The 72,089-nt window shown below is 35.5% G+C and overlaps 3 protein-coding genes and 1 pseudogene across 9 annotated transcripts; 2 read left to right on the top strand and 2 right to left on the bottom strand.

Annotated features, from left to right (window-relative positions):
- LOC138331888 (solute carrier family 15 member 4-like) overlaps nucleotides 1-16,051 on the bottom strand; it is a 51,622-nt pseudogene extending 35,571 nt beyond the window's left edge.
- A 2,291-nt stretch (nucleotides 16,052-18,342) lies between these two features.
- LOC138331887 (zinc finger protein 83-like) lies at nucleotides 18,343-24,158 on the top strand. 5 transcript variants are annotated; one of them, XM_069279741.1, is made up of 2 exons: nucleotides 18,343-18,402; nucleotides 20,972-24,158. In XM_069279741.1, exon 2 carries the CDS (start codon nucleotides 21,646-21,648, stop codon nucleotides 22,873-22,875), a length of 1,230 nt encoding a protein of 409 aa, XP_069135842.1. In that variant the 5' UTR covers nucleotides 18,343-18,402; nucleotides 20,972-21,645; the 3' UTR covers nucleotides 22,876-24,158. The 5 variants fall into 5 exon arrangements, with proteins under 5 accessions (XP_069135842.1, XP_069135845.1, XP_069135840.1 ...); XM_069279744.1 differs by having other exon boundaries at nucleotides 18,388-18,437; XM_069279739.1 differs by having other exon boundaries at nucleotides 18,391-18,527.
- Nucleotides 24,159-54,641: 30,483 nt separating this feature from the next.
- LOC138331886 (uncharacterized) lies at nucleotides 54,642-59,738 on the bottom strand. Of its 2 annotated transcripts, XM_069279738.1 has the most exons (5): nucleotides 59,459-59,738; nucleotides 58,009-58,718; nucleotides 57,101-57,252; nucleotides 56,237-56,408; nucleotides 54,642-55,641 (listed from the first exon to the last, which is right to left on the bottom strand). In XM_069279738.1, exons 1-5 carry the CDS (start codon nucleotides 59,627-59,629, stop codon nucleotides 55,638-55,640), a joined length of 1,209 nt encoding a protein of 402 aa, XP_069135839.1. In that variant the 5' UTR covers nucleotides 59,630-59,738; the 3' UTR covers nucleotides 54,642-55,637. The 2 variants fall into 2 exon arrangements, with proteins under 2 accessions (XP_069135839.1, XP_069135838.1); XM_069279737.1 differs by having other exon boundaries at nucleotides 54,642-56,408.
- An 11-nt stretch (nucleotides 59,739-59,749) lies between these two features.
- Nucleotides 59,750-71,269, top strand: LOC138331885 (protein tirA-like). Of its 2 annotated transcripts, none has more exons than XM_069279735.1 (10): nucleotides 59,750-59,897; nucleotides 60,986-61,201; nucleotides 61,432-61,535; nucleotides 61,949-62,094; nucleotides 62,508-62,623; nucleotides 63,634-63,775; nucleotides 64,165-64,325; nucleotides 65,840-65,971; nucleotides 69,840-70,077; nucleotides 70,630-71,269. In XM_069279735.1, the coding sequence occupies exons 2-10, from the start codon at nucleotides 61,000-61,002 to the stop codon at nucleotides 70,766-70,768; spliced, it is 1,380 nt and encodes a 459-aa protein (XP_069135836.1). In that variant the 5' UTR covers nucleotides 59,750-59,897; nucleotides 60,986-60,999; the 3' UTR covers nucleotides 70,769-71,269. The 2 variants fall into 2 exon arrangements, with proteins under 2 accessions (XP_069135836.1, XP_069135837.1); XM_069279736.1 differs by having other exon boundaries at nucleotides 59,756-59,897; nucleotides 60,973-61,201.
- The last annotated feature ends 820 nt before the right edge of the window (nucleotides 71,270-72,089 follow it).

Raw genomic sequence — 72,089 nt, 5'->3', positions numbered from 1 at the left:
GAGAAGAAGTTTTTAAATGGAAATAACAAAATTGACCCCTTTTGGGGCCCCCCCTCAGGCCCCTGGGGGGTCAGATAATTATCATTTGTACAATTTTAAGTTACCCCATATGAATGTTTTTACCATCAAATATGTATTGAAATCCGATCAGCGGTTATGGAGGGCTTCGATTGTTGACGGATGCCTTACGCCGGACAATGCGGACCCATTCACCTCGGTCCTTATGACCATACCTAATAAGTACAATGTACAAGGAACTCATATGTATTATGTACTGAAAATAGGTAAGGTCATTTGTTGAACAAAGTGATAGCCCTTCATCCATATATGGTTGTAACCCATTCAAGGATGAAGGAGGAGTCAGATTTTAAAGCCATATTTCATGACATTCTATCCCCATGGGTCTTAACACGTCCTTTATAAAATATGATTACATTATCACAATGTAAACACCAATTAATGTACATACCATGTACAAATTTGGTAATCATCCATAAAATGAAGGAGGAGTAGGATTTTACAGCTATTTGAAATTAACAAATTTGTCCTTTTGGGGCCCACGCCTCATTAGGACATGCCCCAGGCTCATTTATATAAAAAAATGATTATCCATACCAAATGATGTTTCACACCAAATATGGATGAATACATGAACAATGTAACACCATAGTAGGATTTAAAGGTGAAATTAAGAAAATTTGTGACTTTTGGGGCCTGCCCCTCTGCCCCTAGGGGTCGGATCTATCTCATTTATAAAAATATAATTGTCCTTCCCCAATGATGTTTCACACCAAATATGGATGTAATCCACTCAAGGGTAAAGGAGGAGTAGGCTTTTGTATAAAATAGTCTTATCACCACACACGGCGCAGGAATAACCACAACGCCGGACTCATGATGTTTGGTGAGTCCTGACCTTACGTGTGACCTAAATATGACATTTGGACATTGAAACATTTAGTGTGGAAGGTAATTTGACAATGATCCTATAGGACATTGGTATGATTTGAAAATTTTCGACAACATACAAGTACATTTTCAGTATGAACATACCTTATACATAATTGGATAATTTGTAACATTAGCAATTTTGATTTGAAAAAAGTAAATAATCTTTACAAATTACCAATTTTTAGTTATATTACCTTACCATTTTCAATCACATGTATGACAATAATATTTCCAACATGGTGACATCATGTACGAAAAACACCATATTTTTGACATACATGTACAATGTAACGATCCCTATTATGAAACATGTACAATGTAACACCATATTAACATACATGACAATGTAACGCCATGTAAAAAATGTAACCCATGATGATTCCATTCATGGAGCAAGGCGCCATCTGGTATGGCATACAGTCAATGTAACCCATAAAGGGACATACATGTAAATAGACACCATAGTATTAATATTTTGTAACACCACATTATGCAAATACATGTAAAGTGCATGAATTATGACATACATCATACCATGATTATTTACATGTACAATGTGGGGCAGAATAAAGGCATACATTCCAATAGAGAAATTTTGCTGTACATTTTCCCAATTTTATGTAAATATTTCCCAAATAAAATTTAAACAAGCAAATTCGTGAATTTCCATCCCCCCGCTTTCAGTGACATATTGTAGGTAACCATTATTTGGCTGGTTAGGTGAATTGAACCTTGTAATTGAAACATGAAAAAACGTAAACAGAAGTCCTTATTCGGAACTTGTTGAAGAATTCATCGAGGAATAACCAGTATAAAGTTATTTAACTGAGTCTATGCTGTGAAAGTCACGTTACTGTTTGTCGGTTACCAGGGGAGCTCTTACAGGCCTTTTAATTGCTTTTCGATAACTAACAATTTTAGAAAATTCAATTTACATTAGTTACAATTATTGCACAGGAAGAATGGCAGAAAAAATGACGTTTTTTAGTTATCAACCAGGGCCATAACATGATCCACTAATTTAATGTCCCTGGTCCTCGCCGAAAAAACCATGAATCAATCACATTGTTCCAAGCCCTAAAGGCATTTGAACTTGTTACCAAACAGTTTGAAAAAAATCGGTTTATTTTATTAGAGTTATTGCAGGAAAATGGCAGAAAAAATAGACACTATTTTAATTTTTAAATCACAAGGCCAAATATATTAAAGTGCATAAATCTCAAGGTTTTTTGCAATTGGCGAAAATCGAAACTTCGCCGAGCCCCTTTAAGAGAATAATTTTGCCTGTATTTTTCCCAATTTAACTTTGTAAATATTTCCAAATAAAATTAAACAAGAAATTCGTGAATTTCCATCCCCCGCTTTCAGGACATTTTTGTAGGTAACCATTTATGTTGAGGTGGCATAAACCTTGACTTAGAAACTTGAATAAATTAAAAGAAGCAATAACCTCAGCTATGATAAGATCTGCCAAAAGTACTCGATAAGAACTTGGCACCCAAGTTTTACACAATAGAGTAGTTTTAACATTGTGTGTAGTTATTTACACAGAACTGCAGAAAAATGATAGCGTGAGAAGTAATTTAAAGAGCATAAAACTCAGATAAATAACATCCGCTGGAAAGAGTTGATCAAACCTGGGCAGTGCACTTATGGCATCCAAACCTTGTTACCAATGTTTGAAGAAAATGCGAGTTAATATTTATTTACAGTTATTGTATAGAAGTGGCAGAAACTGACTTTTTTTTTTATTTAAGCAAAGGGCCATAATTCCTCTAAATAAGGTCCGTTGAAAGTCACAATTAAACTTGGCCGAGTCCTTGAAGCATTTAACCTCGCAAGTAAGTTAGAAGAAATTTGGTTTACATTTGTTACACTTATTGCACAAAAATGGCAGAAAATGACGTTTTTAGTAATTCAAAGGGCCATAACTCCGCTAAATAAGGTCCATCGACAGTCGCGTTCGAAGTTGGCTGAGCCCTTAAGGGATTACACCTTGTCACCAAGTTTGAAGAAAATCGGTTTACATTTGTTACAGTTATTGCACGGAAACGAAGTGTGACAGACAGACGGACAGACAGACAGAAGGACAGACGGACGGACAGACGGCAAACCCAAATTAATATACCCCGTTTCAGAGAAAGCGGGGGATAAAAAAGAACTCCCTAAAATATACATATTTCAAGAAAAATTCAATGTAAATTTTTTTCCCAATTGAAAAGGTACAGGCCTCTGAAATTATAAAGTAAGAAAATCACTGACATGTTATAATGGTATATGATTGCTTTTATTGTAAATAAATAGTAAACATTTTCTAATAAAAAAAGTTTTAAATGAGATTAACATATGTCAATGTCAGTTTTATTATAATAAGACTTGGCATTAAAAGGGTACCTGCAACACAGGCAAAAACTTCGCTGACACCAATCAGAGCATATTGAGGAATCTGCCAGAAAATATTCATATCCGCAGCATTGTATGATGAATTATCTGGAATGAGAAATGACAAAGTAAATTTATACAAGGAAAGTGAAAATTTTTACAGTAATACTTTTTAACAAAAATAATTTTAAAAAATCTTAATTATAGGAAATGACATCAATGAAAATGTTCACAGGTCAATTCACCTTACATTTGATCAAAGTGACCTTGACCTTTGTCATTTATATCTATTTTATCATATACAACTGTGTGACTTGTAAAACTGCCCAGTGTGTAAGTAAATTTTATCTATCACATATAATCTGCCTAATATCCACTGATTTCGGCCGTGCAGTATTTTTGCGTATGTCATTAGTGTAATATGACCTGGAACTAGTTTCATTAGTTTTGAAAAACCATTGTAAACTGACAGACGAGAAACAATCAATGATGTCAGGAAAAATGATTGTGACGTCAGGATTACGAGGACAGCGGGGACAAAATGATTGGTTTCTGCTTGATGTTTCGAAATATGAAGAGTTTGACGTTAAATTCGTTGTTATGTAGGTATCTGAGATATGCGATATAAAGTATCTTAAATTTGTGTTCATTTCATACGATATTTTATGAAACTCGTCTTGAAATTTTAATTTTTGCTCGCCAAGGCTTGTTTCATAAAATCTCATATGAAATGAACAATCATGTAAGATCCTATATATTGTAAGTAAAGTAGAGGTATATTATAAGACTCTTTCATATGTGGATATGAAGGATAGGAATATTCTACCCGAGGGTCACAAAATTTAGTAAAACCCAAGGCTTGCCGAGGGTTTTGCAACATTCTGTGATCCCGAGAGTAGAATATCTCTCCTTCATATCCATCTATGAAAGAGTATTTTTCTTTCATAACTCAACGTTTTATTGCAATTTTACAACTATAATATCCCGCCATTTTGAAATAAATTCGAAGAAATGCACGACTGAAACTTTCCATACACGAAAAAATACGTGATATTTTCAACAAAAATTCTGTTGCTTGCATCTTTATAGTAAAACCAGTCAAGTTTGTGAAAAAAAATGTTTAAAATTTTTACCGAGGAAATAGAAATTTTGTTGGCGCCGTGATGTCACGAGGTTTTAATGCATGGGTAGCCATGCAATACAGGCGACATGAGTGTATTGCCCTAGACCAACCAGTATTACACCCATAGGTATGAAAGAAATAAAACTGGATATACATATTTATGATCAGTAAACTCTATCATTTACTACAACGAGAGGCAATAATATGTTGTCTTATCAACAATAAAAACTTTATCAGTTGTTTTATATTATTTGTATTCATTTGGAGAGAACAATAATCTTGGGTCATGAAACCTTGTGGAATGCTCTCCACCTTATTTTGACTGGTCAACTCATAACAAGCCATAGTCAGAAGTATGATGTCACCCAAAACATTTCACTCAAATTTATATAAATCTCTGTCAACTTGAAAGAGCAAAGTAAGTTAAATGAATACCTTATATTTTCAATGACAGGAGACTTATAACATGTAGATTTGCCAATCAAAAGCCATTAAAGAAGTCTACAATTAATTCTACTCAATAAACAGATGATGTGAACTGATCATTTATATGATTCAATAATAAACTCACCGATATTTTGTATGATTGTGAAATTTGTACAAAATTCTTGACCATCATGATCACAGAGATAGATGGACTTGAGACGCTGGTTTTCTACGACACCTGCTACAAACACAGCCAAACACGCGAAGAACATTCCAAGGGAGATGCGTGTAACCATAGTGATGGGGTGTCCTCGCCGTGCCAGCAATGGATACAAGACTCTTGTCTACTAACGGTTACTCAGCAGGAATCACAAAAAATGTATGTCAAATAACGGAAAACCAGGCAGCAACTACCTGTAAATATCAATATTTGGATCACGAACTAGAAAAACCAGGCAGCGACAAACATGACCTGTAAATATCAATATTTAGGATCAGGAAATAGAAAACAAGAGCTGTTGTGAGATCACAGCAAATCCAGGCGCCCTATTCAGGAAACACGAATAGTTGTGATGTTGCAAGTAGTTACTATTTAAACATGGAAACTAAATGTACATAATTAACAGACGTCCAAAAAAAACCTATGTATGCCCCAATATTGGTATCACGAATCCACGTTTAGTACCTGTAAATATCATTTAATCTACGATACCAGGCAGCAACTTATAAATAGAAAAATAAACACCAGGCAGCAACTACTAATGTACGATATATCAATCAATTTATTACATGATAACGACTTAAAACCAGGAGCAGGAGACTACCGTGAAATCAATATTATGGACATGAATAGAGAAAACCAGCCAAATAGAAACTTGACCAGGCAGAAAACTTTAAACATGGAAATATAGACAAGCAGACTAAAACACGAATAGAACCCCGAAAGCTGCCCTGTAAATACAATATTAGTATCACGAATGCTATAACTCAGGCAGCATCTACCTATAAAATATCAAAATCATATTTGGATCAGGAATAGAAAAACCAGGCAAACTACATGTACCTGTAAATATCAATATTTGGATCCAGAAATAGAAATACCAGGCAGCAACGCTAATGTACCTGTATATGATCAACAGAAAACCAGGCAGAACAACATGTACCTGTAAATATCAATATTTGGATCACGAATAGAAAATCAAGGCAGCAAACTACATGTACCATGTAAATATCACTGATTTGGATCAGCGAATAGAAAACCAAGTGAATACATTAGTACTCTGTAAATATCAATATTTTGGATCAGGAAATAGAAAACCAGGCAGCAACTACCTGTAAATATCAATATTTGGATCAGGAATAGAAAACCAGGCAGCGACTACCTGTAAATATCAATATTTGGATCAGGAATAGAAAACCAGGCAGCAACTACCTGTAAATATCAATATTTGGATCAGGAATAGAAAACCAGGCAGTAGCTACATGTACCTGTAAATATCAATATTTGGATCAGGATTAGAAAACCAGGCAGCGACTACCTGTAAATATCAATATTTGGATCAGGAATAGAAAACCAGGCAGCAACTACATGTACCTATAAATATCAATATTTGGATCAGAATAGAAAACCAGGCAACTCATATACCTGTAATATATTCCAATAGTCAGCAACTACATGTTACCTGTAAATATCAAATTTGGATAGGAATAGAAAAACAAGCAGTGACTACATGTACCTGTAAATATTCAATATATTGGATCAAATATTTGGAATAGAAAACCAGGCAGCAACTACCCTGTAAATATCAATATTTGGGTCACTCGAATAGGCAGCAACCTACATGTACCTGTAATAGAAAACCAGGCAGCAACTACCTGTAAATATCAATATTAGGATCAGAATACATTTAAAACCAGGCAGCAACTACATGTACCCTGTAAATATCAATATTTGGATAGAAAACCAGGCAGCAACTAGTAAAATATCCATGAATAGAAAAACAACAGCGGACTACCCTGTAAATATCAATATTTAGGTCACAAATAGAAAACCAGGCAGCCCACTACTATGTACTGTAAATATCAACATTCTATCCAGCAGAACTACCAATGTATTTATTCAATATTATCACGAAATACATCTCACCATGTTTTTTTTGCATAACCTTTTACATTAAAGGGAATATTCAGTCTATGAGAACATTAAAATGTTTTTTGTACATGTATCGGAAAAAACACAGTTATAATGGAAATAAGATCAGTCGGTTTTAATGTGATATGCCAGAAAAGCCCATGGTGGTGAAATGCTTGTGAAATTGTTCAAACTTGCTCGCTGTCCGCCATTACACCATGTAGTCGAACATCTTGTATGCCGAACCCTGTCCCTTGCTGGAAGAGTAATGCAACCTTTGTATAGAACTGCTCAAATCGCTCTGACAGTAGTGTGTTTACCTTATTGGTGAATTGTCTTGCCTAAAAATGATCTTATTACCTCCTCAGTGGTTACGTAGTGCATTTGTTTACCGTGCTTGACTTTGACTCGAGTATAGGTACAGCATACATATTGTAACTGCTTAATCGTATTGATCAACAATTTGTTATTACAACGGTGTCAATTAAAATACTTAACAATGGCGTGGCATTTGTCAATATTTTATGTTATATGTTTCATAAGAAATGTAGAACAATACATTTATGTCATATTTTGCTTCTTGGTTATGTAAAAGAATTAGCCCGAGTGAATTGTCTCTTTAAGTAAAGTCAAATCAGTCTATAAAGACAATGTCTATAAAGACAATGGACCAAGAAACAATGGGTTCATGCAAAAGTTGTCCTATTAGCAGATGATCATTATACAGAGGTACTTGTCACTATGACAGGTTTATAATACAATTTGAAAATGCTAAATTGTTAATATGAATTAAGGGGAAAATTCAACACCTGCATTTGGCAGAAATATTTCCTAAATCAGTTAAACACTCCACTGCCATACTCCATGTTATGCTCTGATTAATACAAGATCTAACAACTCCCCATTCAGGGTCACCTCAGTATGACCCCTGGCCTAGAATTGGAACATTTCGGGATGTACTATTAACTGTTTATACTTCAAGAGAATCAACTACATAGAAGATTTAGTAGGCTGATTAGCTAACCATAGTGGTCATGCTGAGGTGACCCTTAACAGGATGTTGTTAGACCTTGTATCAATCAGAGGGTAAGGTGGAGTATGGTAATGGAGCAGAATTACAAGTCTAACTTTAATTCAAAAGTATGGCACTTAAATTACCTGAAATTTGCCTTCCTTGGATGAAGTGTATACATTTTCTACATGGGTAGTTGCATTGGCAGCACAGAATTCTTCTTTATTGATGATAGGGTCAAAGGTAATATTCAGTTTCATGTGCAGCCCTTGGAGGAGGAAGGTTGTTTGCATCTACAAATACAATTCTGAATGTCTAATCTTATCTTCATAAACTAAACTCCATTTCAAATGTTGTCTGCATAAACTAAACTCCATTTCAAATGGTGACAAGAGGCCCAGAGGGCCTATATCGCTCACCTGCTTTGCAATGCCAGATTCATGTTCTGAATACAGGTTCATTGTTACAATCCATTTTTAACTCTTGTAAAAGTAGTGATTTTAAAGGATTTTATTTCTATTTCCCCTATTGATCCCCGCCACTCCTGCCATCGGGGAGGCTAGAGCCAAAATTTATACAAATTCTGTTCCCCTTTACTAAGGGATGTTTCTGACCAAATTTGGTTACAATCCATTCATTACTCTAAAAGTAAGTAGTGATTTTAAAGGATTTACCTCTATTCCCCCTATTGAGCCCCGCCACTCCTGCTCCCGGGGGGGTCATAGCCAAAATTTATCAACTCTGTTCTCCTTTACTAAGAGATGATTCTGGCCAAATTTGGTTACAAATCCATTCAGAAACTCTAGGACTAGTAGCGATTTAAAGATTTACCTCTATTTCCCCTATTGGGCCCCACCACTCCTGCTCCCGTGGGGTCAGAGCCAAAATTTATTCAAACACTATTCCCCTTCCCCAAGGATGTTTCTGGCCAAATTTGTTTACAATCAATGCAGACCTCTAAGACAAGTAGCGATTTAAAGAAATACCTCTATTTCCCCTATTGGGCCCCACCCCCTCCTGCCCCGGGGGTTCAGAGCTCTGTTCCCCTTCCCCCAAGAATGTTTCTGGCCAAATTTGGTTACAATCCATGCTGACCTCTAGGACTAGTAGCGATTCGATTTAAATGATTTACCTTCATTTACCTCTATTGGGTCCCACCCCTCCCTGCCCTAGGGGGGGGGGGGGGGGGTCAGAGACAAAATTTATACAACCTTTATTCCCCTTCCCCAAAGGATGTTTCTGACCAAATTTGGTCAGAATCCATGAAGAACTCTATGACTAGTAGCGAATTCAAGGAAATGTTGACGGACGGACAGACGGACTGACGGACGACGGACGCCGCGACATGATATAAGCTCACTAGCCCTTTAAGCCAAAAATGGCTAAAATGAGCTAAAAATGATGTGAAATATGATTTTTTCCTTTATGATTAAAACAAGAATAATCTTATATATTTATACATATATTTATATATAATACATGTACAATCTTATTAAAATAAGACATGTAATTTTGCTCCACTACAATGTTTTACGTTACACTCCAATACAAGATCTAACCATTCCCCGTTCGGGGTCACCTCTGCATGATCCCTTGGCCTGGAATCAGAACATTTCAGGACATATCATATAAAGCTAGTATTCGTTTATTCTTCCTAGAGAACCAACCACACCGAAGACTTAAAAGGTGACACGCTGATTGGCTAATGATAGGGGTCATGGTGAGGTGACCGTGGACAAGGTGTTGTTGGATCTTGTATTGGAGTGTAATATGGAGTATGGTAGTGGAGCAGAATTGCAAGTCTATTTTTAATTAGATTGTATGTACAATTTTTTTTATATTACTCATGTTAATTTCAATAATTTACATCAAGTGAGACTAATTGCCACCATAAAGACAACAAAACCAATACAAATTTTATGCTTCATCCATTTTAGGCATTACAGCGTGTGCAATAAATCTTTTATTACTTGCTGTTTTAATCATTCAAACAAATTTTGCATCCATTCATTACCACAAACATTTAAATGACATAGATCATGTACATGACACTCACCTGGAAATAAACCATCCAGTAGGGTACAAACGCTAGAAAGACACAGATGATCTTTCCGAGTTTCTTGACATCCTCCACCTGTGAATTGTTGAAACTGCCACCATATTGAAACTTGGCGTAGTCTAGGCAACACGTTGGCATATTGTCAGGATTCATTTCTATGCTGTCCGTCTGCTCAGATTGCTCATCCATTGAGGACCTTTACAAAATTATCAATGATAAAATAAAACCAAAACAAAAGCAAATGTGAAAGTAAAAAAATTTGGAATGTCACAGAACGTAATCTAACCGAATGCATTGGACATCTGTTATAACAGATATAATCGGAAATGGTTACAATTATCAGGTTATAATGGTTATAATTGATTCACTGAGACAAAAAGACAACTTCCGCCAGGGCGAAAAATCATCAACAAATAAGAAAAATTACAGTTATTTTAGTTTTTATTCATATATTTTAATAATTATGTTTATTTTCTTGATGTACTCGTTCAATAGTTCACTTCAAATGTTTTTTCAATAAAAATCAAAAGTCCAAGATATTTACTCATCAGTGAGTAATTTTACCTACTCTATGGTGCTATTACTGTATGGCCTCGGTCTGCTTTCCGAATTCCGGTGGTGCCACCTATGAGCAGCTTCCTTGACAATACTACAGACATTCTGGATAACAGTGCGTACTTTGGGCCGATTGGTGTAGGAACACGAACCTGAAATTAGCAATATCAATAATCTAATGATAATTTTTTCTTACAGCAATCCTATGATTTTTTTAATAGTATATATTTTGGGGATTGGACTAGGTAAATCATCGGTAACAAGCTAAAGGTTATACTCATTCAATAGAGCATCTGGCTAGTGTTTGGAGGTCATGGGTTTGAATACCGGTCCAGCTAGCTGCTACATTTTCTTAAAATCTTTATACATGTAGGAAAACCTGGACATTTATTTTGTTTTATATCATATCAACATCCAGGTTCATTTAGGAAAATGCCAGCTGGTTTAGAAGATAGAGGAATGCCGGAATATCTGGAGTAAAAGAAACCAGCATACTTTAAGTACTGACTCCCATGTGTTCCGAACGTAGTGGTGAAAAATTATGGTAATGTACATGTATTATATCACCTTTAACCACTAAGCAATTACAGCCATGATATTTTAACTATTACAGCTGGTCCATTATCTCTCGACTCACTAGGACTGATGATGCTAAACCATGGCCAAGATCCATGGAGGACTGAAGCCAAGATTTCTGAAAGCTTGATCTAAGATTCAGAAACACTGACCGTACATATAAACTGAAGCTATAACAGACCAACGGTGACCTAAGATTCAAGAAGACTGATCTTACAGAATAACTAAGTATTAACTGACCAACAATTAACTCAGATTTGAGAAGACTGACCTTACACATAAACTGAAGTACTAACTGACCAATGGTTACCGAAGACTGACCTCACAGATAAACTGAAGTACTAACTGACCAATGGTTACCGAAGACTGACCTCACAGATAAACTGAAGTACTAACTGACCAATGGTTACCGAAGACTGACCTTACACATAAACTGAAGTACTAACTGACCAATGGTGACCGAAGACTGACCTCACACATAAACTGAAGTACTAACTGACCAATGGTTACCAAAGACTGACCTCACAGATAAACTGAAGTACTAACTGACCAATGGTTACCGAAGACTGACCTCACAGATAAACTGAAGTACTAACTGACCAATGGTTACCGAAGACTGACCTCACAGATAAACTGAAGTACTAACTGACCAATGGTTACCGAAGACTGACCTCACAGATAAACTGAAGTACTAACTGACCAATGGGGACCGAAGACTGACCTCACAGATAAACTGAAGTACTAACTGACCAATGGTTACCGAAGACTGACCTCACAGATAAACTGAAGTACTAACTGACCAATGGTTACCGAAGACTGACCTCTCTCACAGATAAACTGAAGTACTAACTGACCAATGGTTACCGAAGACTGACCTCACAGATAAACTGAAGTACTAACTGACCAATGGTTACCGAAGACTGACCTCACAGATAAACTGAACTAATGACCAATGGTACCGAAGACTGACCTCACAGATAAACTGAAGTACTAACTGACCAATGGTTACCGAAGACTGACACTGAAGTACTAACTGACCAATGGTACCGAAGACTGACTTACACATAAACTGAAGTACTAACTGACCAATGGTTACCGAAGACTGACCTCACAGATAAACTGAAGTACTAACTGACCAATGGTTACCGAAGACTGACCTCACAGATAAACTGAAGTACTAACTGACCAATGGTTACCGAAGACTGACCTTACACAGATAAACTGAAGTACTAACTGACCAATGGTTACCGAAGACTGACCTCACAGATAAACTGAAGTACTAACTGACCAATGGTTACCGAAGACTGACCTCACAGATAAACTGAAGTACTAACTGACCAATGGTTACCGAAGACTGACCTCACAGATAAACTGAAGTACTAACTGACCAATGGTAACCGAAGACTGACCTCACAGATAAACTAAACTAACTGACCAATGGTAACCGAAGACTGACCTTACACATAAACTGAAGTACTAACTGACCAATGGTTACCGAAGACTGACCTCACAGATAAACACTGAAGTACTAACTGACCAATGTTACCGAAGACTGACCTCACAGATAAACTGAAGTACTAACTGACCAATGGTTACCGAAGACTGACCTTACACATAAACTGAAGTACTAACTGACCAATGGTTACCGAAGACTGACCTTACACATAAACTGAAGTACTAACTGACCAATGGTTACCGAAGACTGACCTTACACATAAACTGAAGTACTAACTGACCAATGGTTACCGAAGACTGATCTTACAGATAAACTGAAGTACTAACTGAGCAATGGTTACCGAAGACTGACCTCACAGATAAACTGAAGTACTAACTGACATGACCGAAGACTGACCCACAGTAACATAAACAACTGACCAATGTTACCGAAGACTGACCTCACAGATAAACTGAAGTACTAACTGACCAATGGTACCGAAGACTGACCTCACACATAAACTGAAGTACTAACTGACCAATGGTAACCGAAGACTGACCTCACACATAAACTGAAGTACTAACTGACCAATGGTTACCGAAGACTGACCTCACAGATAAACTGAAGTACTAACTGACCAATGGTTACCGAAGACTGACCTTACACATAAACTGAAGTACTAACTGACCAATGGTAAAGATGTCCGACTAACTGACCAATGGTAAACGACTGACCATAAATGAAGTACTAACTGACCAATGTTACCGAAGCTGACCTTACACATAAACTGAGAGAAGTACTAAAACTGACTTACCGAAGACTGACCTTAACCAAGAAGAGTACTAAACTGACCAGTACTAACTGACCAATGGTTACCGAAGACTGACTGAAGTACTAACTGACCAATGGTTACCGAAGACTGACCTCACAGATAAACTGAAGTACTAACTGACCAATGGTTACCGAAGACTGACCTCACAGATAAACTGAAGTACTAACTGACCAATGGTTACCGAAGACTGACCTCACAGATAAACTGAAGTACTAACTGACCAATGGTTACCGAAGACTGACCTCACAGATAAACTGAAGTACTCAACTGGTTACCAATGGTAACCGAAGACTGACCTCACACATAAACTGAAGTACTAACTGACCAATGGTTACCGAAGACTGACCTTACACATAAACTGAAGTACTAACTGACCAATGGTTACCGAAGACTGACCTCACAGATAAACTGAAGTACTAACTGACCAATGGTTACCGAAGACTGACCTCACAGATAAACTGAAGTACAAACCTGTGAGGAACACAAGGAAGGCCAAACCCAGGCAGATAGTAGTGGTGAGATAACCCATGAAGAAGGAGTGAGTCTGCTGGACCCATGTGATAACTGATAAAGCTAGGAGGGAACCGATGTTCACCGACCAGTAATACCAGTTGAAGAAAGTTGTCTGACCTTCACCTCGGCTCATCTGGAAGGAAAACAAAAGGTCTGATGTCAGTTATCTATACACCTCCTGGTATTGGTTAGTTATGACAGAGGAAGAGCCTGGGAAAGGCTTTATTTTAGAAATTAAAGATAAATTCAATTTCTTCAATGTATTGTTAATTTGTGAACTTGTACGTTTTGAATGGAGATAACTCAAACTGCAGGGGACTCAGCTCATAGTTCAAGGAATACAAGGTACATTTTGTATTTGAGTCATCAGAGTCAGAGGTTGGTCATCGGCAATCAAAAACTATAATGTCAAATTATGACAAACTATGCATGTCAATGACATTTAAACAGTTTGTTTTACTGTATTTTTAAGTTTTTAAGTAATTTTCAACCGTAATGGATAACAATTAACAGATAAAAATGCACATTACATTTGCAATAGCCTATATAGATCACCAAATATAAAGGGCACAACACCTGTTTGATCTATAAATGGTATAAATACTGTACTATGAAACTTGAAGGAAATTGGATCTATTCTGTTTGAGATATAAGGGTATTCAATGAATAACTGTTTGGGGTTTTGTTTAAAACATATAGGACAAGGTCAATAAGTTTGACAATTAGTCAAGGAATTTCTTCATTGATATCTAATTGAGAAGTAAAGTTTATGAAATATATGTACAAAATAAATGACACTTGAATAATGATATTGTGCACTTATTAAGCCAGTTGCCTTTCATATATAGCCAGTATGGGTTTGATCCCTGGCATGGACTTGAAAACGTCTGGGGTCTTGTGCACCTGCTGATCATGTGAGTTTTCTCCAGGCACTCCAGTTTCATTACACTAAAAACATCCCATGTGTGTTTACATCTTGGATTAATTGGTTAATGTTCTAATGACAAGGTCATGCCAGGTTTGAGAGGAAAGTTGATCAATACGGTACGGAGAAAACAACTGACAAGGGGTTACAACGTATATACATGTTCAAGGTATCTGATGGCCAATTTGATGAGATTTACATCTAGGCCATTAAAAGTGATTGTATTGCAGTTGCATATATTGTTTTACAATCAGTGTAAACTAAATAAAGTTTATAGTTTAAATGACACTTAATGAAATACAAACCTGAGTCTGATCTCCTCCAAATGGGGGCATGTTAGCACGGAATATCCCTGTACCCACAGCAACAACAAATAACACCAGGTACGCTGTAAGGGAGCATGGTTCGTTAAAAGCTTCAGTCATGTCATCTTTGTTATTGTCTTTGGCAGTATGTGGCCAGCATACAGAGGACAATGCTGATGTTTGATTGTCCTGTCTGTGTTTGTACTCTGTAAAGGACAGAACTGGGAGGAAACTATATCCAATGCAGTAAATAACAAAAGATAGAACCAGTGTCTTAAAGCGGCCCAGCACAGCGTCGCCAAGGAAACCACCAACAAAAGAAGTCAGGAATGAGATTCCAAAGAAAAAATATGACGCTAACAGCGCGTTATATGACGTCCATTGGTAAGGCATTAAGTTAAAGTACAAAACGAGGTTCCCTGTTAAACCATAGAACACAAATCTCTCCAAAACCACTGTCAACAATATTGTTCCCCTCCCAAGTTTAGACTGCCATTCACTCGAGTCATTCCCAGGAGAACTTGGAGACGTTGGAACTGGAGTCCGTTGTAAAAGTCTGCGTCGTTCTTCCATATTTTTACAGCTGTACGTACATGTATGTACGTTTCTCTAGTTTCGTTTTCACTCCGTCAGTTATTTATAGACATTGAACACCTTATGTACTACATCTATATGGAGTCATTCTCCTCTCGTACATAAAACAATATATGTATCAACATGACAGCGATGTTATCGACCGCAAGTTCATATCTCTACACAAATTGATGTTTATCTAGCGATGTCTGTTGTTGTCGCAAACCAAACATATCCGCCATCTTGAATTGAAGTAGTTATCACATGATTCTGATATATCACGTGACCATCTCGTGATACCCTTTTATACAATACTGTGCTGTTTTCTTTTGTAAAAGTCATTATTTCGAGAATAAATCCTGTGAGGGCTTTGTCAAGGCTCGTCTGAAAACAATATAAAATCACCAGGTCCGTCTTTAAACCAGAGATTACATGTACAAATGTACATGTACTATTTGTACATGTACTTCAGCAGAGATTTAAATATATATATTTTATTATATTAAATCTCTGACTTCAGTAAGTCCAACCAGTCAAACCGCATAATCGAAAACGGCTCTGATTGAACTGTATACTACATACAGTGTAAGTAACACTTCAATTCATCCTTACATGGACGTAAACCTAAATCTGAATGTTCCTCTTGAGATTGGAGTTGGACTTTGAAGTACTGCGCAGGTCACCGAAATGTGTTGAATCTCATACTGCTGTACTGTATCCATTAATTAGCATACAGCTTAAACGTGTAGCACAATAAAACTTTGAAAAATTAGTAGATGCAATTGGTTGACTCATTTCATACATATTGAACCAATAATTTTACACAGATTGTATAAAACAAGCGTGGAATTTCCATCCCCCGCTTTCAGTCTGACATACATGTACATGTATTGTAGGTAAACATTATTGAGGTTAGGTTTAACCTTGGTTGAAACATGAAAAAATAAACTGAAGTCTTATTCGGAAGTAAGATGTTTTATTAGTTATTTTATGATAAAACATGTATTATGGGGTAAAGGAAACTGATTGAAGAAAGAAAATGAAATTTTTACTAAATGAAGGGGGCATAATCTGTGTTAAATAATGTCCGCTGAAAGTGACTATTAAACTTGGCTGAGCTCTTAAAGGCCCACTACCTTTCCGGAGCAAATTTTATAGGTTTCTTAAAAACATTAATGACATAAGAAAATACATATTAAACAACACCAAAATATGGCTGAGCTGTGCAGATTCGTTTCGCTGTTTTGTCGTCTGCGCAGTAGTATTCAACTACCGCGCTATTTAACTTCGATTCTAACTTTTAAAGAAATCTGTTTACATTTGTTACAATTATAGCACAGGGAATGGCAGAAAATGACCGTTTTTAGTTCATCAAAGGGCCATAACGTTAACTCCACTACATACATATATAATGTCGGCTAAAAGTGGCAATAGAACTTGGCTATGCCCTGAAGGCATTTGACCTTGTTACCAAGTTTGAAGAAAATCTGTTAATATTTTTTAGAGTTATTGCAGGAAAATGGCAGAAAATGACTTTCTTTTTCATTAAAATCAAAGGGCCATAACTCTGCTAAATAAGGTCCGTCGCAAGTGGCGATCGAACTTGACCGAGCCCTTAAAAAATTGTAGAACTACTTTGTTAATAAATTTGAAGAAAATGGGTTAAAGGCCCAATATCTTTTCGGAGCAAAATTTAAAGGTATCTTAAAAACATTAATAACATAAGAAAATGCATATCGATGACCTAAGATGAGGTAAAAACACCAAACATATGCAAGATTTCCTGCTTAATATATGATAACTGGAGATTCATTCCGCTGTTTTGCCGTCTGGTGCGTTATATTGATAGTCAACTATCGGGCGGTTTTAGGACGACGGCAGGAAACATAAGACGACCCGCGTTATGAAAATTAACATTTTATTTATCTTATAAAAAAGTTCAGAAGATGATGATAAGTGTAGTATTAACAGTAAGTTAATAACATTTGCGACTCTACAAAATTATCGATCTCGTTTTACATTCCCATTTTAAAAAATAAATGCCGCTTTGGAAAGGTAGTGTGCCTTTAATATTTATCACAGTTATTGTACGGGAGTGGCAGAAAATGACTCTTTCATTAAATGTTTGCATATAAATTCCAGTTATATTATCGGTTTTCGAACTATTGGGCCTTCGGACTAACGGGCCTTCGGACTATTGGGCTGTAGGGATACAAAGGCGGTCACCTCATGCACAGGGGCCCGTAACTACTGTTTATATTATAATATATATTTTTCTGTCACTGGGTACGTTATATCCCAATACGAGTGCCTTCCCTTGTATTGGGATATAACGTACCCAGTGACAGAAAATATATATTATAATATAAACAGTAGTTACGGGCCCCTGTGCCTCATGTACACTAAGTTTGAAGAAAATCGGTTCACATTTGTTACAGTTATTGCAAGGAAACGAAGTGTTACAGACAGACGGACAAACCCTAATTAATATCCCCCGTTTCGGAGAAAGCGGGGGGAAAAGACTTCTAAAGTTTTCCGGAATTATTTCGACCTTTTTACATGATTATTACATTACGACTCCAACTTCCGGTTCAAGACGGTCAGGCAAGTGCACGAAAGTTTCCATCGTAAAATTTGCCGTACATGTACATATTATTCTTATTCAAATAGTAAGACTGCATCCTATATGTCTATGAAGATGTCAAGATTTCGAGTACAAAAAATAAGATGTATGGGTATTGTATAATTGGGTATTTAAGGTAATGGTACATGCAGTTAGGCCTACAGAAACCATTATCAGGTCGGGGAGAAGTCCTGATTTGGCTATTATAGCCAAATACGGCTATAATAGCCAAATATAGCTATATAAACAGTGGCAAAACGCATTGATTCTTCAAGAAGAGGTATATGTTGCAAAAAGCGAGAGTTTTTTGGCGCTATGTACGTTATCCTTGTCCTAAGTTGAACGATAACAAGGTCGCTTTTTGCTTTAAATACATTTTTCGGCAGATTCCATGTGTTTGCCACTGTTTATATAGCTATATTTGGCTATTATAGCCGTATTTGGCTATTATAGCCAAATCAGGACTTCTCCCCGACCTGATTATGTCCAAAACACAAGCTGACAAGCCCATCAGACTTAAGCGTACTATTAGAATTTATTACGTTTAGAAATAGTCGGAGTTTTAGGATATAGCCCGAGTTGGTTATCTTTAGCTTATATCATGCGGATTGATGTAATGTGTTCTATATCCAAATGTTTCGCCCCGAAGTCGCTTATATAATTAGCACCCGGACATTAAAGCAGCGAAGTCGGTTCGTCCCACAGTTACAGATTTATGTTTCTGCTAGCAAGAAGAAGGTTCGTCCCACAGTCACAGATTTATGTTTCTGCTAGCAAGAAGAACTGTACACGCTATTCCACGGTATTCGTTACAACTCCTGAAATCATTATGAAATAACCATTCCTGTCACCGCGTTTTTTTGTGTGTGCATGTTTTTATTAATTATTATCAGGTCAGGGAAAACCACCAATTTGCGTATTATACGCAAATTTGAGTATTATACCTCAATTGGAGTTAAAAGTAACTTAAATTGCTGAATTTTCAAAATTTGCTATACTTAATAAAAAATCGCATTGATATATGCCAAGCTAAAGTGCAATTTACTGAAATTTGTGCAGTAGAAGTGTTTGTTACATAGGATCTTGAGGCAATTTTTCTCAAAGTATTGCATCAATTTTCAATACTTTCCGACATGGAAATAAATCTATTTTTTGCATTAGTCTTGTGTTTCATAGTTACAGATGCTCCACCGCTGACAAATGGTATTTTTTCACTATCAAAAATAGGAGCAGACAATTTGGTATTTTTCTTCAGTTACAAAAGTTACTTACTTTACACCATTACCACCATTAAAAAGTTTGAGCTTCTAATATTATTTTAAGTTAAAAATATAAAAAATAATTAATTGCATCCCGAAAAAATTCCTTAGCACGATATCCTATATATGGAATGAAGTATTGATGGCTCATGCACAAAAGGCAAAATAAATTATTCTATATTATGTTTTGTGTTAATTTGACTAAACACCAATTATTGTTCAAATGATGAATATCATTTATGCTCTGTCAGCGGTGGAGCATCTTTAAAAAATGCGATTTGTGGAAATAGCTTGGAAAAGTTAATTTTAAAGCTATTTCCTCTATTTTTAGCAACAAATCTATACTCCAATTGAGGTACATAATACTCTAGTTTGCATATAATAGCAAGTTGGTGGTTTTCCCCAGCCTGATTATAATATAAAGGCTCTATAGCCTACATAATAACTACTGCTAGAATAACCCGATCGGATTCATATGACCTGATATTTTTAGTCAAAAATTATCTCAACAGATCTTTTACAATCCACTCTATATATACATGTTCAATCCATTACTGAGGGTATGTTTTTTGCATTGGACTGTGGTTGCAAATTATTTCTTAGCAATGAGTTGCCATTGTAATTGAAGACATTATAATTTAACATTTTCTTAACAAGGAAACAATATACCATATTCGCCATAATTAGCACCCCTCCCCCTATAACCGCCCTTCCTTTTTTCTTGAGAAGAGTTGAAGTTGTGTAAATGTCCCCATCCCATGGATTTAACAATGTTTAACAACATGAGATGCTTTCTAACTCAGTATTGTATCCCATATTACATGGACTTGCATTGCAAGTCTTTTACATGTGAATCAAGAGTTAGACATGATACAGATAATGCGTATCAAAGGATAAAATGCATATTCATGTTTACTTAACAGATTAATGTACCATGAGTACCAGTACAGAAAGATTTGAAATATTATTGACATTTTTCATCCACAACATGCATTTTGGTCATTAATAAGCGCTAGACTAATAAGGGCCCCCTTCCATTTGTTACAAGAATATTTAAGCATACTGGGCGCTAATTGTGGTAAGAAATGTAATTCTAACGTATTTCTGCTCATTTTCTGGGATTTATTAAATGCATCAAAATTGTATTCGAATTCATGGTCTCTTTATTTCGTAATATTACATTTGGTACCTTTGAAATGTCATTGGAAGTCAAATTTATTCTTACGAAATCATGTGGTTACTTAATGGGATACTTTATCTCAGATCACTAATTGACATTATTTTCTTTCAGGTCTTTCTGAATATATGATGAAACTGATTTTAGAGCAACATCAGGACACTTGATAAAAAGAAGATCATACAGCCAACAAATATTTGGTGACAGAACATAGACAGGGATCACTATATAACGATTTGTATAGTTATTGTTCATCATCCAAACCAAAGAATCATACAGTGTTAAAAGACCATGTTACAAGAATTCTGTGGATTCTTTCAAAATTATACGAGTACAGAACTCTGGATTCGCGTCAAAATTTATCGCTCTAAACGTCTTTGCTAATTGACAAATTAACTACCACATGAAATGGGATACAGGTCTTGATATGGTAACAATCTGCCATCACTATAAAATGTTATTTACATAGGATATATCCATATTAAATAAGTCTGTAAGAAGCAGACACTATACTCTATTTAAAAATTGTCAATATTAAAAAAGCAAGGATAGTGAATACCACACGAACAAAACAAAATATGGCCAGATAAAGTAACTGGAACACAAACTTCAAACACTGTTCATATCAGTTCTGCTGGTATTTGGATTTCATATTGGTGAACACTAGTTGACTTCATAGAAGTTCTATAATTGCAAAGATGTTTTAATGGACTTTTTCGATTCTCTTCAGAATTATTATAAATGCACGAGTCCTTTCATATGCAGTTGAGCATCTGTATTGCTGAAACATGGAAAATGTTGAAGAAAAACAACAAGTGTTAAACCCACTGAAGTGTGACGTTGGTTCACAGGAGTTTTCTGAACCAAGTCAAATGTCTGAACATGGTAACTCACATATAGAAGAAGAACAAGTATTAAACCCACTGAAGTGTGACGTCGGTTCACAGGAGTTTTCTGAACCAAGCTTAAGTCAAATGTCAGAACATGGTAACTCGCATATAGAAGAAGAACAAACATTAAACCCACTGAAGTGTGATGTCGGTTCACAGGAGTTTTCTGAACCAAGTCAAATGTCTGAACATGGTAACTCACATATAGAAGAAGAACAAGTATTAAACCCACTGAATTGTGATGTCGGTTCAAAGGAGTTTTCTCAACAAAGTCAACTGTTGGAACACGGTAATTCACATAAAGAAGAGAAACCATTCAAGTGTGACTTGTGTGGTAGGAAGTATTTACGGGAAAGCTACCTGTTGCAGCACATCAGGAAACACACAGGTGAGGAACCATATAAGTGTGACATCTGTGGTAAAGGGTTTTCTCACAACAGTAGCCTTATATCACATGTCAGAAAACATACAGGAGGTAAACCATTCGAGTGTGACGTTTGTGGTAAGGGATTCGCTCTGAATAGGACTTTGGCAGATCATGCCAGGTTACACATAGGAGAAAAACCATTCCAGTGTGACATATGTTTTAGGGAATTTTCTCAGAGAAATCATCTATCGAAACATTTCAAAATGCATTTAGAGGAGAGAGGGCAGGAAGAAGAGAAACCATTTAAGTGTGAGATCTGTGGTAGAGCTTTTACACAGAGGTATAGCCTAAAGGCACACGACCGAACACATACAGGTGAGAAACCATTCAAGTGTAAAGTCTGTGACAAGGGGTTTTCTCAGAACGGTCATCTTTTGGAGCATACCAGAATACATACAGGAGAGAATCCATTCAAATGCATGGTGTGTGGGAAGGGGTTTTCACAGAATGGCCACCTACTGAGACATGCCAGAGTACACACAGGGGAAAAACCATTCAAATGTGACATCTGTGGTAAAACGTTTTCTAGGAATAGTAACCTGACGGTTCACGTCAAAATACACACAGGGGAGAAACTGTTTGGGTGTGACGTCTGTGGAAAGGAGTTCACACAAGCTGGTAACCTGTGGAGGCATACGAAAAAACATGCGAAAAAACGTAACGAGGAAGACCATTTAAAAGTGGATCTCTGGAAGAAATGAATTTTTAAAATTGAACATTTTGAAGATGTAAGAATATAGGACAATGTTATGTTATATTTATATGACACTATGCCGACCTATATTAAAGTGTGTTGATTCCCTTACTGTCCCAATCCCTTTGCTTTTAATGCAAATGTATTTATTGCAAATGGAATTTAAAGCATGACAATTTGTGTAAATCAAAAAAAATGTACAGTTTATTCCAAAACATTTACCCCCCAAAAAATGTCATTTGCCAATTATAGTAACCAAAATATAACCTAGTGCCCAAGTGAACATTAATATTTAATATAAGTGAACCGTTAGATTACACAAATTCATGTGGTCAACACAGGTCAAGATCCAGTGATATTAACGACATTATGATAGCATATTATACACAGGCCAAGGTTAATTGCCACAGCTGCTGTTGAAATTATCTTTTTGTAGTTTTGCCTGGGTGTATGCTTGTTGACAAACCACAGTCGACACATGTACCTATAATTTTAAGTGTGTGTTATCATGATCAGTTGGGGTGTAATTGTCTTACACGTTAATATTCTGCTCTATTAGAGAAAATCATTCTTGATTACAATGTACATACTTTCAGATAACATTTAAACTCATTATTAATAATTTATAAATTTTTAAAATATTTATTTCTTGTGGACATATTTCTCTATATTTGGATGTTATAAAGAGGGATTGGGTTTTTTTTCAAACACAGCTATTGAATTTTTATACACTGTAATTACAGAGTGTTATATGTAATCCCAATTTTATATGCTTATACATTTTGTCATTTTCAAATGAAATTGTAGTATTTGGTCAATTTCGTTATAACTCCATATTGTTGTGGTATGAAATTGACTCACAAAGGAGAGGTATATAATATATATATTATTTGACTATATCTTCATATACATTGATCATGAATTATTATAATTTTTGTTTTTGAAATACAACTTAAATTTTTTCTTCATCTCGGTTACTTTTTACCAAATGAATGTAATTAAGTTTTACGTGGCGCCATGATTTTCATACTCACAATATAAGAAGAGCTTTTGATATTACTAGTGTTGAATGATTCATATGAAGCTAGTGTCAAGAAACAATATTTTGTTTGCTACGCGTTACCCAACGTTAACATATTCCTATGAAATTAAAAACTCAAAATAACACGGATAGTTTAATGTTACAGATTGGCATGCAACCTCCAAAGTCATTTTGAAGTTCAAAGTTCAAATTCACTTTTGTTAAAGATACTCCACCGCTGACAAATGGTATATTTTCACTATCAAAAACAGGAGCAGACGATTTAGTTTTTTTCTTCAGTAACAAAAGTTACTTACTTTACACCATTACCACCTTTGAAAAGTTTGAGCTTCTAATTTTACTTCAAGTTAAAATTACAAAAAATTCAAGAAAAAATACTAAATTAAGTACTGATTGCGCATGCAAAAAAATAAATTAATTTTCTGTTAATAGACATATAATATACTATAAAATACCAATTATTGTTCAAGTGATGAATATCATTTATGCTCTGTCGGCGGTGGAGCATCTTTAATAATGAAAATTATTTTCTTGCTTTAACTTGATCATTGTAAGCTCATACGTCAGAATTTGCGTTTTTTGTTGCTAAATCTAAGGATATTTATAATACCCGATGATATGGAATGAGATTGTTGCAGCGGGTACATAAGTTAATTGATTCACTATAAAAACAGTCACAAAATGAGGTGAGTATACCCAGTGTTACATAATTATATAAATACGATGTTTTCTGTAATAATATGAAATTCCTTTTAAAATTGTTTATCAATTAAAACAAAGAGTAAATACAAATGATTAATGATCAATTATTATTTTTAGGTCACCTGACCAAAGGTCATGGTGACCTATATATTACGATAGCCTTTTGTCCGTCGTCATCCATCATGCGTTAACTTTTTGTTGTGAACACGATAACTTGAGTAAATGTGAACCGAGATTGATGAAACTTTGTATGTAGCTTAATATTAACAAGATCTCGGACGAGTTCGAGTTTCAGGGTTGCTGGGTCAAGTTCAAGGTCACTGCTATTTTGAGAAAATCCCTATCAGCACTCTATAAGCGGCTTCATTCCTGAAGTAATTTTGATCACACTTCACACATAGACAAAGGATCATAATATCTCGGACAAGTTTGAGTGTGAAGATTGCCAGACTAAGGTCAAGGTCACTGTTACTATTTTTAGATAATTTCTTTGTCAGCACTCTAGCGGCTTCATTCCTCGAGTTATTTTGATCAAACTGTACACAAATACAAAGGACTGAAAAAGTTTTGAGTTTCAAGGTTGTAGGGTCAAGGTCAAGGTCACCGTTACTATTTTTAGAAAATCCTTTTCAGTGCTCTAGCGGCTTCATTCCTTGAGTGATTTTGATCAAACTTCACACAAATTTAAAGGACCATAATATTTTCGACAAGATACAGTTTCAGGATTGCCAGGTCAAGGTCACTGTTACTATTTTTAGGTCACCTGACCATACGTCATAGTGACCTACTGCAATAGCCTATTGTCCATCGTGCGTTAACTTTACTTTGTGAACATGATGACTTGAGTAAATGTTAACCGAGGTTGATGAAACTTTGTATGTAGCCTTATATCAACAAGATTTCGTACGAGTTCAAAAATGGGAATTATTCGACAGTAATGTAAAAGTTATTGCCCTTTGTTCTTATTTTATCATTGTGCTTGTGAACAAGATAACTTTGGTAAATGTGAACTGATTTTGATGAAACTCTGCATGTAGCCTATCAACAAGATCAAGGATGAGTTTGAAAAAGGGAATTTTTCGACGGTAACTATATTATAGAGTTCATGTCCTTTGTAATAATGCTATTATTGGACCTTGTGTTCTAAAGATATTGTGGTGCTTTATCAGAATTGTGAATTTTATAACCCTTGGCCTCTTTGTTTGCCCCTGGGAAGGAGGCTAAGTTTGCTATAGTTTATATTGAATACTTCTTGGGTATATTTTGTTTATTTTCTACTGGAAATTGTTCAAACTTTTGATTCACATTATAACCACAAGAGGACATTTTGCTATTATGTCATTTTTGACCCTGTCTCATCCCCAAAGGCTGAGGGGTGGAGCCCAGTGGGGTCCAAATGGATTAAATTTTTAGGTCACCTGACCATAGGATGATAAAATTAGAAAGAAAAATAACAACCATATGTCAGTTATGATAACATGTTCCAGTATGCAAATTCATCCAAGACCTCATTGCATACAGAGTTTCATCAACATCAGTTCATATTTACTTCAGCTTCTGTGTTGAATACAGGAGGGAAAAAATTAACACACCATGTGTTAAAGTCCCTAATAGCTATTATGTTGGCCCTTAAATGACAAATTACTATTGGATGTCAGGTGACCGTTAAGGCCCATGGGCCTCTTGTTATTTTTGAAATATTTGTAATGTTCAATTTCACATGGACCTGGCACAAAAAATTTAAACCAATAGTATACATATGTATATTATAGTATCAAGGGTATGAACTCGCCGGTCGAGAAAAACGGACCTATTTTTTTAAAACCGTAATATATATATATGTATACTGTTAGTTTAAAAAAAGTCGTGCCAGGTCTCTGTGTTTAATTTTAAGTAATTTCATCAGTTTTTACCTTACATTATTGCATATTTCTAGTCCATACACTCCAGCTCGCGTTCATTCAGACACATGGCTCTTTGACTAAGCAGAGAAGGCATATTTAAGAAGAAATGCGTTTCTGGGAGAGGGCAATTCTAAGTTGTATAACTTGTGCCTCATTCCTTTTGACTTTGTTCAAATGAAATATGTTTAAACTATAAATTGCGTTAAATTGTATAGGAGGATAAAAAGTCAAATGTAAGTACATGTATTTCATAATAATTTACGATTAATTAAACTAATTAAATTAAGATCTTCTATGAATGAGCAGAGGGTCTACGGAGAGCAACATAGATCTACCCCAGTGATAATTTTAATTGAGTGATGATTAATGATAGAGAAATCATTCTGCAATACATTTGACGGTCAGGATTTCAATGAATTTATTTCATCAAATTTTGTGTCCATAATTTTAATTATTTTACATAATCTTTTATTTAATGTTTCATTTTTAGGTCATCATGCACCGTGTGTCGTCGTGCGCCGTGCATAAACTTTTCATTCAAACGACTTCTTTTCAATAACCGAAAGGCCCAGGGTACTGATATTTGGCCTGTTGCATGCTGGGATGAAGGGCTACTAAGTTTGTTCAAATGAATGACCTTGACCTTCATTCAAGGTCACAGAGGTCAAAAAGGCTAAATTCTTTAAACAACTTCTCCTCAAGACCCAGAAGACCAAGGGTACTGATAGTTGGCCTGTAGCATGTTGGAATGAAGGGCAACCAAAATTGTTCAAGGGAATGACCTTGACCTTCATTTAAGGTCACAGGGGTCAAATAGGCTAAAACTCCTTTAAACAACTTTATGTGAATAACTAAGAGGCCTAGAGACCTGATATTGGGCCTGTAACATGCTTGGATGAATTGCTATCAAATTGTTCAAATGAATGACCTTCATCTTCATTCGAGGTCACAGGGGTCAAAAAGGCTTAAATCTTTAAACAACTTCTCAAGAACCAGAATGCCCAGGGTACTGATATTGGGCCTGCAGCATGCTGAGATGAAGGGCTACCAGGTTTGTTCAAATGAATGACCTTGACCTTCATTCAAGGTCACAGGTTTCAAATAGGCTAAAATCTTTAAATGACTTCTTGAGAATAATTAGGAGGTCTAGAGACCTGATATTGGGCCTGTGACATGCTGAGATGAAGGTCTGCCAGAGTTTGTTCAAATGAATGAACTTGATCTTCATTCAAGGTCACAGAGGTCAAATAGGCTAAAATCTTCAAACAACTACGTTGTATTGTTCTAATTGTCAAATGACCGTAAAGGCCCATGGGCTTCTTGTTATCCTATTATATTAAATAACCTATGTTGGATGTTTATACCTCCGATATTATACATGTTTAACTGGAATTTTTGAATCATGTAAGGAAACGGTTCTGTAATAACAACAGTTTTTTTTCTGATTCAGAAATAAACAAAATGAAAAATATTAATAAAATTGAGTGGAATCTACCAAGTTTGTTGAAAATTTTACCTACGTGGATTTGATATAATTGTTTTTTTTTTGTATGCATAAATGTTTATTGGAATATGTCGTGCTAGCGATCAAAATTTTGAAGGAAGAAAAAACGTCACTGAAAGACGGCCAATGCTTTTAAAATAAACTTACCAAAAATATTATTAGGATAGCTGTCCGTACAAAAACTAAATATAATCGTGCATTATTTCATTAAAATGAAGGCTTATTATAGCATTGAACGTCTTTCAGTTAGTTTGGGGGCCTGAGGGGCTGGGTTAAAAGGGGTCGCTTTGGCTGTTACCATATAAACAACTTCTCTGAAACATGGGATAGCACTCTTAATGCAATGGTAGCATTCTTATAAGCTGAGGATACAAAATTGTATAAATGATGGGACTGGAGCGGGGTCAAACGGGCCGGTTAAACTATTTTCATATAAACGACTTCTTCTCTGAAACTATGTATTGCACAGCACTCACAGTTGTATGATATATATATATATATCTCATATTTATATGGTTTGGATTCAAAATCATACAAATCGTGGGGTCAATTTTGCTGTTCTTGAATATGAGGAAATCATACTGTCTGTTCACAGAAAAGACGGGTATTTCTGTGGCATCGATGAACCATTGCCGACAGAGCAATGACACTCATCATCTGAACAGTAATTGATGTTTAATAGTGTATATATATATCATATATATGTCTATTCTATTAACACAAAAAATAATATTAAATGATTCATTTTGCTTTTGGTGCATGCAAAATCAGAACTTCATTCCATATAGGACATAGTGCAATGTATTTTTAGCCGGCTATTCAAATCACTTTTCATCTGTCGTCCGTCCTTCAATCCGTTAACAATTCTTGTTATCGCTATTTCTCAGAAAGTACAGAAGGGATCATTCTCAAATTTCATATGTAGGTTCCCATAGAGCTCTAGATGTGCATATTGCGTTTTTGGATTAATCGGTCAATAAGATGGCCGTCAGATGGAGGTATTTTGATCCCTTTGAATTTGAATGAAGGTCAAGGTCATAACCAAGTCCATAGGTCTCTTACTTATTGCAAGAAGTTGTGAAAAGATTTGACCATTTTGACCCTGTTACATGTACCTTCAAATGAGGGTCAGTGTCATTTATATGAGCAGACTTTATAGCTCATTTTGATATCAGTACCATGGACCTTTCAGTTATTGAAAAGAAGTACAGTCATTTATAGATTTTAGCCTTTTTGACTACTAAATTGTATGACCTTGAATGGAGGCCAAAGTCATTCATTTGGACAAACTTGATAGTCCTTCATCTCACCATACCATACGCCAAATATCAGTACCCTGGGCGTTTCAGTTATTAGGTCACCTGACTATAGGTCATGGTGACCTATTGCGATAGTCTTTTGTCAGTCTTCGTCTGTCGTGCGTCATCCGTCGTCCGTTAACATTTCCTTGTGAGCGCGATAACTTGAGTAAATATAAACCGAGCTTAATGAAACTTTGTCTGTAGACTAACATTGGATAGACCTCGGACGAGTTCGAAAATCTGCATGATTCGACTGTAATTTACAGATATATTGCCCTTTGTACAAATAGTTATCATCGGACCTTGTGAACGCAATGACTTTAAAAATTATTAATTAATCTAAATGAAATTTTGTATTTAGACTAATATTGGAAAGATCTCGGACGAGGTCGAAAATCATCTTGATTTGATAGTTATTAATGGAGTTATTGCCCTTTGCACTAATAATTATCATTTGACCTTGCTTGTGAACACGATAACTTGAGTAAATATGAATTGAGCATAATAAATCTTTGCATTTAGACTAACATTGGAAAGATCTGTGACGAGTTTGAAAATCTGCGTGATTCGACTGTAATTTACGGAGGTATTGCCCTTGGCTCTAATAATTATTATTGGACATTGTGAATGCGATAACTTGAGTAAATATGATCCGAGCTTAATGAAACTTTGTATGTAGACTAACTTTGGAAAAATTTCGCACGAGTTTGAATTTTAGCTTGATTTGAAGATAATTTACGGAGTTAATGCCATTTGGACTAATAATTATCATTGGAACTTGTGGACACAATAAGTTGAATAAATATGAACTGAGCTTTTTTTTTTTTTTTTTTTTTTAAAAAATTTTTTTTTTTTTTTTTTTTTCCAAAATTTTTTTTTATTCAATAGACATATAAATAACATTATGTTCCTTTCACAGAAGGACTTGCACAGAAATTTCCATATTTAAATAGATTATTCTAATCTTGAACACAAACTTTCACCGCTTTCACATTATTTACAGATATATTCACCATTTATTCATAATTACCTTTCAATCATTCATATCCATTCAAAATAAATTGATATTTGTAATTTCAAATAATTAATTTACATTGTGCATATAATATGTCAGGTAAGGGGAGACAACTCTAATATAAAAAAAATCGGTAGAAGAGAGACTACTCCGTATCACCTATTAACTCAATCTGATTAAAATACAGATCCTTATGACCACTCCGTTATATAAAGGATCTGACAATAACCCATAGGAGGTCACGTCCAGATGACCTTTATACCACGTTGTCTTCATATAGGATACATTTTCTACACCTGTCATATCCATTGAAAACGAAAGTTCGTCCCAGTATACATAAACAATTAACTTTATTGTGCTCTTTGGGCGAGATGACTACGTAAACCAAAATAATTCTGACAGTTTTTTCAAACTATTTCGTCCCTGAAATTCACTGTCAAAATTTTGCAAGTAGCAATTTGATTGGCCATTTCCAAAGGTCACCTGGACATGACCCCTAATGGGATTTTCTCAGATCCTCTTATCAAACGTAGTGATAATAAGGATCTGTATTTTAATCAGATTGCTATTAACTAAGCTTAATAAAACTTTGTATGTAGACTAACATTGGAAAGATCTCGGACAAGTTTGAAAATCTGCATGATTCAATTGTAACTCACGAAGTTATTGCCCTTTTCAATAATAATAACTGAACCTTGTGAACACGATAACTTGTGTAAATATAAACTGAGTTTAATAAAGCTTTGTATATAGACTAACATTGGAAAGATCTCGGGCAAGATCGAAAATGAGCTTGTTTCAAGAGTTATTTTCGTGAGTTATTGCCCTTTGCACTAATGATTATGATTGGACCTTGTGAATACGATAATTTGTGTAAATATGCACCCCGCTTAATTTAAACTTTGTATGTAGACTAACATTGGAAAGATCTTGGACCAGTTCGAAAATCAGCTTGATTCGACTTAACTTAATTACGGAGTTATTGCCCTTTGTGATAATATTTATTGAACCTTGTTAACATGATAGGCCATGGGCTAGGAGAGTCCCACATGCACCCCCCCCCCCAAACCTCCGAACCAATATTTTTCTGAACCCTTATGACCCACTGATCACAAATCAAAATATTAACATTGCATAAGTTGGGATGAACTTCCGGTTATGGCGTCATCAAGATGGCCGTCATCTCGAATTTGACTAAAAATTGAAAAATAGTCATAACATTGACATTTTTCAACCGAAGTAGACAAATGAGGTATCAAAATGACCATATTTGATCAACAAATACATATCAAGACCAAAAAATCCAATATATGTAGTGATTTCTACGCAGGAAATGAAAAAAAATCTGATTTTAACCTCAAAAATGGAGATTTTTCAGCAAATTTTTTCATATTTGGCTTGACGCAGCAAAAATGTTTCCCAACAGCAAACTATTATTTCTAATAAGTTTTTTTTGACCACTTATCTATCAGTTTAAGCAACGAAAACAACAAAAACCAATGTTAACATCGTATAAAATCCGGTTATGACGTCATCAAAATGGCCACCATCTCGAAATTCACTGAAAAATGAGAAATAGTCATAACATTGACATTTTTCGACTGAAGTAGACAAATGAGGTATCAAAATGACCACAATAGAACAACAAATACATGTCAGGACCAAATAATCCAATATATGTAGTGATTTCTACGCAGGAAAATGAAAAAATACGATTTTAAGCTCAAAAATGAATAATTTTTCAGCATTTTTTTTTCATATTTGGCTTGACGCATCAATATTATTTCCCAACAACAAATTATTATTTCGTAATCAGTTATTTGACCTCTTATCAATCAGTTAAAACAACAACAACAAAAATATATAGAAATGCAAAAGAGAATTGTTGTTATACCATCATTTGGTTTACAAAACATCACCGGATGCGGCATATGATTGTTATTTTTTTTCAAACCACTGACACTACAGTTTCCTGGTGTCTTGGAATTTCCTGAATATAACACATGGCTATTAACGATTTATATCTTAACAAATTTGAATTTAAAGTTGGCTGAATATCTAAGTAGGACTTCAAAATAATTCATTTTCATGTTTCGAAATATTGTAGACTAGTAGCCTCTCAAACTGAATTATTACAGCAAAACGCCAACTATTAGCTATAGGGTATCAAATTAGAATTCCGCAAATACCATGACACTTTTCGAAACGTGTTGTGTCTTTTAGAATGAGCACATCCATTATTTACTTCCTGTGTATAACGTTAGGAAATATAAGATGGTTACTACAGTGTCACATATTTCTTTCACTAGTTCTTAATGATAATCATTTTCGTTGTGCGTGCTTTCTCGCCAGAGTGTCGTCTTCGACCTCGATGACCTGATGTGACATTACATTATCGGGTTACCATCGTGGTTCTAACTTGTCAACCGTCCATGATATAACATCAGAAACATCGGATTCAGGGATGTTGGAGCTCTTCCTCTTTCCTACCTTGTTTCACCTAGATTCACATATCGTATATGAATGTTCCAGACTTCCCCGGCATTATGGAAAAGACACCAGATCCACAGTCTGCGGAGGGTTGGGTTGGTTCTCCTTAATTCGTATGAAGCACAATTCCTCATTCTTGTGAACCTCAGTAACCATAGGTGGCACAGGTGGATTCTTTGAGGTCATAGATGAGGTCTGCAGTGAAGTTTCACTCTTTGCCAAGTCTGGAAAGCACTGTAAGAGAACTTTTTACTTGAGAGTCTTCAATGTTCTCTTTACGCATACACCAGATGTGACAAAAACCAGCACCTTCAAGGGAGTGAGAAAAGTCAGACCAATGAAAAGCATTTAACATTTATGGCCTCATTAATGACCTCGATGATATCACCTGTGCCATTTATGGTTGCACGTGGGTCAACACGATTGATGAATAGTACTTCATACGAATTATGGAGCTATGCGCTAAGGAGAACAAATGAATGTGGATCTGTGTAATTCCCATCATGCCGGAGAAGTCTGAAACAGCATATATGTACGATATGTTAGAATCTGAAAGAGATCCCACATCTCTGAACCTGTTGTTCCTGATATGAACTCTTGCCATGGATGGGTCATAAAAGAAGACAAGCTAGAACAACACTGGCAATGTAGTGTCACATCAGCTCATCGACATCGAAGACGACGCTTTGACTTTCAACTAATTGGATACCGATATCTCGATTACTCTGATTCGGACTGCATCTCTTCAGTGGATAGTGCAGTAAGGCGAGAAAGCACGCGCAATGATAATGGTTATCATTGAGAACCAGTGAAAGACATATGTGACACTGTAGTAACCATCCTTTTCATTTTGCTTATGCTATGCATAGAAAATAAACAATGAATCTGCTCATTTTCAAAGACACAAACGTTTTGGAAACTGTTAATGATATTAACGGAAACACAAGCTTAGCTTAGGTTACATTTTGTTACGCTAATCATTAGGTGTTGTGCTATAATAATTATTTTTGAGGCGCTGCTAATCTACACAATTGAAGGTATAACAATAATTCTTTTTTGCATTCCTGTATATTTTTGTTGTTGTTGTTTTTACTGATTGATAGGAGTTTAAATAACTGATTACGAGTAATAATTTGTTGTTGGGAAACATTTTTGCTGCGTCAAGCCAAGTATGAAAAATTTGCTGAAAAATCACCATTTTTGAGCTTAAAAATATTTTTTTTTTTCATTTCTTGCGTACAAATCACTACATATATTGATTATTTGGCCCTGATATGTATTTGTTGTTCTATTGTGGTCATTTTGATACACTCATTTTTCTACTTCAGTTGAAAAATATCAGTGTTATAACTATTTTGCATTTTTCAGTGAAATTCGAGATGGTAGCCATTTTGATGACGTCATAACCGGAATTTATACGATGTTAACATTGGTTTTTGTTGTTTTTATTGCTTAAACTGATTGATAAGTGGTCAAAAAACTTATTAGAAATAATAGTTTTGCTGTTGGGAAACATTTTTGCTGCGTCAAGCTAAATATGAAAAAAAATTGCTGAAAATCTCCATTTTTGAGGTTGAAATCAGATTTTTTCATTTCCTGCGTAGAAATCACTACATATATTGGATTTTTTTTGGTCCTGATATGCATTTGTTGTTCTATTGTGGTCATTTTAATACCTCATTTGTCTACTTCGGTTGAAAAATGTCAATGTTATGACTATTTTTCATTTTTTAGTCAAATTCGAGATGGCGGCCATCTTGATGACGTCATAACCGGAAGTTCATCCCAACTTATGCAATGTTAACATTTTGATTTGTGATCAGTGGGTCATAAGGGTTCAGAAAAATATTGGTTCGGAGGTTTGGGGGGGGGGGTGCATGTGGGACCCTCCTAGCCCATGGCCTATGATAAATGTGAGTTAATATTCACCAATCTTAATGAAACTTTGTATGTAGACCTATTAGATCCATGTTACTATTTCATGAACAAAAGACATCAGTTGGCTTGTAAATTACATAACTTATTTTAATCAAATATCAGGTGACTCGTTAAGGCCCATGCGCCTCTTGTTCAGTTTACGCACGGCGGACGATGACAGACGGAGCATGATGACTTTACCATCCTGATCCTTCATGTCATCTAGTTATAGCTGCCTACCTACATATAGCTGTCCAAAAGTCATGGTCCGGTCATGGCCATCCTCGATACTCAAACCCGATCACATACGATCTACACACACCTGGACAGAACAGGTAAATTAGTCCTTTGATGTATGTCAAAAGAGCCGTATTACGGTACACTGTGGTTGACTGTGGCTTTGAAGTAGGGCGTAGCTCTCTCTTTTGTCACCAAAGAAACTTTTGTGATTGGTTGTTCAGATGTATTCCCCTGAGCTGCCTTCAGTTTTATTATGAGAAAGTCCATAGGTGTAGAGATCGTAGGTGATCGGAACCCCTGGAGTATCGATGATGGGTCATGGCAAGCAGACAGTAATTTTAAATTTAGGCCTTACTAGTGGAGATCTCTTGTTCTAATGTACATTGTATATATAAAAATTAAGATGCAACAATACTTCTGAGAGATTAAAAGTTTTAATAAAATACACATAAAACAAAATATACTGATATACCTATTTTAGCCAGTCATATGTAAAGTACAGGGGCGTAGGAAGCTAGGAAGGGGGGGATGCAGGAGGGGCAACTGCCCCCCCCCCGTTCCCCAGGACGGGGGAAGGGGGGGGGGCAAACATGTCTTTTTGCCTCCCCATTTTCGCCGACTGAAACTTTCTTAAAATGCTTATTTGAAAGAAAAAAGGGTCCACATTTTTCGTACTTCATTCTAGGAAATTTTCCGCTGCGCGGCGCATTTCCTAAAATGTTCAATCACATAATGTCAAACCTTAAATTGTAAAAATTCAATGCACACGAATTAGACTAAAAATGTCCATCAAGGGATTCTATGTACTATTTAAAAAAAAATGTCTCTTAAAAGATCAATTTGTTTTATGCCTTAGCGAGACAATTAATTCATTTAGTAGGGTTGCATAATGTTATGACGACACAATTATCATTTCTAAATGCAGGTAGCTTTAAATCGAAAAATTGCCATGTTAAGAACGCTTTATAATCATTAAAATACATCGTAAAACTCATCTCAGCCATTCTAAATCGTATTTTTTTTTCTCGGGGAGGACCCCCGGACCCCCGCCTTTGGGCGCTCGCAAATTTATCAAAATGCATCGTAAAACTCATCTAAGAGCCATTCTAAATCGTATGAATATTTTTCCGTGGGGATACCCCCGGACCCACCAAACACCAATAATCTTCGCGCTTTCGGGCTCTCGCAAATTCAATCATAACTCATTTAAGCTATGGGGGTGTTACAAAATATTGAAGACTCTTTTGCCCCCCCGCGCCCCCCATTACTATTTCATCTTCCTGAACGCGCCACTGAGAAGTTTGCATTTCTTCAACCTCCGAAACCAGTAACGTCATCCCATCCCTGAAATTCATCAATGACTGGTTTAGACTTTTTAGATTAGATGAATATACCATGTGTTTATCAGAAGTGAGTGAATGATTTTTTATGTAACACTAGTAAACTAGAACAAATATGCGGGGTTACCAAAATTGAGTGCCAAAGTGTCCGTAGTGTAGCAGTGCCATCAGAAAATTACTCGGGCACAATTTGCTATACTTTTTTGTAGGTTTCCAATTATTTATTGGTAAACATGCATTTATACATTATTTTGTCCAAAAAACATAACTACCACACAAAAATATCTATCATACCGCTCACAAGACGCCAAGTTCACAATTTGTAGACTTGCCGTGTAAATTCTTCTCCTTCAAAATAAGATGTATATGTAAAAAAAATAATGTCTCGCTGAGAATTCGATGTTTTAATACGGTTCAATTTATTGCCTAGTAGGTAATCGATATAAAACAAGTACAATAAAACATATACAAACGTTTTTGATAATGGTTTGCAAAATCATTACTTTGCTCCATCCATTCGCAGTATCAGGCACCGATTGTAGCTTTAAAGACGACAACCTTATTTTTTTTCTAGAAGTCTTTTGAGCTACAATATTGCGACAAGATGGTGGTAAAGTAGTATAATCAGAAATGTCAAAATAAATTAACCCCTAAAGAGTCGAGTAAAGACACATTTAGACTCTCCTAATTATTCAAAGGCTGGACTAGTTCATTGTGAAATATCAGGGGTGTAAATATGAGTTATTAACATTGTCAATATTGACTAAAAAGCCGACGCTGCCACACATTGCCTCCATGGATCCTTGTGTATCACAGACAGCTGCCACATTGCCTCCATGGATCCTTGTGTATCACAGACAGCTGCCACATTGCCTCCATGGATCCTTGTGTATCACAGACAGCTGCCACATTGCCTCCATGGATCCTTGTGTATCACAGACAGCTGCCACATTGCCTCCATGGATCCTTGTGTATCACAGACAGCTGCCACATTGCCTCCATGGATCCTTGTGTATCACAGACAGCTGCCACATTGCCTCCATGGATCCTTGTGTATCACAGACAGCTGCCACATTGCCTCCACGGATCCTTGTGTATCACAGACAGCTGCCACATTGCCTCCACGGATCCTTGTGTATCACAGACAGCTGCCACATTGCCTCCATGGATCCTTGTGTATCACAGACAGCTGCCACATTGCCTCCATGGATCCTTGTGTATCACAGACAGCTGCCACATTGCCTCCATGGATCCTTGTGTATCACAGACAGCTGCCACATTGCCTCCATGGATCCTTGTGTATCACAGACAGCTGCCACATTGCCTCCACGGATCCTTGTGTATCACAGACAGCTGCCACATTGCCTCCACGGATCCTTGTGTATCACAGACAGCTGCCACATTGCCTCCATGGATCCTTGTGTATCACAGACAGCTGCCACATTGCCTCCATGGATCCTTGTGTATCACAGACAGCTGCCACATTGCCTCCATGGATCCTTGTGTATCACAGACAGCTGCCACATTGCCTCCATGGATCCTTGTGTATCACAGACAGAGTGTTAATATGTTTCACACGCTACTTTATAATTGATTCCATGACCTTACAATACTCCACATTAGATTATCTTGATTATCAAAGGTAAGAGATGTACAAGGTTGTTGAAGAATTTGATTACACTCGCCAGTCCAAAACAAATTTACGTCCACATAACAAGACTTCCATCAGTAAACTTCCATGTCCCGAAGTGGCCAACAGCATCCATGTGGTAGGTACCTTGTAGGTTGGTAGTCGTTCCTCAGTGCAGTACCGTCTGCAAGGGACCTGACGCGGATCAGACGTGTATTTCTCGGTGAGCAATAGTCTACGGCAGAATCGTGATCAAGTAAGAGATCATCAGGAGTTAGGATTACAGTATAACGAGAACATGTAAACTCAGGGGTTGTCCATTGTCCGTTTGTTTGGCAAATCAACGGCTGAACGATTCCAGTTTTACTGATTCCCGGGTCGTCACAGGTGTAGTCGATAACAGTACTGTCTGATTTGAGTGTTGCATTCTCCACTTTTGGCGGGTCTCCACATGGAGAGCTGAGACAAACAACGTTTTCGCTGGACAAAGTGACGCATGTACTCCCAGCAGTGGCATTATAGTCATCTGAACCATTCATGTCAGATCTTTCTTGATAAAATACCTCGGTTATGCTACCTCTGTGATAAGCAAGAGCTTCGCAGTCCTGATGGTGGGGACTGTAACTAAATCTGTAACGTCAATAGAAGCAACCATTTCTGGCATCCCAGCACTCAGCTCAACAAACAGTAACTTGACCAGTGCCAGAAGCAACATTGTTCTCCGGTGTGTAGTGATGATAGATACAACAACAATGTGTCCAACCGCCAGCTAAAAGTGTTTAGATGTCACACTTTGAGAAAAATAAATAAAACCAAGTTCTGCCGATAAACTTCGTTCCTGTTTCCTTTAAACATATTTTCACTTTGACATTTGAAAAACATGATTATAATTTTGTCAGTTATCCTTTCGACAGATAGTCATTAAATGTTTGCTGGAACTTGTTTTTCCTTGTTTTCTCAACTGATTATGTAATAAAAACAAATATTTCATGGGCTCGGCCTTCGAATATAACATTTGTTGATTACCACCACCGAGGGGTAAATATTATGAACTAGAGCACAGTAGCCCATGAAATATTTGTATAATATATACTCGTATTGAGACAATAGTGATACAATTTGTAATTGGACAGTGGAATTCATTAATTTGATATCTTGCCCTCCATTGGCTACTTTAATCTTGATCAATAATGATCACGTGACGATACTAATAGATAATCTGAGTCCATTGTCATTTTTAGTCATTTTTCGAACCACTTGTAATGTTAATGAATTTATTATTACCCTTCTGAAAAGTATAAAATTCTATTAGGGCTAATTTCTGAATGAAAACGGAAGGGTGTCATTATGAACTCATTTTGGTAACAATATGTTTACCTTTAAAAATCACTCTTGTAATAATATATATAGGAGGGATATGAAACTACAGACAGAAGCATTATTTTTGCGATGGTTATAAATGTCATTCAGAAATGCAATAAAACAAAGTTGAGCGTAAGAGATGTTAAATATTATATACCATGTGGTGTATAGCCATTTATTGTTTTCTCTTTCACTGTGAACAAACAACATATCATTGTCATTACGTGAGGATGTATTTATCAATTAATCATTGTAAGCTACAATTAGCAAATATCATCAGTGATACTCAGTGTTTCTCAATAACACGTGACACGACCACATTTATTGTTATTTGACTAGGGACTAGGGCTAACAAAACAGCCTGGATTTTTGTGTTCTATCTTGATTTAATTACATAAACATGCCATTTAAAGTTAGATGTGCCGTAATCAAAAATAGTTTATTCACCGCCAAATATTACCAACATTTTTAGAATTATAGTACATGTACTTGCATAGGTTTTAATTTTATAAATACAAAAAAAGAGTTGAAAATAATTTTTGCAGTACTGCCAAAAATCACTATATCCACATATACAGTACATTGAAATGAAAACACACAATGTGACCATGAAGCTAAGTTGTGATTTACAGTAGTATTAGTAATTATAAACTTATTTCTGCAGATATATTTCCATCTAAACACATAAGGCATACAAACAAAGAATTTTGCTGCGTATAAATTCTGTGTTGTAATTAATGTTTATATAAGGCATCACAGCTTTATTCGTCAAACCTTATGGTTTTCAATAGATTACTGAAGAAAAAATAACATGTCAAAATTTTCGCCCAGTTAGGGCACATATCACTTTAACGATGCCCCACTGTATCCTATATATGTGTAGGATAAGTGTGTTTTGGGATACTTCGTTCTATTAAATACTAGAAGCGGAAAACCGGGATCCAAACCCGAGATCCTCCGAACTCAAGTCTGTGTGCTCTACTAATATAATATGCGCTACCTGGTCGCTAGCAATCGACCCGATTAAGAACTTAAAACTCTTTCCTCTCTTTTCTATTCTTTGTCTCGAAGATTTAATATACAACTAATATCCGGTAGCCGGCCCTTGTTCACTGTACCACCAATGCTTGAAATATAAATTTTGGTCACAGGCACCAAATGTAGACGGATCCCGGAGTGGAACAAAAGGTTCATGGACCTAAACGTTCATCTGACTATTTACAGTAGAACTAAACAACTTTGCATCAACAAAAAAGGAATCAAATAGACTGATCATGTTCCACCTTTTCTTCAACTGATAATTAAAGGATCGATTGTATACTAGACATACTCCAGTAATTGGAAGTTTCTGCTTTATTTGACGGCTGTAAACTTGAATGAAGGACAATGTGTTTTGTTTTAACAAACTTGGTAGCCCTTCATCGAAGTAAGTTACAGGCCCAATAACAGGACTCTAGGTCTCTTAGTTATTCACAAGAAGACGTTTAAAGATTTAAGTCATTTTGACCTGTGCGACATTGAAAAAAGGTTAAGGTCATTCGTTTGAACAAACTTTGTTGCGCTTCATCATAGCGTGTCATAAGCCCAATATCAGTCTCTAGGCCCCTTAGTAGTTATTAACAAGAAGTTATTTAATGATTTTAGTCTTTTTGACCTCTTTGTCGTTGAATGAAGGTCAAGCTCATATATTTGAACATACTTGGTACCCCTTCATCCCAGCATGTCACAGGCCTACACAAGAAGTTGTTTAAAGATTTTAGCCATTCCGACTCGTTTGACTTTGAATGAAGGTCAATGTCATTCGTTTGAACAAATTTGGTTGCCCATCATCCCAGCATGTCACATGACCAATATCAGGCGCACGGTGCATGATTACAATATGTATTTGATCTCTGATAAAGGAATGCCACAAAGATTTATCAGGACCTTTTGGAGCAATAAAATCATCCATCTGTATTAGGATATCGGCCACGACTAATGTTGTTTGCAAAGTCTACCTATTAGTGTATGCAGTTGCCAACTCTGAATCGAATGTACCATTTTTCTATGTTTTTATATATATTTATTTAGCAGCTCTCTGCGTATGAAACATTTGTATCAGCAAAGTTAATACATTTCTTATATCTTAAACATAATTCTAAAAGAGAACTGCTATCTAAGATATATTCGGTTGTGGTCATATTTAAATATTAAAAAATGGGGGAGTGCTTTAGTACATGAACATACATAGAAGTAGTAATTCGACAGCATTAGTGTTAGCGGGTGTGAAAACAGACGGACATACGGACCGTCAACCATCGGATGGTGTCAGACGTAAACCTAGCAATGGTTTGTGTAGCATGGCGAGAAATAGTACGATAAATTCTAGTGGTATTTCAGAACTATTCAGATTGGATCCCCATAAGAGTTTGCCGACCAATTTACCGGTAACATGTTGTGTTAATACGTCTGTCTAACACACCTTTTCCATTCGTTCGAACGTACGTCATCTTCTCCATGGAAGTGAAGAATCGAGTATAGATAACGAACAGGTACGTAATTGCCTTGGCTCAGTTGTTCAAAAAAATTATAAGGCTTATCACTGTTTAGCAACAATTTTCAAATCAAGATAATTTTTGACAATAATAAGACTTAAAAAATGTCTATGAAAGTCTGAAGTATTCCACTCTTTCCCAACAAATGAGGATTGGAAAATCCATACATCAAGTGATTAAGCTTATCACATTTTGAACCTGTCGGGCCCTGTTATCTAATGTTTACTTACATGTTAACAACATGTCGACTCCACTACAGTAATTTAAGAGTGATTATCAGCACTAAGTTCACATATTGTAAACGTGAATATTTTTTCTCTTAGTCAGCTCTCTGGTCGTGTTGTGAAAAGCTCCCATCGTGTATGTTTAGTCTGATCATTGATGTTTCTCGCGTCAATATTATGTTCGATTCGCGTAGATTCAAAGATGTTACACCGCCGACAAAAGGTTTTCTCTATCAAATCAGGAGCAGACGAAAAAGTATTTTCCTCAGTAACAAACATTACTTACTTTACACCATTACCACCACTGAAAAATTTACAAAAAAGATGTCACGCAAATTCGTGAAGCGTTCCATATTTTTTTCGGTAAACACAGGAATGTTACTTTCTTTGGTTATAATACTACGCAACAACTTGGATCGATCGACGACAATTTAAATCCATATCAATTCCGCGGGGTAAAACGTAAACCACGTACAAAACAGCTCCTGATGTCAAGGATAATGCCGACGCTTCTGAGGACGAAGTAATCAGTTCTATAGTCACCTATGTCGCTAACAAAAGTGTGAAGGTAACGTATATGAAAGTGATAAAGTACTGGTCAGGAAAATAACCAACGTACATGGCCAGGCTCAATGTTCGTGAGCAAGACTTCGACCGAGTGATAAATCCTTCATTTTGGCCAGAAAACGTTCTTGTTCGTGAGTGGGAACACCGCGACCGCTTCAACAACAATGCGTGGTGCTAACAACCAACCATCATGGCAGTGACAGTAGTGAATAAATATCGAGTTTGCTTATCATTCATAATGATTGCTCTGCTCTCTTGGAATATAAGGGGTATTATGTACGGAACCCTAATGTTATCCAAGTTGGTAAATGAAACAGACATTGCAGTTATAACTCAACACTGGCTCCTTCCGGAACTGATACATTTCTTGAATACCATTGACGATTGTTTCCGAGCGTTCGGAATATGCGATAATCGTATTCATCTGGAACCTGAAAGGAGGCCTTGTCATCGAGGTTTCGGTGGAATAGCTGTAATATAGATAAACAATATTAATGTGTCGCCGATTGTGGGCGAAAGTAACGATAGAATAGTGTGTTTCTCTGTTCAGCTTCTTGACAAGTCACACATATTTGTAATTGGAACATTGTTACCATCTACTAATAATTCTATTGCGATATATATGGACACTCTCAGATGTATATCGGATTTGTACGACCGTTTCTCAGAGCACGGACATGTTATTCTGCTAGGCGATTTCAACGCGCAAATGAGTAAAGCATTCGGATCAAAGAACCACGACATTGCAAATGATAGAGGTCTTCTATTAGAAAGTTTCGTGCGCAATCGTATCCTAGTTTCAATGAACTCCCAAGCTTGGGCCAAGGGCAGCTCCGCAACTTTTATATCCAAAGACGGGCGTGAGACGTTCATTGATCATGTTTTTGTCGAGAACAATAAAGTTGATTGTGTGAGTGACTGTGCTATTCTCGACGATCATTACCTGAACGTTTATGATCATCTCCCACGTACAATGTACCTTGTGTGACTATCAAATGTGAACACAACATGCATTCCGTCAATTGGAAAAAATGTTCTGCTAAGCAGAGGGCTGACTACGGAAACTGTTTGGGGCAGAAACTTTATTGCGTAGAATCCCCTCAGGATAGGACACGTGACGTGCTTTCTCTTGAGGAGAAGTTCAAACTCGTTTCTAGCTGCATACACGAAGCCGCTCTCGAAACTCTTCATCGGAAAAGGTTCCGACCATTCCTAAAACCCTAGGCCTATTGCAAATATGGTCAAGTTAAAAGCTTACACTCAACAATGCGCGAAAAACGTTCAAAATTGATTCTTAAGGGTCGTGCTCGCGGAATGGACTTTGAGTCTTACCAACAGTATAAGCAATGTAAGCGTGCCTTCGTAATGGCAATCTCGGCCGCTCGACACCAATACGAGCAGGACCAGCTGAATGAACTCCAAAACTCAGCTGAAGTTGATAGCGGAACTTTTTACAAGGCGGTCCGGGCGAGAAAAATAAAATGTCATGAATCCTCAGAGTTGCGAATTAATGGCGGGATCTCACGTGACGTGGATGCAAATCGCTTTTTCTGGACGGATCATTACAGTAAGCTTGCTCGGGTATCTGAAAACGATCATTATGATGCCGAACATAAGCTAAACACTGACTCTAAAATCAGTACGTTTCATATTAACAGTTATTTTAACCCCGACAAAGTATGTATGAAGCGCATAACCGAACAAGAGGTGTCAAATGCCTTGAAAGACATGAAAAAATTGAAAGGCAAGTGGGCATGACTACCTCGTAGCAGAACATATTAGATATGGGGAAGAACACCTTTTGAAGGTAATTACACGTCTTTCTAACGCCATTATTGACATTGAAGACTATCCTGTAAGCTTCAAGCATGCGTGGTATCGTTATTTCACTATTCAAAGGTGGACAAAAGGTTAGATTGGATATGAACAATTACAGGGACATAACCCTTACCCTGGTCCTACAAAAACTATTTGAAAAAGTACTCTACCAAAATATAGCGAAACTTTGTTCTGAGATAAGCTTTCCTCGTCGCCTTCAGCAAAGGTTTAGAAAAGACTGGGTAGTATTGTTGCTGCCTTCACGGTGAGGGAAGCTGTAAGTCATCATCTTGAACGTAACTCGAAAGTGTACGCGGCGTTTTGGATAACACGAAAGCCTGCAATAGTTTCTGGATAAATGGCCTTTTCACCAAACTCTACAATCTTGGCTTTAACGGTAAGATATGGCGGATCATAGCGAACTCCTTTAAGGTTGTTACATCATACGTACTGCACAAATGCAAAACCGGAAGTCCATATCCTGTCGAGCAATGTGTGGGTCAAGGTCGGACATTATCCGCATGTTTTTTTAGTCATGATCAACGACCTTATTCTAGAGCTTGACTCGTGTCCGTTCGGACTCACTGTTCATAATCTACACATACCAGCAAAATTTCTAGCGGATTACAATTTACTTATGGACTGTTCCATTGGGAACTTGCAGTGTCTCCTAGACTTAGTGTATAGCTTCTCGCGAAAATGGCGTCTTAATTACAACCCCGGGAAAAGTTCTCTGATACAGTTTCAAAGGGGCCACACAAAGCGCGTTCTACGAACCCAATGTGCACTCGGGGGACAACCTATTCCGTGGGTCACAACCAAGGAACACGCAGGTATAGTTTTGACTCATTTGCATAGCGACGAAAGTATAAAAAAAGCTTGTCAGAATGGGAGACAATCACTGAATTCATTGATAAGCGTTGGTGTTCACGGTGGCGGCATGAATCCTTTGATAAGCTGCAAGCTTATCAAAAGTATAGTCCAGTCGTGTGTGTTGTATGGATCGGAATTGTGGGCTAACCCTATGCAATACTCTCAGCAGGAACTTTATGCTGCCCGGAGACGCCAAGGCTTCGAACAAACTTCACCTACACTTGTAACAACTCGTGCTATTGGACTACTTGACATTGCTGGCGAGGCTGATAAAAGGAAGATACAATTTTGGAACAAACTTTGTGCTGCAAGCAGTAAATACGTGTGGAAAACTCTCTTCATTATTCGTGTTTGTGCTTTCATATTCGGAAACAAAATGCTCCTCGCGGAAAGCTTTATTCATGATATATTCGCAACCGCACACAGGCTAAATGTAGCATCAGTTCTATTTGACTTTGTATATGATTGTTTTTGTCCCACTAGCAACTCCTGGCGAAACTTTGCCACGAGAATAGACTAGTAGAAGAGTTCTACTTCAATAAATGGGCGGACGCTATGGATAATTCGATTGTGCTCAAAACCTACGCCAGCATCCACTCTGTCTGTGGTCCTAATCCACTCTGGATACTGAGTCTTATTTATCCTAACCACACATGGAAAATAGGCGAGTTAATCAAACTCTCGTATCGGTACGAACGTAGCATTGTAGTATGTAGACTATGTGGGAAGCGTTCGGACAATATTACTACTCACTTTCTTATCTAGTGCCCGGCACTGTTCTATAGTCGCGATAAAATATTAGACTTTCTTGTAAACTTCTTAGAAGTTACAGAATATGTAAAATTCGACCACCTTTCAGAGGAAAAGCAATGCCAGTTTCTACTTGGAAGCCAGGTGGATATTCCTTTTGATCATGATAGATGGGAAATAATGATGATAAACATTGGTGACCTTGTTCCATCACTAATTGTACATATGAACACCTTACTTTGAAAATGTGATTTTGAAATTCTTAACTGAATAACGATTTGTTTTAATTGAAATGTAAAATAGGTATGAAATCCCTGAAAAGAGGAAATAAAGAAAATCTATCTATTTATCCAGTACCGTAAATTGGTCCGTCTATTTATACGTATATTATTAATTATTCATGATAAAAAACAAAGACAACTTTATAGTTTCAATAATACTTTTAATAACCATAACATTTTAAGAACTGAATCTAAACATTTAGAAAAGTTCTAAATGCTATAGAACAAACCAATACTGTGTAATATGATTTTTTTCGTTGTAAATAAAACTTCTTGTTGTTGCTTTAGAACCACGGATATGAAATTCAACGAAATTTGTTTGCCCCAAAGTATAGTAAAACCACACATATTTCTACCGATGAAATAACTTGACAGCAAAAAACAGCCACATAAAGTACCCACGAATATTTCATGTTATATATATTTGATAACATAACATGTCTACACCTCGGAAGAGCCACTTATAGTTTAAGTGACCCACTGCAACAAATACATATGGAAGTAGGATTTATAACATCCTCAATAACCATAGGTTACTATATCACTGTCGTTATATCCACCCCTGGAATATGGAGTTGTAAAACTAAGGCAGGTCAAGAGACAGAAACTGACCAATCATAAGCCTACATATACTTCTTTTGGAGATAAAAGAGGGAGACGGCCAACTTCAAAGCTAAAATACAGTGTATGATTATTTGGTAAAATTTGTCCATTTTTACGATGACATAGTCCAGTGGTGGCTATTACCATGACTGTGATATATCGAGGTTTGCTTTGTATAACATTGTTATACTTATAACACCTATAACATTGCGTATAAGTCTACAGAACACCTATAACATTGCGTATAAGTCTACTGAACACACTATAACATTGCGTATAAGTCTACAGAACACTTATAACATTGCGTATAAGTCTATAGAACACTTATAACATCGCGAACACTTATAACATTGCATATACATGTACATGTAAGTTTACAGAACACTTATAACATTGTGTATAAGTCTACAGAACACTTCTACAGAACACTTAAACATTGAAAGTCTACTTATAACATTGTGTATAAGAACTTATAACATTGATAACAGTCTACAGAACACTTATAACATTGTGTATAAGTCTACAGAACACTTATAACATTGTGTATAAGTCTACAGAACACTTGCGTATAAGTCTACAGAACACTTATAACATTGTGTATAAGTCTACAGAACACTTATAAACATTGTGTATAAGTCTACAGAACACTTATAACATCGCTAAAGAACACTTATAACATTGTGTATAAGTCTACAGAACACTTATAACATTGTGTATAAGTCTACAGAACACTTATAACATTGTGTATAAGTCTAAAGAACACTTATAACATTGTGTATAAGTCTAACAGAACACTTATAACATTGCGTATAAGTATATAACAGTCTACAGAACACTTATAACATTGCGTATAAGTCTACAGAACACTTATAACATTGTGTATAAGTCTACAGAACACTTATAACATTGTGTATAAGTCTACAGAACACTTATAACATTGTGTATAAGTCTACAGAACACTTATAACATTGTGTATAAGTCTACAGAACACTTTATAACATTGTGTATAAGTCTACAGAACACTTATAACATTGCGTATAAGTCTACAGAACACTTATAACATTGCGTATAAGTCTACAGAACACTTATAACATTGCGTATAAGTCTACAGAACACTTATAACATTGTGTATAAGTCTACAGAACACTTATAACATTGCGTATAAGTCTACAGAACACTTATAACATTGTGTATAAGTCTACAGAACACTTATAACATTGCGTATAAGTCTACAGAACACTTATAACATTGCGTATAAGTCTACAGAACACTTATAACATTGCGTATAAGTCTACAGAACACTTATAACATTGCGTATAAGTCTACAGAACACTTATAACATTGCGTATAAGTCTACAGAACACTTATAACATTGCGTATAAGTCTACAGAACACTTATAACATTGTGTATAAGTCTAAAGAACACTTATAACATTGCGTATAAGTCTACAGAACACTTATAACATTGTGTATAAGTCTACAGAACACTTATAACATTGTGTATAAGTCTACAGAACACTTATAACATTGTGTATAAGTCTACAGAACACTTAGTAACATTGCGTATATAAGTCTACAGAACACTTATAACATTGTGTATAAGTCTACAGAACACTTATATACATTGTGTATAAGTCTACAGAACACCTTATAACATTGCGTATAAGTCTACAGAACACTTATAACATTGCGTATAAGTCTACAGAACACTTATAACATTGCGTATAAGTCTACAGAACACTTATAACATTGCGTATAAGTCTACAGAACACTTATAACATTGCGTATAAGTCTACAGAACACTTATAACATTGCGTATAAGTCTACAGAACACTTATAACATTGCGTATAAGTCTACAGAACACTTATAACATTGCGTATAAGTCTACAGAACACTTATAACATTGCGTATAAGTCTACAGAACACTTATAACATTGTGTATAAGTCTACAGAACACTTATAACATTGCGTATAAGTCTACAGAACACTTATAACATTGTGTATAAGTCTACAGAACACTTATAACATTGCGTATAAGTCTACAGAACACTTATAACATTGCGTATAAGTCTAAAGAACACCTAGTATATTATTGCGTATACAAATCTACAGATTAAATGTAATTGCTTTATGACAAAACATACGTGTATTTGATATATGCCTCGAATTTATAAAAACATCAGGTTTTATTTTCAATGAATCAACATGATTTTTCTTTCGTTTACCCTGTAATGATTTTATTTAATTGCCATTGCTATAAGAATGATAGGGAAACAACTGGCATTAGACCGTCTGGTTACCATAGTAACCGGACAAATATCTATAATAATCAGTTTTTCATGACTGGTTTTTAAAAGATAACCAAAATGTAACAAAAAGAAGAAAAAAATGTTGTTTTTTTTTACTTTTCAATTAAATCGAATTGTTGAATTGTAGCTAATTAACGGTTCCAGTAATTTGATTCCTGAAATGTTAACAGATCAATGTCAAAAGGGGGTAATATTATTATTTGCCTTTTTCATTTAACCTTAAAATCCAATGCACAAAGACCCAAAATAAAGAACATATCAATTAAATAATGGCACAGTACTTTAATAACAAATAGATATTTTAGTATCATTATCATAGGTAATAGATACGTTACCCAGCAGGTGGACTACCTAACACATGTCTATAGGTAGAGTTCAGTGCAGCAGCATCTGAAGTGTAAATATCTCCAATACACTATTAAAGATGCTACACACCTGACAAACGGTATTTTATCTCTATCAGAAACAGGAACAGAAGAAAAAAAGTTCAGTTACGAAAGTTACTTACTTTACACCATTACCATTATTGAAAAAGTTTGAGCTTCTAATTTTACTTCAATTTATATACTGTATATCAAAAATGATTAATTGTGTCCCTAAAAAAATCCATAGCACTATATGGAATGGAGTAATGAATGTGCATTTACCAAAAGCAAAACAAATTATTATGGTAAATATTTTTGTGTTTATTAGACACATATACACACTATTAAACGTCAGTTATTGTTCAAATGATGAGTATCGTTAATACTCTGTCAACTTTAATTAAAACCTATTTCAGTGTCGTCAACATAACTACTCCATACAATTATTTATGTAATAGATATGTCAGTGCTACTGTCATAAATATTATATATCTAGTATCATTATAATAATATAATGTACAGTCATAAATAGTAGATATTTAGTATCATTATAATAATATAATGTAGACTTATTTCATTGTCATTGAAATAAAACTATAGAAGTGCAGTGTCATAGACACCTCAGTGTCGTGTCCTATTTAATGTCATAAAGTCAGTGTCGATATGTAATGGATTAATGGTTATTTCAGTATCAATATCATATTATTACTTGCATAACAGTAATCATTATCATAAATAATACAGTAAAAATGGTTATTGCGAACAGCCGTGTCGGTTACAACGAATTCATGGTTATAATTTAGTGTATAACAAACTATGTTTATAACAAAGGGGTTTCGTTGATCCCCCGAGGTTCGTTATAACCATGTTTACTATAGATATGTCATTATCATTGAAATAATTAAGAGAAAATCCACGCAGTGTCAAATACTACAACTAATAGATACTTCAGTGTTATTGTTGATATGTCCTAACTATTGCCTTACATCTCAATATGCAGCTACACTAAACGTACATAATCATGTTCACTGAAAACGTTTTGCTGATTTTGGATGGTTCATTATTTTGTGAACGATGCATCACATGCAGGAACTATTGTCATTAAAATTAAAAACATACAGTATAGAAAGACTCTTAGCGTATTCATCTACTCGGCGTTATCAGCATCCCTGTCCCAATAAGCACCGGCCCCTTCCCTCTTCCGAAGGCATTTAAGTTATATACTTAACGAACCCCCCTCCCATGGATGTAAAAATGGTTTACAACTGTGTGATGCTTGTAACATCGGAACTGTATCCCAAATTACATGGAATTCATGTTATGACATGTGAATGTGCTTGAGCCAGGCATGTGAACCACAATATAATAATTTGTCTCAAAGAAAAGGAGGTATATATTAATTTTTACTGTGGCAGAGTAATGTGGCAGTGTACAGAAAGAGATATAATCGGCCTGACTTTGAAATTTTTTTTTCGTCTATTGCTTACATTTTGGTTCCTATAAACGCCCCCTTCTGTTACAATTTTTAAGATCCCTGAGCAATTATTGGCGAATACTGTATACAGCGTTAATACTGCACTAATTTCCAGCAAATTTGTAACCAGAAAAGACAAATTTGTAACCAGAAAAGACAAATTTGTAACCAGAAAAGACAAATTCAAGCGGTTCAAATATTAACTTAAACTTTAGATATATGTATCTCTACATATCAGAATATGAATTTGTCAGGTTAAAACAAGGTTCTTTACATAACTTTCAATCATTTGATATAAATAAATTTTACCTGAATTTAAATCACTGTATATATGAACACATCTTAACCATAAATTCAAATACATGACAGTTGTTTATATCTTTCCATATGAACTCATACAAAACATCACTTGTCAACTGTTGACCATACTGTGTAGCTCTGTTTCTTTGCGGGACAATACATTTCGCTATATTCACAGTCAAGTTATCTACCAGGAACTTAAATACCAGTAAATAAAATGGAAAGAATACCACATAACATAGCCTAAAATGTAGCTAATTACTATCAGAAATTGAGAAAATAATAAATATGCAAATAGTCAACTACCTATTTGCCATCTGCTATAGGGAGCTTCAAACATTGAGGGGCTCTGACTGGGACCACATTTAAACCCTTCACAAGATTATTGCACAAAGTAGGTCACATATCAATTTGAAAATGAAGTGAAATAAAGAAACTATATGGTATTGATATTTTCAGTCTGCATTTATAATGATCTGAATTCAAGGTAAATGAACTGTAGGCCTTGAAAAGGAAAGGGGGTTATTGGTATGAATATAGTGTTTCTCATCATTTATACATGTATCAATGCTTTCGCTTGATCACTTACAAAATAACAACAATAATTTAAGGCATGGAAACATTTCCATCAAATACATTTGTATACCCAGGTGAAGATGTGTTTGATAATATTATCTTATTTTGTTTTATAAATGGGAGGCATGGTGGTGTCAGTTTTATCTCAGTTTGTATACATTGTACATAAATACATGTACATGTATCTTTCATATGAGAAAAGGTAGCTTGTACTACGAATATATATACAGCTGGTAATAAGTCTTAAGTAAAAACCAATATCCATTGACTAGACATTATAAAGTAGCGTAATTTTAGATTCTAATACTAAGAATCTTAAGTAGTGTAATGTCATATTCTGATACTAAAACTTGTACCTTTAGTATCATAATGTAAAGTCATGATCTATGAACCGTTGTTAAATACGTACATGGGGAAAAATGTTGCATGATGTATGAATGTATGGCAAAAAAAAGAAAATGATATGTAAATATCTCAAAAGAAATAACCCAACAAAATACATCTTTTAACAAAAATCACATATAACAGAATAATGCTACTCATTTGGATTCAATACATATAGTAATGAAATACATCATCTGAGAACAAATTTAATGAAGAACTTTCAACAACTTAATCAAGAAGTTGTCATGAATTTCTAAAAGAAATGCAAGCTTTTAAAGTTCTCTAAAGTGAATTAGATAAATACTACATACTAAATTTGAAAGCAATATAAAATGGACCACCATGACAGCAAAACTAAATCATCATAAGCATGTCTATAATGATAAATTAGTTATAAGCTAAAACAAGGGGGGCAATTGTCTGTTGATGCTGTGTGTTGTCTGGTGATATTGTTTGTTGTTTGGTGGTGTTGTTTTGGTGATGCTGTGTGCTGTTGTTTGATGTTGTGTGTTGTTGACTGATGTTGTGTGTTGTTGGTTGATGCTGTGTGTGTTGATGTTGTATGTTGTTTGGTGATGCTGTGTGCTGTTGTTTGATGTTGTGTGTTGTTGGTTGATGTTGTGTGTTGTTGGTTGATGTTGTTTGTTGTGTGACTGATGTTGTTTGTGTTGTGGTTGATGCTGTGTGTGTTGATGCTGTGTATGTTGTTTGGTGATGCTGTGTGTTGTTGTTTGTTGATGCTGTGTTGTTGGTTGATGCTGTATGTTGTTGTTGATGCTGTTGTTTGTTGGTTGATGTGTGTGTTGGTTGTATGTTGTGTGTGTTGATGTGTGTTGTGTGGTTGAATGCTGTGTGTTGTTGGTTGATGCTGTGTGTTGTTGGTTGATGCTGTGTGTTGTTGGTTGATGCTGTGTGTTGTTGTTGATGTGTGTTGTTGTTGGTTGAATCTGTGTGTTGTTGGTTGATGTGTGTGTTGTTGGTTGATGCTGTGTGTTGATGGTGTGTGTTGTTGGTTGATTGATGTGTGTTGTTGGTGATGCTGTGTGTTGTTGGTTGATGTGTGTGTTGTTGGTTATGTTGTGTGTGTGTGTTGTTGATGCTGTGTGTTGTTGGTTGATGCTGTATGTTGTTTGGTGATGCTGTGTGTTGTTGGTTGAATCTGTGTGTTGTTGGTTGATGCTGTGTGTTGTTGGTTGATGCTGTGTGTTGTTGTGTGTTGTTGGTTGTGATGTTGTTGATGCTGGTTGTTGTTGGTTGTGTTGTGTGTTGTTGGTATGTGTGTGTTGTTGGTTGATGTTGTTGTTGGTGATGCTGTGTGTTGTTGGTTGATGCTGTGTGTTGTTGGTTGATGCTGTGTGTTGTTGGTTGATGCTGTGTGTTGTTGGTTGATGCTGTGTGTTGTTGGTTGATGCTGTGTGTTGTTGGTTGATGCTGTGTGTTGTTGGTTGATGCTGTGTGTTGTTGTGTTGATGTGTGTGTGTTGTTGGTTGATGTGTGTGTGTTGGTGATGCTGTGTGTTGGTTGAATCTGTGTGTTGTTTGGTTGATGCTGTGTGTTGTTGGTTGATGCTGTGTGTTGTTGTGCTTGGTTGATGATGCTGTGTGTTATTGGTTGAATCTGTGTGTTGTTGGTTGATGCTGTGTGTGTGTTGGGTTGATGCTGTGTGTTTGTTGGTTGATGTGTGTGTTGTTGGTTAATGCTGTGTGTTGTTGGTTGATGCTGTGTGTTGTTGGTTGATGCTGTGTGTTGTTGGTTGATGCTGTGTGTTGTTGGTTGATGCTGTGTGTGTTGTTGGTTGATGCTGTGTGTTGTTTGGTGATGTTGTGTGTTGTTGGTTGATGCTGTGTGTTGTTGTTTGGTGATGCTGTGTGTTGTTGGTTGATGCTGTGTGTTGTTTGGTTGATGCTGTGTGTTATGGTTGAATGCTGTGTGTTGTTGGTTGAATTGTGTGTTGTTTGTTGATTTGTTGTTGTTTGATGTTGTGTGTGTTGTTGGTTGATGATGTTTGTTAATGTGTGTGTTGTTGTTGATTATGTTTGTTGATGTTGTGTTTTGTTGGTTGATGCTATGTGATTTTGTTAATGTGTGTGTGTGTTGTTGGTTGATGCTGTGTGTTATTGGTTAATGCTGTGTGTTTTGTTGGTTGATTGTTATGTGTTATTGTTAATGTTGTGTTTTTGTTGGTTGATGTTGTGTATGTTGTTGTTAATGGTGTGTTATTGGTTAATGTTGTGTGTTGTTGGTTGATGTGTGTGTGTTGTTTGGTTGATGCTGTGTGTTGTTGGTTGATGCTGTGTGTTGTTTGGTTGAATCTGTGTGTTGTTGGTTGATGCTGTGTGTTGTTGGTTGAATCTGTGTGTTGTTGGTTGATGCTGTGTGTTGTTGGTTGATGATGTTTGTTAATGCTGTGTGTTGTTGGTTGATGATGTTTGTTGATGCTGTGTGTTGTTGGTTGAAGCTGTGTGTTGTTGGTTGAAGCTGTGTGTTGTTGGTTAATGTTGTGTGTTGTTGGTTGATGTGGATGTTGGTGTTATGTTGTTATTAGCAAATATAATGCCATGTTGTGTCAATCGCAAAGGGAAGTAATCTATACTATTTAAACATTGCAATAAATTCCCCAAAATATCAGCCAAGGATGAAATTGTCTATATATATCATATTTTAGAGTAAAATATTTATTAGGTTTTTCAAGAAAATACAGATAGATATCATTTTTGACAAAAATATCTCTGATTTTGAACCTGGTTGACCTTGGTTTCTTCTGCTAGGATTATCTCCATTGTTTGACTCTAAACCACAATTTTGGTGGATAGAATTATATTCACAAGTGTAATCCATTGTAACAAAGCATCAACAAAAATTACAAGTTTGATGTTGCTATGTGTTGTGTATTGTGATGTGTTGTGTTAGGTGTTGCGAAACTTGCTGCTATGTGTTGTGTATTGTGATGTGTTGTGTTAGGTGTTGCGAAACTTGCTATGTGTTGTGTTTGTCATTGATGGAAAGTCTTTGTCTCAACCTAAACATCCCTTTTCATGCAGGTGTTCTATTGTTCAATGTCCATGTTGTGTCAAAATTGCATGTCATCTGGATGATAGCTGTTTCACAGAACAACTGATAGTCACTCAGAAACATTAGAGTAATGAAGCATATCACCCAAAAGTTCACAAGCACTACAGCGCAGACAGGTCCCTTTTTCTGGCAAATATGGGTAGTGAGTAGTGGACCATGGAGTTGGGTATGAAGTGATGATCCATGGATCTTCAGCTAGCAAATGATAATACAGGTTAATGAAAAAGTGTTTTGTTTCATTAAAACCCCTGGTTGGGTAAAATAAGTCCTATGGTAAGAGATTTGCTTCATCTGTTTCATTAGCCTAGTTCAATTTACCTGGATAAGTTGTATATTACATAATGTCAACATAAACATGATGTTGATATGAAATTTGGAATGTATCTTTTAACATTAAACATTACCATTTTGAATACATGTACATTTAGGCTTTAACGGTTAATTGTTGCTGGAAGTATCTTTAACATGTATGTATAATATAGGTATGTAAAATAAATCTATACAATGTACAGTGATGTATTATTTTATAATGATGTGATAACCTGCTACTTAATACTTCAATAAATATTGATGTGTTTTAGTATAGATGAACATGGTATAGTTGATGAAGGATTAGAACTTGAAACCTCCACATGCATGGATGCAAATGTACAGTAGTTAGTTGAAAAACATCGAAGCACCTGAACCACTCAGTGTATGTTACAAACATTGAGGTAACAGAATCAGAATAGGTATCATATGCAAAACTGTGAGAGTTTTTAAAAAAATAATAGGTCAATAATCTAAGTACTGTTCATCATCATTGTAGTTTTCTGCGTGTTGTCCTTCTTCCTCCTCCACGACAGTTACAAGAGGCACCCGACCTTCACCTTTCCTTCTGCGCTCAAACAGTATTTCTTCATCATGCTGTCGCCATGCAGATTGGAACATTGGTAAAAGTCTTGCTTTTCTTCGCATTAAATCTGTAAATAATATAACAATAATTGCATCAAGATAAAATGTAAAAGCCTGATAATGTAGCTATATATGCTACACTGCACAATACAGTAATAAGATGTACATGTCTTAATGCCCACCTCTGATTAAAGGCCGCCTGTTTAGTAAGGCCACTTTCTATATATATATATGAACTTCTGTATTTCAACACAATTTGACCGATGTATAAAGTCCATTCAGTTAAATATATAATTGTTCTTTGTCCATTGGAGGAGGTGGAGGGACTTTTTAGACTGGTTTAACTGTACATCCTATAGTAAAAGTTTAGAAACTGAAATACATAAATGTGATATTGTATTGACCAAATATTGTGTTTACAAAATAAATGCAGCATTACATTTTAGAAGTAAATTGTCACTTATACATTCTTAATTTTTCCTAAATGAAAATTGCACTGCTAGTAGGGTTTTGACAAATGCCTCTGAATACTACTTGCAAGAAGCTATGGCTAACTATTTCTTTTTTAAATAATTAATCAATACTAATTTGCCTCCTAGTCATAGTATGCAAGAAGTATGTGGAATTTAGATACAGTTCCATAAGTGATCTTAGACTAATATTTATTCTGATAGTTGATTTTAACTTTGCTAAATAGAATTTCAAACAAACTGTCAAGCAACCATAACAAGAGCAACTTCAACAAAACAATATTACTCACCATTGACAAACATCAGATGGATGCCATCATGATACTGGAAATGTACTTTGTTATTCTGCTTCATATCAAACATCTTCAAACAGCAGCCAACCAAGATCACAAACATCATCACAATAAATATAGACACCATACCCCAGCTAGCATCTATGTTGCTGCAACCAAGAAAATATAAACATATATAATATAACTTCCCTCAAAGGTCACCTTTGTATAAAGATCATCTGTTTAATAATTGACTATTCCCTTGAGGTCCCATATGACTGATTTCAAAACATTTTGAGCTGTTTATTTTTCTTTGTTCCTTGGGTTGTCTTTATAGACAGGTTTGACTAAAATCTTTAGACAGAGATTTTATGTCTAGCAGACTTACACAATATTTCATAATTTTCTTTTGTTATGCTTCCAAAGGTTGGAAGGGGAGGGACTTATGTTGTTATGAAACTTTCTAAAATATGACCAAGTCTTTCAGAAATGTAAGCACAGATCTTAATTTATTATACATATTTATCTTTAGTACACATTAAATATTCATTGTACCATTATTATTGTTTGGTCAAGTGAAAAATGTTAGAACCCATTATTTACACTTTCAAACATAATTCTCAATTACAAATGAGGTTGCACAGTCATTTGCAATACATAAATGTACATTGTAGGGTATGTTGGTTCTTTATGCACCCGACAATGGAAGAAACCTTCTTTATGCACCCGGCAATGGAAGAAACCTCTGGACAGTTACAATACACTAAAGATACCGTCTGTAATCTATTGAAACTGAATTCCCTTCTCTGATAGCAATTTATATGGTTTGTTTTCGATTGACACATGACATATTTGCTTAGATGAATATAACTAACAAGCATTATTTTTCAGTAAATACATTTGAATACCAAATATTTTATACATACTTCTGTATGGAAATTTGCTGGAATGAACTGGTGTTGAAATTTCTGCTGGAATTGAAGATGAACGCATCCCTTTTGTCCCTTGCATGTAAATCATTTGACTGATTAAAGGTTCTGGCAGTTTGATCCAAATCATGATAAACATTTATCCGCACCTTTCCGAGTTCCATGCCTGATCCCAATCTATCAAAGTCTGTGATATGAATATCTAAATCATGTTTAAACATATGTTCATGAAATGATAGCACCGAAATTTTACAACAAAATAAATTTGAACTAAAGGATTTATGATCTTCCATAAACCATGCTCTGAAAATTTCTACTGAAGCAAAATTTGAAAAAATACAACAAATATTCATCCTGCATTGTCTTCCAATAGTCCGTTCTTTTCTTTTTCGTAAAACAACTTTAATCTCTCCCTCTCTTCCTTCGCTTTTGGAGGTAGACCTCTTTGATGAGTCAATCAACCAAGGTGTCAAAGTTGGACAATATCCATTCCATATGTCGGCAGTATTTTTATTGTCCTTTGAGACCACAGCTTTAATGGTAAAGGATTTAGGGTGGTTGATGTCATATCCATCTGTCCTGCTAAGAGTATTTTTATCTACATATTTCCTTTTTGGTATATTAGATCCTCTGTTCTTGATAAATGTTTCATTAACATATCCATTTTTCTTAACGTTGCTTTCATGTTCAGATGTCCACTCAAAATTCTAAAAAAAAAAAAAAAAAAAAAAAGAATAAAAAAAAAATCATATAGAAACAATGAACGCCGTCGACATCATGATACCTAATAAGTGTCCCTCTTGAGTTGCAGGGGACACAAAAATTACACATCCATAGCAGCATTCATTTCAAATGTTATGGCTATAATTTAATTCTCGATAAAGGTTGATCTTTATAGAAAAAAACATTTAAAAGAAAAATATGAAACTTCAATCATAGTTTTCCGACATATTTTTGTCAACAACATGATGCTCTGTGTATTTATGTTATTATTTGTAAGATTTCTAATTTTTGTTTAGACATAAAATTACCATCATCGACTATTTATTGGATTGGTCTAGCTAGATCATTATAACTGATAATCTGTCAAAATTTATCAGTCAGCTGTCAGTTATAAATAACTTGTCTTTAAAATGAAATCTACATGTAAGTAATGGAAGGTAAAAAGATATGATAATTCTATAGAAACGTTCAAACCGGTATATGCATGTACATGGACACGTCATAACTTAATAGAAATAATTAACCATACCCTGTAAACACATACATGTACTAACTTTACATGTACAGCATTTGTGACTGTGCATCAAGTGTTTTTTTTTTTTTTTAAACTAAATGATTTTAAAGACCTCAACGACTATATGCATCTTAAATTAAACTGTGTGACACTTTGGAATATTATAAGTATTGTAAATACCCTTATGATACATTAAGGTCGCATCGTTACCTGGACGTGCAGATGTCTTGGTCTGTCCAAATGTACTGTTTTAGTTTCGCTTTGACGACTCGCTGCGTGGACAAGTTGCAACGAAGTTTGGCAAACAAATAACGTGGCATAAAATGTGACGATGGCATTCAATGGTGTTGCTGTAAATCTGAGTTCATTTGAGGCAATCATCGTTAATATAATAGCCACATTTATCCATGGTTTTCATTGGAAATATTTCCAATGACTTGGGGCTAGCTACTTCTGCGGAAGCATTTACGTGTCTGGAAGGGGAATAACTCTAACTGACTTTTAAACCGGAAGTAAGATTTTATCCATATCCAAGGAAAACAAAATGGAAAACCAGACTTGAAATACTTGAATATTTTAAATGGGTACATTTAATTCGTGATACAGATACACAATGGATAGTCAGAAGTGAAGCTAGAATAGGAAACTTGTAAGTATAATCGCTATCTCAAGACAACACGCGTTTGTAAATCAGCTGTTGATCAGTTCTGCATATTACACAATGCTAGTCAGATACTATCTGAGGAATAGTCCTTCCGTTGAGGAGTACGTGTTCAGTATATGTGTGCCTGCTGTTTACCAGTATATATGGTAATGCAAAGTGTTGAAAACATTATTAAAAAATAGATTATAATATATTTGTAAATATTGAACCCTCAGTTTTACATTACAATAATACCAGGTTACAGTAAATTAGCCTATTGTTAATATCACCATGCATGCAATGCTTATTAAGGGAAAATTTCATGAACATGTTTGTCTCAATGGTACAGTACTTTTTTATCTTTTAGTTTATTTTACATGTTTTCTGTGTATTTATATTTACATATAATTTATGAATTACAGGTATTTCATTGTTGGCAAAAAGTATATGTTTCTCAATTAAAAACAAGAATAGATGGATTTATTTTTTTGGTAGCTACAAAGTTTTATATTTTAGCATAAAACAATTATGTCACAGAAAATTCCTTTGTGCTCTGAAATTGCAATGTACTAACGTTTATAAGGCATCTGAAGCCACTTAAATGATTTTCACAGCTTAATTCATCAAACGTTATGGTTTTCAATAGATTGATGAAGAAAAGAATAATATGACAAATGTTTTGCAGTTATAATGGCACATATTACTTTTGCTCTTTTGGCAGTGAAGTGTCTTTAACAAATTGAAATTGTCAAGAAAAGATGATTACATGCACAGATGATCTTGAAGAAATTACAACTGAACTGTACAATACAGTGAAACTTTTCTATAATGACCAACCAAGGGACCAAGAAAAATGGTTAAAAAAAAGATTAGTAGTCAAAGTAAATTGTGTTGAGATTGAAGCCAACCACCAACAATTACTACCAGTATCACTATTACTATTAAATCTGAATATATTAAGTTGTTTCATGATATACATATAACATCATGCTATATGTGTTCTATCTATCCTACCAATCATTTATTGTACATTATTATTTTTTCTGTTAATGTAATGTATAAAATATTTAAATCTTAACAGACTAAACTTTCAGGACAAAAAAGACAGATGGGGTCCAAACCCAGTACTCCCAGAGCCAAATCATCTACTATTGATGTGACAAAGGACAAAAATGGGAAAGGAAATAAAACTGAGAAGCCTGATCTAAAAGGTCCTGAAAAAACAGATCTCAAAGGATCAGTTGATGTTCCAAAAGATGTGATGATCAGCTACAGCCATCAAGACAAGGAAATGATGGCCAGACTCAGAGGTGCAAATTGTAAAACTTTTTACAATGACCATGCTTACAACAAAATTATGGTTATAACGTACATATATAATTAGCAATTTTCATTCCCTATCAAGGTTCCAATAATATATTTGTGATATGTGTATAATGAATTATGTTTAAAACAAAGTGATCTTGTTGGTTCACAGAGGTTCGTTATAACATGTCTTACTGTACCCCAATATAATTTATTTTATTTTATCATTTCACAGAGAGCCTTGAGAACAATGGAATCACAGTTTGGGTTGATGTTGCGGGGCTTCAAGCTGGTGTGGACTTCCTTGGCAAAATAGGACAAGCCATTCTCGATGCCAAAGTAAGCCTCACATGATAATGGTCATTGTTTGATATAAGGAAATTTAAATGATGTTTAAAAAACATTTACAGATAAATCAAATGTGTTGGTTATTCAGTTAGCACGGTTGTGTCTTGAGCGATATTTTATTCAAACAGAAATTAATTAAATATAAGATAAATGATTTACTGCAAGTGAGTAGTTTGGCTTCTCTCCATTGTTACTTGGTAGCTATGAATTATTGTACATAATCGTCTTTTATGACATGACCTGTTACATTTTTCTTGTGAAAACTCTTTAGAAGTAACCATAAAAATTGAAATAGATTCTATGATCAAGATATTAGATACAGTAAACCTGGCCTTTAATTGAGCATTACGTCCTGAACTCTAAACCCAAGCATGCTTGACACATTTTTTTCTTTGCTGATGCAGTTATTCATTTCGTTACTGAGTACGTCGTCAGTGACGTCAAAGTACTGCCAAGATGAGGTTGCCTTGGCCTATGTATCACAGAAGGCCATATTCCCATTTGCCATCAATACTCAACAAGAGGTCTATGCCTGCATGGGAACTGGAATGTAAGTAAACATCTATTGCGAGATACAATCTGCTTCAGCTATGATATTTGATTACCGTTGGATATATCATTCAAGTTTTTTCCTGTAGCAATTGATTTATAAGGCGATTTAGCAAGATTACTAATTTTCAAATTTTGTCATGATAGAATGTTCTCAAAATTTTAATGAGGCCGGCGGAGCCACAGCAAAAATATTTATTCTGAACTTGTGGAGAGTACCGGTAATGTGTTATTCAAATATCTTTTCATCAGTAGCGTTTGTTGACTTGATCATCAACATGAAAGTTTGAATTCAAAGAAAAGCAAAAAAAAAAAAAAGTGTTTATGACAAATTTAGTAAAATTCTATTCTATTCATGGCTTTCAATTTCATGTCTTTGTGCAATGTACTGTACATGGTTATAATACACTTCAGGAGACTTCAGCTGTCCGGCATTGAATGGACTTTCTCCCTAAAACCAGAAACATTTGAGGAGGATTTTGCTGAGTTACTGTCACGATTGAAAATGGAAATAGAGGCACAAAAAACAGGTAATTAATATAAAGGAATTGTCATCCAGGTTAATATTATTATCTTTCCCTACGTATGAGGATGGACATTTAGGAATCCTCAGAGGGCTGTGATTTTATTGCCACACCCTCATAGGTAGGGAATGATTCGTTTTCTCCTATAAACAAAAGAAAAAGATGAGATTATAGCCAAAAATAACACCGCAAGAAGTAATGACTTCACCTAATTGTCTTCAAGTTCAAAAGTTTATCCCGCGCATCTGTCATACCCTACAGCTAAAACCGTTGACAGATTAGTGAATTGTGGAAGAAAATTAGGTCTTTGCTAATTATATAATAAGCCATTATAAAATGCTCATTATAAAACTTTACAAAATAAGCCTCACATTTTAAATATAATCTATAGCTACTCTGGGATTCTGAATGGAACTTTCAATGATGAAATTAATTTTCAAACCAAGCAAGGTTGAGTCAATCAAGGATAAATGTTGAATTCAGAATCATTATACATTTGTTATGTCATTTACGAAATGTTTTGTATTAAATGCATATCATATTTTTTGCATACATTTATTGTTGAAAAATTGAAACAAAAAAATAAAGCAATTTAATATTGGAAACAAGACAAAAATATAACATTAAGTTTTCAAATAAAAACTAAATAGTATTTCAGTAAGCAAATTAAAAAAATCGAAGCAAAATCATGTATTACAAATAATATATATTATTTAAGTAAATTAAATGAAAATAAAATGGAATTAAAATAATGAAAACAAAAACTTATCAAAAGAAGCAAATTAAAAAATGGAAGCAAAAAAAATAAAAAATAAAATAAAAAAGTCAATTAACAAATATGAAAATGGAAGCAAACAAATGTTACAATAATACAGTTTTAAAATGAATGAAAATGTATTGCAATAAGCAATTGCCTCTTGCCCAATCTTTATTGTCTTTAACAAAGGCAAATTTTGAAATGGAATCAATACTGTTTCACAACAAGCAATTTTTTTATGTTGAAAATTCTCTTATAGATGAGAAGACTGATGTTAGTGCTAAAAAGTCATTTCAGCGTCAAATAAGCAAAAGTCAAAAGAAGAAAGATCCAAAGGTACAGCTAAATGCCGAAGATTACTGGAAAAACCACTATAACAAAGATTTGGTGGAATGGGAGAGGTAGGTCCTAAGATAAAGGTGGGGAATTACTTAAAACAGTTTTTGTGTTTTTATTGATCGTGATTGTATTGCTCAGAATTTTCTTTTCTTGTGCCAATTTCATTACGGAAATAATTGTAGAAATGTTAATTAGACATTAAATATGTAACTGATGATTACGCTGATGGTTATTGACTGTAATTCAGAAATAGAAGAGTTATAAAGGAAAACCAACATGACACAAATGGCTGACAGATGATAGTAGATATATACTCTAGAGTTTTCAAACTCATTCACACCTGACATTTCACAATGGACTGTACCAGTCCTTGATGTGGAAGACTTTAAAAGTAAAAGTTTACTTGACTGTACAATGCTTTGAAAACTAATCGCCTTCCTTATGTATTCAGGTTTAAGAAGGACTTTTCAAATCATTATAAAGAACAGATTGCAACCCTTTTTATAAATGAAAACGAAGAACAAGATTTCCTTTGGAGAAACTTGAAACCGGAGTTGGAATTATTGCATGATGAAGATTCTGTTGATATGCTGTTGAAGGAAAACCTTATAGGTAAATGACTGTAGTAATTGTATTTACCTACTTACATCCATACCTTCCTCGATAACTACGGTAACACTTTCACACTTTACCTCATCCTCGATACTCCAGTGGTTCAGATCATTCATGATCTCTACACCTCTGGACTCTGTCATAGTGAAACTAGAGGCAACAGAACAGATAATTTAATCCTTTGATGTACATCAAAAGAGCCGTATAACGGTACACTGTGGTTGGCTATATGGCTCTGAATTTGGGAATTGCTTTCTATGTAGTCTTCAAAGGAATCTTTGCAGGCCTGTGATTTGTTCAGATTTGTTACCCTGAGCTGCCATCAGTTTTACTATGAGATAGTCCAGGGGTGTAAAGATCATAATTGATAGGAACCCCTGGATTATCGAGGATGACTATACCTTGACAATACGTCAGTTTCAAGATACCAAAACGATGTGGATTCATTATGATTTACCATTGATTAGTCCCACCTTCCAGTAATTGTGACATTATATTTTGATGGGATTCTTGTGAAGTCACTAAGTGCGTGAGATAAATCAACAGCATATTTTGCTTTACCCTCAAAGTTTTGGTATATTAAAACCCCGGTATTAAGCAACATTAAACTTTAAAAATATTTATCTCTGTTCACATAAGTAGCTAGCTCTTTATAGAACATAATGCGTAAAATCCAAAATTTGGTTACGCACTTATCAGGTAAATGATAGACAACATTTACTGCCCCCCCCCCCCCGTATTTATTAGCAGTTATGGATATCATAGAGTTTTACCTCAGCAGACACACCTGAACCTAAATTAACTATTATTGTACTTAACTTTAGAAAACATCATCAGATTAATTAATATTTGTATAGTCTTCTAGTTTATCCCTAAGAAGTATTCCGAATTTGCATATTACAGAGTTATCTGCACTTGCGGATAGGTATTGATTGTGACGTCATGTGTTTGGGAGCGTACCGTCATACGTTTTGGAAAAAACGATGTGAATTGCGCTCACAAAATAATGACGTAACAATCAATACCTACCTGCAAGGGAGCTAACTCTGTAATATGCAAATTCAGAATACTGTAAATCAGCTTTCTTTTGCGGCAACCAAATTTTGTGATTTCTGTTTCAAAACATTTTTGCTGAGATTAAGTTTCGCGGTTTTAAAATATTGAACGGAAATATCTTCCAGTTTAATTGTGCAAGAATTGTGGAAAATATAAATTTGTGGAGATAAACTTTTGCGAATCAACCTTGATGGCGAAATTCGAAGAATAAATAACTCGCAACAGAAAGTTGGTTCAAAGTATGTTTAAAATCATTAAAATTATAATATCATTATAACCGCACTTTTCACTGAAGGCAATGTTCAAAGTACAGAGTTTATGCATTACATTTTGAACGTATTATGTTCCAAACCCATGATTTAAAAAAGATCAAGTTCCGATATATATGTATATACCTTAATATTTCTTTTGCAGATGTAGTCACGAAGACAGTAATGGATATTTGTTTTATTTTTTAGGTTTAACAACTCAGTATGGTGACACACTGTCCCTGTGGAACAGTGTTGAGGCTTTCATCAAGGAGATGTTCGCTATAGAGGAGGTGTTTGGAATGGACTCCTCTGTAAGGGTACAAGCTATTGAACACCTGGGTATGTCTTTTATATACTGTGAATGTACTTGTTTTGGCTCGTATTTTAGTGTAAAATTGACTTTAATCAGGTTAGCAAAGTGATGAATTCATGAATTTGCAATAATAGCAATACTAACATTAGCGCAATTGATATTTCAACGCTTAATGTTAAATATTTACAGTCAGTGGTGAATTGATAGTATAAACCCCGTTGATTTCAACCAAGGGCTACTCAACTTTATTTCTCGATAGATTGAGTATGTCAAGCGCAATTTGGAGCCGCGCGGATGAATTTGTGATGGTCCAAATCAGAAACTTTTGGTGTGAACATGTACATGTATCAAAACATACATATATGTGTACGTGTGTAAATACAAATGTAGAAAAGTTACATTGTTTATGTTACTACCGTACCTCTTTGAGCAATGCTTCCGTGCTTATGATAAATAAACAATGTTGTACAATGTACAGTTTTGCACATTCCGATGATGTCGCAATGTTTACATGTTGTGTGTCGGTGAGTCTGTGTTGTTCGCTACAACATGTAGTTCTACATCCTATTTGTATTTTTATTATCTTTGGTTGTACACAAATGGATAAGATATATCAGGACAACATCAGTCTTTAGTTGGATAAGTTTAACCAAAACAACCTAACACGACAATGCATTTTTGTTCACCTCGGGGGACAGACAAGTCATGTACGTTATCTACCGTGAATCGGCGAGAGTAGGTTTTCTACCGTGAATCGGCGAGAGTAGGTCTTTCGAAATATCAATGAAACGGCATCCTACAATTTTAGCTTTACAATGCTTGTTATAGATATCTCTAATATTTGTTGAAGTGTTTGAAACAACAATATCAATATAAGCTAACATTTTGAGAGCGGTAAACGTTTACAGTAGTGGGCCTACCTGTGTTTGTACATGTTACTCGAAACGACGTCCGATACATTTAAAAATCTCCAAAATTCGGCAATAATGACATGGAACTATGTAAACATCCGTGTATTCAAGTAATTCCAAACGTGAACAGATTAAGTAGAACTCAAGTGATCACAAAATTGAAGAAACTCTCTGTTTGTCACACCTCCTTGACACAGACGGTTTGAATCGGACGCCGCGTCACAACTACGTTAAATATCCTGCCACGTTATGAATTGTGTAAGCGTGTGTAATCATACGAAGCAAAAGACTAAAACCAAACTGCTTTGCACCATTGTGTTTTTAACAACAGATAAATAAAACGATTTATAGTTTCATACCAGGAAAACCCCAATTATATATGCTTCATCAGACGGAACTTATTTTATTTGTATGTTCATTGATAAATTGGCGTGAATTTCCGCCACTTTGAGTGGCTGTTCCAAATGCCTGTCGGAACCAAACGATATAATCCAATTTTAGTTTTATAAATGCCATAAACACTGTAAAGGGTAAATTTTGAGCTATGAAAATAATAGTTAAGACTGTAAATATGAGGATTAAAGTCTCTTTCTGGTGGTTCTATCGAAGGATAAAGTTGAGTAGGGTATCCATATTTGTTTCATGGACCGCTTCGCGGCCCATTCCAAATATCGATACCCTACTCAGCTTTATCCTTCGATAGAACCACCAGAAAGAGACTTTAATCCTTAAGCGCAAAAAGCACTAGAATATGTATGTGTGTAGTAATTAAACAGGCAATGTTGATGATCAGTTTTGATAATTGTTAATGGCCTTTTAATCTTGCTAAATTGCACTCTGTAGCAAAGTTAGTGATAAAGGTTGATATATCTGAATCAGAGATGGGTCTCATCTTGTATCTCTTGTATCAGTCATTCATCAAGGTCATGTACATACCTTGTGCAAGTTACTATGATGGAGTAAACAATGACTCTTCGTTTTAATGTTTTGCCGTATTAGGACAGTTCCAGAGTCCCCGTGTGATTTAGTCCCTAAGAGATCTTTGTTTTATGTTTGGCCGTATTAGGACAGTTCCAGAGTCCCCGTGTGATTGAGTCCCTAAGAGATCTTTGTTTTATGTTTTGCTGTATGAGGACAATTCCAGAGTCCCCGTATGATTGAGTCCCTAAGAGATCTTTGTTTTATGTTTGGCCGTATTAGGGCAGTTCCAGAGTGCCCATGTGATTTAGTCCCTAAGAGATATTTGTTTTATATTTTGCCGTATTAGTGCAGTTCCAGAGTCCCCGTGTGATTGAGTCCTTAAGAGATTTTTGTTTTATGTTTTGCTGTATGAGGACAATTCCAGAGTCCCCGTATGATTGAGTCCCTAAGAGATCTTTGTTTTATGTTTGGCCGTATTAGGGCAGTTCCAGAGTGCCCATGTGATTTAGTCCCTAAGAGATATTTGTTTTATATTTTGCTGTATTTAAGGACAATTCCAGAGTCCCCGTATGATTGAGTCCCTAAGAGCTCTTTGTTTTATGTTTGGTCGTATTAGGGCAGTTCCAGAGGCCCCGTGTGATTTAGTCCCTAAGAGATCTTTGTTTTATATTTTGCTGTATTAGGACAGTTCCAGAGTCCCCGTGTGATTTAGTCCCTAAGAGATCTTTGTTTTATATTTTGCTCTATTAGGACAGTTCCAGAGTCCCCGTGTGTTTGAGTCCCTAAGAGATCTTTGTTTTATGATTTGCTGTATTAGGGCAGTTCCAGAGTCCCCGTTTGATGGAGTCCCTAAGAGATCTTTGTTTTATTTTGCTGTATTAGGACAGTTCCAGAGCCCCCCTGTGAATTAGTCCCTAAGAGATCTTTGTTTTATGTTTGGCCGTATTAGGACAGTTCAGAGTCCCCGTGTGATTGAGTCCCTAAGAGATCTTTGTTTTAATGTTTGCTGTATTAGGACAGTTCCAGAGTCCCCGTGTGATTGAGTCCCTAAGAGAGCTTTGATTTATGTTTTACTGTATTAGGGCAGTTCCAGAGTCCCCGTGTGATTGAGTCCCTAAGAGATCTTTGTTTTATGTTTGGCCGTATTAGGACAGTTCCAGAGTCCCCGTGTGATTGAGTCCCTAAGAGATCTTTGTTTTATGTTTTGCCATATTAGGACAGTTCTAGAGCCCCCGTGTGATTGAGTCATTAAGAGATCTTTTTATAGTTTTATGTTTTACTGTATCAGGGCAGTTCCAGAGTCCCCTGTGATTGAGTCCCTAAGAGATCTTTGTTTTATGTTTGGCCGTATTAGGACAGTTCCAGAGCCCCGTGTGATTGAGTCCCTAAGAGCTCGTTGTTTTATGTTTTGCTGCATTAGGACAGTTCAGAGTCCCCGTGTGATTGAGTCCCTAAGAGATCTTTGTTTTTATAAGGCTGTATTAGTCCCCGTGTGATTGATCCCTAAGAGATCTTTGTTTTATGTTTGGCTGTATTAGGACAGTTCCAGAGCCCCGTGTGATTGAGTCCCTAAGAGCTCGTTGTTTTATGTTTTGCCGTATTAGGACAGTTCAAGAGTCCCGTGTGATTGAGTCCCTAAGAGATCTTTGTTTTTTGTAAGGCTGTATTAGTCCCCGTGTGATTGAGTCCCTAAGAGCTCTTTGTTTTATGTTTGGCCGTATTAGGACAGTTCCAGAGCCCCGTGTGATTGAGTCCCTAAGAGCTCTTTGTTTTATGTTTTACTGTATTAGGACAGTTCAAGAGTCCCGTGTGATTGAGTCCCTAAGAGATCTTTGTTTTATGTTTGGCCGTATTAGGACAGTTCAAGAATCCCGTGTGATTGAGTCCCTAAGAGATCTTTGTTTTATGTTTGGCTGTATTAGGACAGTTCCAGAGTTCCCGTGTGATTGTGTACCTAAGAGATCTTTGTTTAATGTTTTACTGCATTAGGGCAGTTCCAGAATCATTGCGTGATTGAGTCTCTAAGAGATCTTTCTATAAGTTTTATGTTTTACTGTATTAGGACAGTTCCAGAGTCCCCGTGTGATTGAGTCCCTAAGAGATCTTATGTACAATGAAGATGCTAATGTCAGGGCAGTGGCGAGCGTATCATTGGCCAAGACCGGCAACTCTGAAAAGTTAACTATCAAACGATTGATGAAGTCTCTCAACGACAAAGATCGTCTTGTAAGGGAAGCTGGTTGTCTCGCTCTCGGTCACATCAAAGCCAAAGAAGCAGTGCCAACTCTTCTACGCATCTGGTAAGTAGTTTTCAATCAATCAGCATTAACTATAATTACATTCAAGACAATGTACAAGTATTCTCTTTTTATTATGAAAGCAGAAGGGCTTTATGCTGGCTGATAATTAAATGACGTGTTTGATTGCATATACATTATTATCTTTTAACAGGCATTTGACATTGCTACAAGTCTGTTTGATCGTAGGGCTTGCATTGACTAAGATTTTATGTTCAATGAGAAGGTGCATGAACAACTGATAACTGTGTCGTATATAACTATGTAAAATCATTTATGGTGTATACTGTATAATTGATAAGTTTCGAGAGTGTAAAATGTCGTGATTTACTGTACGAAACTTATTCGCGGGGGGAGGGGGATATTTTTGCGAATAATTGTTGAAGTGTTTGAAGTGTCATTCATACGACAGCTAAAATATGTCAAACCATGAATTTGATAAATTTTGCGAGGTATTAAGATTCGCAAATTTGCATGTGTCCACGGAATTAACGAATATTATTGTATACAGTATATGATTGGAACATGATAATGTTGATGATCTGCTTTTTGCAGGAGGAATGACTTCATTTCTCACGTGAGAGAAGCTGCTCAAGCCGCCTTGGAGCTGATTGGTGGCGAGGAGGTAGAACAGGCCATGCATATCACCAAGGTATTGGCTGATGAAATAAGACTGCTCACTCAGGAAAACTAAATATCTATCTTTTTAAGATTATTATAGAACTATCTAACTAGGTGCGCGAAACTGCTCATACACTCAGGAAAACTAAATATCGGCTCTTAAGAATCCTAAAGAACTATCTAGCAATGTGAGTGAGGAAGATCACTCAGAAAAACTAAATATCTGCTCTTTTTAAAGACTCTTACAGAGTTATGTAGCTAGGTGAGAGAGGCTACTCACTCTAGAAAACTTAATATCTACAACTGTATTGAGGGAAGAAAGATTGATCACTTACGAAATATTGAGAAATGTTGAGATGAGTACAGCTGCTCTCCCAAGAAAACTAGAAAAAAATAACTAAGCCAGCAAGAAGGCTGCCAACTCGGGAAAATTAATATAGTTATCTAGGGGAGCAAGACATCAATTTAGGAAAAGTATTTGTTATATAGTAGAGCAAGACTGCTCATTTTAGAAATTAATATTGTTATCAAGGGGAGCAAAGTTATACTTTAAAGAAATCTTAGGAAAACTAGATAGAAATCTTAGGAAAACTAGATAGTAAATAGTTATCTTGCAGAGCAAAGCCACTCAGTAAAACAAAAGTACATGTAGTTCTGTAGAGCCTAGACATTCTGTGATAGTTACAGTATACTAGGTTGGTGCAATTAGTATGAGAAACCATTACAGCATATATTACTACTTTATGACCTTTATTTCACATACACTGTGTAACAACCTGACAGAACAATATCCTTGTTCCTATAGAGATTAAATATTACTTGGTGCAAATATAATTAGATTTAAATATAAAAACATATAGTTGACCGGATGATACGTTACATAATTTAGACATTCTGTTATTTTTACACTTTGTTTACATCTTATTTTTTCAAAAGAAATGTTCTGCAAGGAGCATTATTATGTTAGAAAATGTAATATTATATGATTGATGGGTCTTAACGTCGTCCTTGTTCCGGTTATGACGATATTACAACATATCACAAGCTATGTGATATTATTATGTATTAACGTATTAACTACATTCTCTCTCTGATACCTTCCTAATCATACAATTGAGATCAAATAGAACATTGATCCAAAGATATAGGGCCCATTCCACAAAGAAAGATTCCTTCATTTCGATGATCTGGTCTAGGTTTTTTTTCAAAATTAAATATGAATTTTTAATTATATTACATGTAGTAGCATTTAAGTGTCAAAAAATTCCTTCCACCAAACTTTTGGAGAAGCTTTCAAAACGTCATACGAAAGATTTTTTTTATATCTTTGCTGTTTAATATCAGGAATTCAACATAAATTTATTAAGATATACGGGTTTTTTTTTTATAAAGAA

This window comes from Argopecten irradians, chromosome 9 (assembly GCF_041381155.1).
Source record: "Argopecten irradians isolate NY chromosome 9, Ai_NY, whole genome shotgun sequence".
Taxonomy (NCBI): Eukaryota; Metazoa; Mollusca; class Bivalvia; order Pectinida; family Pectinidae; genus Argopecten; species Argopecten irradians.
This window is presented reverse-complemented; position numbering and strand designations above follow the sequence as displayed.

Excerpts from the sequence above, each read along its gene's own strand:
- LOC138331887 (XM_069279741.1), top strand. The coding sequence starts at position 21,646 with ATGGAAAATGTTGAAGAAAAACAACAAGTGTTAAACCCACTGAAGTGT.
- LOC138331886 (XM_069279737.1), bottom strand. The coding sequence starts at position 59,629 with ATGATTGCCTCAAATGAACTCAGATTTACAGCAACACCATTGAATGCC. Across the intron at positions 58,719-59,458 it reads CAAGACATCTGCACGTCCAG|AATTTTGAGTGGACATCTGA; the intron begins GTAACGATGCGA and ends TTTTTTTTTTAG. Across the intron at positions 57,253-58,008 it reads CAGCAAATTTCCATACAGAA|CAACATAGATGCTAGCTGGG; the intron begins GTATGTATAAAA and ends TCTTGGTTGCAG.
- LOC138331885 (XM_069279735.1), top strand. The coding sequence starts at position 61,000 with ATGGGGTCCAAACCCAGTACTCCCAGAGCCAAATCATCTACTATTGAT. Across the intron at positions 62,095-62,507 it reads GCCTGCATGGGAACTGGAAT|GAGACTTCAGCTGTCCGGCA; the intron begins GTAAGTAAACAT and ends AATACACTTCAG. Across the intron at positions 64,326-65,839 it reads GTTGAAGGAAAACCTTATAG|GTTTAACAACTCAGTATGGT; the intron begins GTAAATGACTGT and ends TTTATTTTTTAG.